This window comes from Monodelphis domestica, chromosome 4 (assembly GCF_027887165.1).
Source record: "Monodelphis domestica isolate mMonDom1 chromosome 4, mMonDom1.pri, whole genome shotgun sequence".
Classification (NCBI taxonomy): Eukaryota; Metazoa; Chordata; class Mammalia; order Didelphimorphia; family Didelphidae; genus Monodelphis; species Monodelphis domestica.
The window spans coordinates 449,252,360-449,324,448 of record NC_077230.1 but is presented as its reverse complement, the minus strand read 5'-3'; the positions used below and the strand labels follow the sequence as shown (position 1 = coordinate 449,324,448).

At 40.0% G+C, this 72,089-nt stretch overlaps 2 protein-coding genes and 2 pseudogenes across 2 annotated transcripts; all 4 read left to right on the top strand.

Moving 5' to 3' along the window:
- The first annotated feature begins 28,637 nt into the window (after positions 1-28,637).
- On the top strand, positions 28,638-30,350 carry LOC130458919 (zinc finger protein 665-like). Its single transcript, XM_056825939.1, has one exon. The coding sequence runs from the start codon at positions 28,694-28,696 to the stop codon at positions 30,023-30,025; it is 1,332 nt and encodes a 443-aa protein (XP_056681917.1). The 5' UTR covers positions 28,638-28,693; the 3' UTR covers positions 30,026-30,350.
- An 8,838-nt stretch (positions 30,351-39,188) lies between these two features.
- LOC130458918 (zinc finger protein 665-like) lies at positions 39,189-40,843 on the top strand (annotated as a pseudogene).
- A 12,174-nt stretch (positions 40,844-53,017) lies between these two features.
- LOC130458917 (zinc finger protein 665-like) lies at positions 53,018-54,730 on the top strand. The gene has a single exon (XM_056825938.1). It carries the CDS (start codon positions 53,074-53,076, stop codon positions 54,403-54,405), a length of 1,332 nt encoding a protein of 443 aa, XP_056681916.1. The 5' UTR covers positions 53,018-53,073; the 3' UTR covers positions 54,406-54,730.
- An 8,837-nt stretch (positions 54,731-63,567) lies between these two features.
- Positions 63,568-65,223, top strand: LOC100030659 (zinc finger protein 665-like; annotated as a pseudogene).
- Positions 65,224-72,089: the final 6,866 nt, after the last annotated feature.

Genomic DNA, 72,089 nt, shown 5'->3' with positions numbered 1-72,089 from the left:
CAAGGACTCTGCTGGTGAGAACCTGCTTTTCTGAATCCTCAGTCGTGGTTGTTATAGTTGCAAAAGCAGTTTGCCAGGTGGCATCTCCCCAAGGATTGCTATCTTGGTTAACAGGGAACAATGGCTAAGCTAGAAGTAGTGGTCTGCATGGCAGTGCTATTTCCAGAAATCTAGGGCCCGGAATCCTGGGCAATCTGCACTCTCACAGGAGTGAGGATGGTGATCCAAGAGGTGGTGGCATGACTCCCCTGACATGTGATCTCCTGTCTTCTCTTCAGGGTGCTTTGCCACTTCCGCTAAATTGGCTTTCTTGCCCCATAGGTACCAATTGGTGGAGGTCACTGGCTCCTTTTGATTTGTCCTGCTACACTGGATGACAGCTATGGGGCTGGGCTAGAAGCAGAGTCTGTGGAGGCCTCCTAGTGCTAGGGCTCTCGCTGCCTGATACTGATAAATGGGGTTGTTCCTTCATTGATGGGGACTAAAGAATTGAAAGAACTGGGTCTCTATGCAATCTATTTATTTCACCATAAGATGAATAAACAATTGGGAAGAACTTTCAGTAATTCACTCAACATTCTTTTTAATACCTACAATCTTGTAAGCCCTCTCCTCACTTTGCATTACACTGTGTTGATTCTTTAATATGCCTGCATGCTCCTCATGGATTTTGCTCTATTGCATGACAGTTTCCATTGAATTGAAGTACTGATTTGCATAACCATTTCCCAATCTGGGGTCCTTACACTATTTCCAGATGTGGGCTTTTAAAAAATACTATATATAAGACTTCTGGAAACAACTTTGTATATAGTTTTCTTTTCCCCCAAGGACATATTTTAGTCAGAATTTCCTCTTCAGAGAAGAAAGCTCTTACAACTATTCTCTACTGTCAGATTGTACAAATTCTATCAATAGCAGAAACATTTTTCTCCCCACAGTCCTGCCAATATTTGATTGGATTGTTTTTAAGTAACTCCTTTCAGTTGTTTGTGATTTGGGAGTAAAGAGCTTGGAGATCTTTGCAGAATACTCAGAGAAAGTTTAGTTCTTATAGATTCTGCTCTTGGGATATTTTGGAAGTTTCTAAAATCAGACCTTCCACTGACATCCTCAATTCAAGTCCTCCCACCCTCAAAAGCCTTTACCTTCTGTCTTAGTAATCATTCTAATAAATGATCAACAAGAACTAGATATCTAGGGTTGTGACATGCCCACAGTCACATAGTTAAGAAGTGCCTAAACCCAGATTTGTACCCAGGTCCTCCTGACTCTAGACCATCCCTGGTGTCTTAGCTTCTATTCTGAAAGGCAATTTTTTATGCATAAGTTTGAAGAACATGATTACTAGATTCCAAACCATGCCTTTTAGGATTTATACAAATTAGGCTCTTCAAGACTTTTTGCTTATAATCTTATGATTTTTGAAGTCTTCATGATATCAGTTCTATTTTTGTTGTTTAAAGAGCTTTATTTCTATCCTTCTGGAGTTTGAAAATTTTATACAGATTTTGTGCATATGATTTTGTGTCTTTTTCCTGTTTTAAGTGTTACTGCTAATTCTTCGTAGCTATGAAGGATATTCTTCAACATAATCTTCAAGTTGAATTCTTCACAAATGGCCATTTTGGGTAGGTTGGAGAACCCAATTCATTCTCAACAACAGATTTCCCTCTGCCTTTGTATAAATCCTAGTATACCTCATCAGGTTTTTGCCCCTCTTCGGCACCTGGCACCTCCTCCTTACCCTGGTCATCTTTGTATACATCATCCTAGATATCATCAGGCTTAGAAAGTAGGGATAAGTTTCCCCTGCTCCTCGCCTTGCCTATCAAGTGACTTCTACCAACAAGATTATTCAACCAATCCACATCCCTCTATTTTTATCACTGTCTTAGATTATTTCACAAGTTGTGATATTCTTGAGTTATAAAAGAAGTCTTCTCACAAGTGGGTTCCTTTAGTCTTGACCAGAAGTTCGGCTTTATTATAAGACTTGCACTGGTGTGTAAACCTTAAAATTTCTTAGACTTATAAATGTTGGAAATTTCACCATTGGGAAATTTCATACTTGAAAATTTTCCTATTGAGAGTGGGAACTCTATTGGAATGTGAACCCCATTCGCATGGGAGGTTCTTCCTCCTTCCTTCTTAAGATTACTTTAGGACAGAAACATTTGGCTGAACAATGGAAAGGGCTTTGACCTATCCTTAAGCATAGAACAGGAATTTCTTTGAGTCATGATTGATTTTAGAATTGATACAATGGAGATACTTGGAATGACAGAACCAGGTCTTGGAAATTGCAATCTCCATCCTACTCAGTCCTAACAGGATTTAGGAAGGGCTGCAGCATAGATCAAAATTTAATTATTCCAATCTCTACCCTACTCAGGGTAACAGGATTTAGAAAGGGCTGTACCAAAAGATAAAGAATTAATTATTTGAGAATATGACCTTCAACAGACATGTGCAAAGCCACAGACCTCTGGGCGGTACTGGGTTAAGCTAGAGCCTCCATTGGCACAGGGAAAATGATGGACAGTAATTGGTAAATGTGAGAACTGAGGGGAGGGAACTTGGATGGTTTCCTTAAAGATAGAGGGGTCTGAGGACTGAGGGGTTTGTTGGAGAGTTTTGGCTCTGAGTGGTTGGAGAAGTGCTCTGAGAAGCTTGCTCTGAAGGAAGCTGGAGGTGGAGGCCCTTGAGACTGTTTCTCCATTTTGGACACGTGAGTAATAGGGACTGATCTCCTTTCTTTGCCCCAGCTCTCTAAGGGCTTGGGCCTTTTGGCCCAGCCTAAACAGAAGGGGTATTTAAGCTCTATTCCCTTCTCTCCCCTTTCTCTCTCTCTCTCTCTCTCTCTCTCTCTCTCTCTCTCTCTCTCTCTCTCTCTCTCTCTCTCTCTCTCTCTCTTCTCTCTCTCTCTCTCTCTCTCTCTCTCTCTCTCTTTCTCTCTCTCTCTCTCTCTAATTCCTTTCTTCCTCCTGTTTTAATTAAACTCTATAAAAGTTTGACGGCTGACTTGAGTTTTCATTTAGGAATTACATAGCTGAATTCCTTGGCGACCTTAAATGAATATATATATATATATATATCAGTCTTTTAATATTATTTCCTTGTCACAGGTGCAATAAACCTATTTCTTTTTGGTTTGGAGACTTGGTTTCCCTTATTTGCATTCCTACAGTTAGAAATTATACAACACTTTACTGAATGAATGTGGGGAAAATTTCACTGACAGGTCACCATTTTCTCACCATCAGAGAATTCATACTTAAGTTTTATCTTGAGTATGAATTCTCTGATGATGAGAAAATATGACCTGTGTGTGAAGTTTTCCCCACATTCACTCATTACATTTATAAGGTTTCTCTTCAGTATGAATTTTCTGATGTTGAGAGGATAAACTGTCACTGAAAGATTTTCCACAATCAATAAACTTATAAGACTTTGGTCCTATACGAATTCTCTGATGTTTCATAAGGGAAGAGCTGCTACTAAAAGCTTTGCCACATCTACTACATTCATAGGGTTTCTCACCAGGATGAACTCTCAGGTGTAGAACCAGTAATGCATTCTGCCTGAAGGTGTAACCACATTCATTACTCTTAAAGGGTTTTTTCTCCAGGATGAATTCTCTGATGATGAGAAAGAGAAGAACTATCACTAAAAGATTTTCCACAAGTACATTTATAAAGTTTCTCTCCAGTGTGAATTCTCTGGTGTCGAGTAAAAGATGAACTGTCACTGAAAGATTTTCTACAATCATTGCATTTATTGGGCTTCTCTCCTGTATGAATACTCTGATGCTTAGTAAAAGAAGAGCTATCACCCAAGGCTTTGCCACGCCCACTCCATTCATAGGGTTTCTCACCAGTGTGCATCCTCTGATGTAGTAAAAGAAATACATTCTGCCTGAACGCTTTGCCACATTCATTACAATTAAAGGGATTTTCTCCAGTATGAATTCTCTGGTGGGGAGAAAGGGATGACTGTGTGTGAATGCTGCACCACATTCAGAACATTTGTAGGGCTTCTCTCCAGTATGAATTCTCTGATGTTGAGCGAGAGACAAACTGTCAATGAAGGATGTTCCACAGTCACTGCATTTATAAGGTTTCTCTCCTGTATGGATTCTCTGATGTTTAGTACGAGAAGAGCCATCATTGAAAGCTTTACAGCATTAATTGCATTCATAAGGTTTCTCTACAGTATCAACTCTTTGATGTAGTTTTAGAGATGAAATTTACTTAAAACTTTCCCACACTCTTTACATTTATAGAGTTTCCCTCCAGTACACATTCCCTGATGTTGAGTTAAGAACTTACTGTGTAGGAATGCTTCCTCAAATTCATTATGTTTGTAGGATTTCTCTCCAGTAGCTATTTTATTACATAGAGCTGAAGAGTAATTAAATTCTGTCTTACAAACATTTTTGTTACAACGTCTCTTTCTTGAGATTCTATGTTTTTAATTACTTCTGAATACTGTTTAAAGTTATTCCCACGTATATCATATTTATGAATACTCTTTCCTAAAGAAATGTCTCTTTCTATAACAATGCTTGACTTATGAAGGAAATTCTTCCCAAATATATCACATTCACAAATTTTTATTTTATAAGGTATGTTCTTGTGGCTGATGGTTATTTGCCTCAAATTCCTTTCATGGGTCTCCTTTGGACTCCTGAATCTGCCATCACATTCCCAGTATGGTCCCAAATTGGAGTCCCATAAGTCATATTCTGCAAGTCTTCCCTGGGATAAGTCTTTCAAGGAAGTACCTTGCTTTGCAACTGAGTTCTTGGTCTCAAGTCTAGCCTCCCAATTTATGGGGAAACAAATCATTGGAGTAAAAGCCCATGTTCATATTGGAGATATTTTCTCCTCACTCAGATTAAAAATAACATTTCCTCACAAACATCACGTGAAATATTTAGACTGAGTAACATCCACATTTACAGATATAGAAAAGCCAGGGGAGACAGGGATTATTAGAAGGAGAAAGACTAAGTAATAGAAGTTCAAGGAAGGGAGGAATAAAAATAATCTGTAATAGCAAAAAAAAGGGGGGGTGGACATAAGGAAGGTGAGGCTCCAATTGACTATTAGAAGATGTAGAAGATGTAGAGTATGTGGATTACTGGAGAAGGAGCAGGACAGTTGAGGCAGGAGGCATACTCCTGTTTGTCGGTATATGAAAGAGGTTAGCTTAGATGAGAAAGAGAGTGTCCTTTCAGTAATAAAAAGTTTAAAGCAGGCAAAAGATAAGATACCATTACTAGAGAACTGCAAGGTTGTATTATCACAAGTCTGAAAAAAAAAAAGACAAATGGGTGGTCTGACCATATTCAAGAAAACCAAGGGCTCCAAGTCCTACCTTCAACACATAATGGTTGAGGGAATGGCAGGAAAGAAAAGATGAGAAAGTCAGGCAGGTGATTTGATGACAATAGGTCTATGGGAACAAACTAATGTCTGAAAGTCTGGGCCCCCTCTCCAGGACTAGTAGACTGAGTAAAACTACACACCTAATACTCCAAAGACTGAGGAACAGAGCTATTGACTACAATAACTACTATCCACTTGTCTTCTCCCTTGTTACTTGGATATGTGTTTCTTGGTACTTCTTTCTCTGCTGTCCATGATACTTCTTGTTCCAACAGGGAAATCACTTCTGCTTTGGACAGCAGAAGCCTTGTTCATGAGTTTTTTAAAAAAGAAATGAAACAGAGTTCGAGAGAAGTATCAGTCTCACAATTTAATCCTAGCTAATCTTCATTAGGAGAAAGAAGGCATGATAGGAAAGCTCCAAGAGTGACAGATTTTTAAATTTTATTCTTATATTTCATTTTACAAAAAATTGGTAATTTACCAATAAGAAATTTCCAAATTATTCAAAGTTACAACATTCAAATTTTCTTCTTCCCTCCCCCTTCACAGAGCTGGCAGGCCAGCAAGCAATTCACTCTGGGTCATACACATATCATCACGTTTTCCTTTCCCAACTTAGGAAACACGCATGACCCTCTTTTGGGGTTTTTGTAGATTGTTTAACTCTGGGAAGACCAAAAAAAAAACTGATCTTTGGTTTGGACTCTGAGTCTGTTAAGGTTCAGAGTCCTAACTTGATTCTTGTTGAGACTTGACCAGTAGACTTTCCTATTTTATAATTTGAAGGTGAAGTTGAGAAATATAAGGATAATAGCAGTAGTTTTTGTTTAGATAATATAAATTTGGGTTTGTCAGAACAAAGAGGACTAGTGTAGCCTTCAAATCACAGGAGAAATGGTTCACCCTGGAATCTGGGAGTTTATTTGGGTGGATTTAGAATCTCTTAGAATTAGAAGTCCTTTATTTATCCTTATATAGTTCAATAAACATTTTATGTTTATAATAAGAGTCTCTTTAACATCCTTGCACCTCGGTCTGACGGGAAGTTCACATTTGAGCTTCACTTCATCACTGAGGATACTTTTGATTATATTTATCAAAAGTATTGGAACAGTTTTAAAAAGTTTTGAACCTATATAGAAACAGTTTTTCCAGCTAAATATTTTCTTTATTTTGTAAACCTTAAAATTTCTTAGACTTATAAATGTTGGAAATTTCACCATTGGGAAATTTCATACTTGAAAATTTTCCTATTGATAGTGAGAACTCTATTGGAATGTGAACCCCATTGGCATGGGAGGTTCCTCCTCCTCCCTTCTTAAGATTACTTTAGGACAGAAACCTTTTGCTGAACAATGGAAAGGGCTTTGACCTATGCTTAAGCATAGAACAGGAATTTCTTTGAGTCATGATTGATTTTAGAATGGATACAATAGAGATACTTGGAATGACAGAACCAGGTCTTCGAAATTACAATCTCCACCCTACTCAGTCCTAACAGGATTTAGGAAGGGCTGCAGCATAGATCAAAATTTAATTATTCCAATCTCTACCCTACTCAGGGTAACAGGATTTAGGAAGGACTGTAGCAAAGGATCAAGTTTGATTATTTGAGAATATGACCTTTAACAGACATGTGCAAAGCCACAGACATCTTGGCGGTCCTGGGTTAAGCTAGAGCCACCATTGGCACAGGGAAGACATGGACAGTGATTGGTAGATGTGAGAACTGAGGGGAGGGAACATGGATGGTTTCCTTAAAGAGAGAGGGGTCTGAGGACTGAGGCAGTTGGTTGGAGAGTTTTGGCTCTGAGTGGTTGGAGAGGTGCTCTGAGAAGATTGCTCTGAAGGAAGCTGGAGGTGGAGGCCCCTGAGACTGTTTCTCCATTTTGGTCACGTGAGTAATAGGGACTGATCTCTTTCTTTGCCTCAGCTATCTAAGGGCTTGAGCCTTTTGGCCCAGCCTAAACAGAAGGGGGTATTTAAGCCCTATTCCCTTCTCTCCCTTTTCTCTCTCCCTCTCTCTCTTTATCTCTAATACCTTTCTTCATCCTCTTTGTAATTAAACTTTATAAAAGGTTGACGGCTGACTTGAGTTTTCATTTAGGAATTACATAGCTGAATTCCTTGGCGACCTTAAATTAATATATATCAGTCTTTTAAAGTGATTTCCTTGTCACAATTTTTACACTGGATTTCAAGTGGAAGTCTAGCACCATTAATGGAAACAATCCATCCTTCTAGAGGGTCTAGATTCTCCTCTAATTAAACTCCTAAACAGAAAACAGACTCATATGCACGTAAACCCTTGTGGCACATGCATACGCAAAGGCATAGAATTCTAGTCCAAGGATTCTAAACCACAGAGGATCCCAGAATCAGAGGTGGAAGGGACCTTCCCTCTAATTCTGACTCTTTACAACATCCCCAAAGGGGGGTAATTCACATTCCAGATGCTAACCTTCCCCAACAACTCCTTTTGGGCATCTCTCATATTCAGGATGGTTTCTTTCCATGTCAGAAAGATCTTCCCTTCCCTCTTTTCTTGCCAAGGCACATTCCCATGAACCTTCTACTTTCCTGGGTTAGAGGGACAGCAAAGAGACTGAAAAAAAATTTTGAGAAATTTTTATTAATTAATTTAGAATATCATTCCATGGTTACATGATTCACACTCTTTCCCTCCTCTCCTTCTACCTTCCTCCCATAGCCAACAAGCAATTCCACTGGGTTTTATATATAATGTGAAGAGTGAAATATTGAGGGAACTCATTTACTCATAAAGGGAAATCCAAAATCAGAGAACTTATGCAGAGTATGTAGAAAATGACTCCTCAAAGGGGAGCAAGTTATCTGAGTTCAACCAAGAGACAGGCCTTCAGTATCATCCAGATGTATTAAAAATAGATGATCTAGGGAGCTATTTCTAGTTGCAGTAAATGATATACTCTGCTTCTGATTAGAGAGATACTGGGGAAAACTCAGGAAGCCCAATTGTAATGGAGATAGAGGTACTTCTGAGAGATAGAGAGATACTATTAGAGAGAGATATTCTAGGGTTGCCTATTGATCACTACTGATGTCTAATTGATTATTTTTCCTAAGCTCCTCCTCCCTCAATCCCTCCCTTCACCACCCTATTCTGTAGCCTTGTCTGATTTTGCCTTTGGCTTCGCACCACCCCCCTGAGTGGACTATAAGATTAATGAGGAAAAACTCTTTTCTCTTCCTTTTTCAAGTAAGGGGGTTTATTGGGAACAACAGGATGGAGAACTGAGGTAAGATGAGGTGAGAGGGATAAAGTGTTCCCTCATCTCTAAGGAAGGTTAGGAGGATTTTGGGAAATGTCAGTTCTGTCACAGCTGTGACACAAGTCTGTCAAGGAGATATGAAGGACAATTGATTTTCTTCTGTCTTCTTCTAATCAGCCCAGTATATAACAGTCAATGACCAACATCAGCCACACCAAAGCCTCAGCCTAGGTCAGAAGCCAAGGCAGTCTCTCAGTTCATCCCCTGGCCATGCTCCACCTGATATTCCTGGGAACATTCTATTTGAAATGTTCTTTCTTGATTGACATCTGAGGTCCTTTACTCTCTGTCTCCCATGCATGGAATTATCTCTTCCTTCATGACTCTTCCACATTGCGGAAAACTCCCAGAAGTCTTTAGGGAAGCAAATGGAAAATGGGGATAGACTAAGAATCCAACTTCCCCTACCTGTCTTTAAGAGATCTCTCTTTCTCTTTCCTGCAGTCAGTTTCAAAGAGTCTATCACCATGAGTGCTTGTCTCCAAGAAGGAATGAAAAACACTTCTTATCTGCAAAAGTCTTCTACTGATTCTGACTCTCAGGTGGGCACAACATTGGGTTTTCAACACCAATTAGTAGAGCCACATGAAGACAACCACAAGGACTCATGACAAGAAGGGCCCTCTGCCTCCAGAGAAGGAGCTGATGGAGTCTGGATGCAGACTTCCTTTTTTCTTTGCTCAGATTCTCTTCCACTCAGTGATGAGTATGGGGAACAGTTTGACAGTATTGCTTCTGTACACTCCATATCAGATTGCTTGCCCACTCTTACAGGGAAATTAGCAGGAATAAGAGATCCTGCAAGGCAGAAGAGCAAGGTTCCAGAACTCTGGAGAGTGACAGGCAGTTCCTTCTGAGAGGGACAGTTGAGCAGCCAGGAGTTGAGTTTCTGTCTAGTTCTTCTAGGAAGGATGTAGAGAGCTAGATATTCTCTCTCCTGTGGCTTTCCTGGTGATCCAGTCTGTTCTTGTGGGTCCCTGCTACTGCTGAGACTGATTTCCAACAGAGATGCTCAAGACTCCAGAGGACAACTGTCAGCGAGACCTTCCTTTGAATCCTGTTCCTGCTACCTTCAATTCCTCCCCACTTTTATATATTAACTAAGGGGGTTTCATTTCACTAGATGAAGCAAGTAGATTTGTAGGTAGTGAAGTATTAAATGGTGGAGGTCACCACTTGACTTGGGTTTTAGATAGATCATCCCAAATCCCTTCCTTCCCTTATCTGAAAATGAACTATTGTCTTAGTTAGATTTATATACATTATTTCAGTAGAGTTATTTCACCACTCAGAGAAGGGAAGGGGAAGAAGGGAGAGATGCTGTGATTCTTCCACACTCTGCCCTTCTCAGAAGGCATACTGGCTGCACTTTCCTGTCCTTTTCCTGGTCTCTCTCTTTCTCGTTGCTAGTCTCCCTAGCAGGCTAACTCTCACTCTCCAAGGCTACAATGGCCCTCAGATCCAATCAGACATGGCAGCTGAAGTAGCCAGAAACAGACATGCTCCAATCAGATTCTCCTCGAGCAGCAGGGATCCCCCACCAGCTCATCCACGCCACTCACAAGACTCCTGGCCAAGAGCAATTCTTTAGGGACACAAAAGACACAAGTGAGCAGGTGAAAAGTGGAACCAACGGATCACAGCCCCACCAAGCCAAACACCAAACCATTCCGGAGCACCGTAGGTGCCTTTCCAAAGAGACAGCCCAGTATATTTCATTTCCAAAAAGATTGCAGGAACCAGAAACAGAATCAATTCGACACAAAAGCCAGGATGGATGTAAAAAGAACTTTGACAAGGCCTGAGGATACATCCCAATGTAAGAGAGCGCAAGTGCAGCCAGAGGAGAGATTGAAAGACGTGGAGAGATGGAAAGAAACAGCTTTAGCCAAGAGACACTCGAGGACTTTTCAACAACTCACTGCCAAGAAGGGTCTGAGCAGCAGTTAATCCCAGAACAACAATGATTTTAGAACACGATCACTCTGTGTTAAACCTGGTCTATGTTGAACCCGGTGTTGTCCTCTGGTGTTGTCTTATCTGGTGTGCACAAACAAAAAAACCAGGATTGAGCCTAAGAGAACTCTGATCAGAATAAGTAGAGCCCCAAACAAGAAAGTTGTTTGAGGTTATGGATTATATATGAATGAAATCAGAATGCTAATAAGAACACGTTTTTATCTCAACTGTAATGTATAAGATTTCTGATAAAAGGGTTTATGGAAATCACACCACTGGGATATTTTTACTTAAAGTCATAAAGGGAAAGATGATTAAATACCCCCCAAAATGATTTCATATTCATACGGAGTATTTAATCATTGATGAGAACATTCTAAATGCTGCTACGAGGCATTTTCATGACTGTAAAAACAAAAGGGGGACAGTAAATCTAATATAGGCAATGGACTTGATTATTGATTAAAAACTGATTTCAGATACTCTGCTTACTGTGCTCACAAAGTATCCTCAGTTTATATCAGTGAAGTGAAACTCATAAATGAACATTTCAGGGCCAGGCACAAGGATGATAAAGAGACTCTTGTTATCAAAAATAAAATATGTGTTGAAATATATAAGAATAAAAGGATTTCTAACTCAAAGGGATTCCAACTCCACCCAAATGAAACACCCTGGTTCCACAAAGATCTGGTTCCACAAAGATCTGCTTCTCCTGTGTTTCACAGGCTACATTAATCCTCCCTGATCTGACTAACCCAAATTTATACTATCTAAATAAAAACTACCACTATTATCCTGATAAATCTTAACTTTGCCTTCAAATTATAAAAAGGCAAAGGATAGCTGGTTGAGTCTCAACAAGAACCAAGTCAGGACTCTGAGCCTTAGCAGACTCAGATTCCAAACCAAAGACTAGATTTTTCTTTGGTCTTCTCAGAGTTAAACATTCTATAAAGACAGTAATTGATAGTCAATAGTACTGCACTCAGTCAAAGGTCATCATTAAGTACTGAGACCCCCTCACTCTGGAAAGCAAAGAAGTCACTGTAATACCAAGACTGAAAGTACCACACTTGCCTTTCTCCAAGTTACACAGAAGAGATTAGCAATCACAGTTTCTCAGCTTGCTTACCTCTATAATAGCAACCCTGGTAATGCTCATGTGTGGAGTCATTTTCATAAACATTATCCTGTGGGAGAGTAGCACATCCAGCCCCCAGGAATGTTGCTGTGCTTAGGATTTTTCTCTCTATAAACGTCTTTCTTTTAGTCACAATAAAGGAAGTCATAGCCCCAGTCATGGTGCCATGATTCTTCCCCCTGGTCCTTCTTAAAAGGCATGCTGGCTTCACCTTTCTGGTCCTTCTCCTTATCTCACTCTTTCCCTCTAGCTGCTAGTTTTCCTAGCTGACTAACTCTCCCTCTCCATGGCTACAACAGCCCTCAGATCCAATCACTCATCACCAGTCTCCCACACATGACTCCCATAGAGAGGGGAAAACAATTTGACTCAAAAAAAATTTTTAAAGAAAGTTTAGAATCATTTTTACATTTAATTAAGGGAAAAAATAGAATGTGATTTTTAAAAATGTACCAGGCTGGGCCCCAAATCTGCTACTTAGATAAAGAAATCCAAACCTTCTCAAGGTCTATGCCATCTGCTCAGGGAAGTAAATAAGCCCTAAATTAAGGGGAAATTCCACCACCTGGAGGTGATCACGATGGGGCAGGGCAGAGCTGAGGCCTGGAATAAAGGCAGAACTCCCAGAGCTTCAGAACCTTGGGAGGAAAGAGGCCAGATAAGGAAGTGAGAGGTACCAGGCCTACACTTTCTGATGGAGACTTCCTCAGGCAGCCCTCAGCCTGGATGAGTCTTTTTAGGTGGGAGCTCTTGTTCTGTCCCACTGAACTGAACCTGAGGTTACTCTATTGAGCTTCAGGGCCTTCTGGGGTCTGTTCCTGCTGTGGGTGAGTCTGCCCCATTTTCTCCTCCTCCTCCTCAAGTCCTCCTTGCTTCAGGCCCTCACCCCAAGCTCTCAGAGGGGTCTCCTCCTGCCTTAATGAGGACCAATGACCTAGAACAAGGTAGCTGAAGGTCACCCCTGATTGCAGAGGAAAGGAGGCCCTGGATTCCTCAGGGGCCTTAGTTCCCCAATGAAACCCTTATCTATGAAAACTCTGGTAGGTGCTACTCCCAGTTGGAGGTGATGGGGAATCAAAGGCCAAAGGCAAATAGAACCTTTCCTTTAGGAGTTTCCCATTTACCCTAAGGCAAACAGATAAGAATATAGGGAATGGGAAGGGACCTCAATAGTAAGAAGGGCCTGGGGAACCAGGAGATATTCCCTTGGGTATCCTGTTAATCCTATGTATAGCTTTCTTGGTATGTTTTTGTTTGAATGTTGTCTCCTGTGAGCTTCCTCAGGGAGGAGCCATTTTTTACCTCTTTCTTGGATGTCCAGCACTTAGCATAATACACAGCTCATAACAAGCTCTCAAGACATGTCCACTGATCTATTTTTCATGTTTAGAGTGTTATCAAATCGGTTACAACTTGACATAGAAAATTTAGAAACTTCAGAAGCAGATTTAGAGATAATAGATAAATTAATGGATAAATAAAATATCGACAGCAAGTCTATTCTATGCTGGCCTGTACTGAGCACTTTATAATACTACCATCTCTTAAGATCCTCACAACAATCCTAAGATGTAGGTTGCCACTTTACCATTGAGGAAACTGAGTCAGCAGAGGTAAAGTGACTTGGCCAGGGTCACCCAGCTAGGAAGAGTCTGAAGCCCAGATTTGAACTCAAATCTTTCTGACTTTAGGCCTTTGTGAACTCTTCCCTTCACCATCACTTCACTGCCACTAGATTAGGAGGGACCTTATCTGCAATTGGCAGATGAGTGCTGGGGGCCATCAGTCCACGAGACAGAGTCACGCGTGGTAGCTGGGAGACCACAGAGTGTCCTTGGCGAGACGTGATTACCCACCAAACCCCCTTTTACATGACCTCTTTCATCAATGCCCCTCACCTATGAATTCACATGATTATTATTCCCCCTAGTCTCAAAAGAAATAATAAAAGAACGAAGCACAAGTGCCATAATTCTCCAAAACATCACCAAAAGGTCAGACCCTCAAACCCATTCCCAAAGAGACTGTCATGGGTTACCTTTTACTTAGGAACATAATTCCCAGAAAACCTCATCTACAGGCCAAGCCCAAAACTTTCTCATGAAGTCGGCACCCAAATCAGTCAAAGAGGCCCAAAGATAAGTACATGAAGCTTCCGTGTGACTCAGGAACTCCCTAGAAGCCACCAGTCTAAATCTGAATTGTGTTCCCAGACCCCACAGCCTCCATGATATGATTGTTGAGTTTTCTTCTAAGAACTGCTGATTAATTATTCCATTTTATTAAAAGCAAGACGTAATTTTCCTTGATTGTTAGCTCAAAACTTCTCACAGGGTGAGAAAATTAAGCCACCTGTGACAAAATCATTGATCTTGTGTGCAACCTTTATTCTGTCTGTAATCACAATACAAGAATATAGAATGTTAATCAAGTCATTTGTTAAAAGATAATGTATTGGGGCAGATGGGTAACTCAGTGGATTGAGAGTCTAGAAATGGGAGGACTTAGCTTCAAATATGGGCTCAGACACTTCCCAGCTGTGTGACCCTGGGCAAGTCACTTGATCCCCATTGCCTAGCCCATACCACTCTTCTGCCTTGGAGCCAATACACAGTATTGAATCCAAGAAGAAAGGTAAGGGTTAAAAAAAAGTTAATGTATCACTTTTCCAATTATCTCTCTTTGATTTTGTGTATCTGCATGCCAACAGAATGGGTATAAAAATAAAGATTAGACATGGAGAAAGCAGAGCAGCAGTCAGATGCAAAGCAATCCCATGGCTGTTATGATTAAGCTCTCTTCTGTTTGTTATTTTTTTTTGACTGATCGTTCATCACTCCGGAATACCCTGGAGTCTTGGACTTAGCCCATGACACCTGTTGATCCAGTGTCTACTAAGTAGGTAGTCTAATAGTTGAAGCCAGATTTCCTGACTCCTTAACTAGGGTTCTCTTTAGGCCACAGTGCTGCTTCCTATGACTGATGGTGGAGTCTGACTTGACTCTCCTATCCCAATCAGACCATGCCATTCTCCTACTCAAGAAATGCCAGTGACTCCCATTTGCTCTGGAATTCATGGGTCCAACTATGTGACCCTGAGCAAGTCACCTAATCACCACTGTCTACTCTTTCCTGCTCTTTTCCTTAGGAACCAATACACAGTACTGATTCTGAGAGGGAAGGTAAGGGTTTAAAAAAAAAAGAATTCAAGAGTCTTCCTCTGTTCAGCATTGATAGGCCTCTCTACCTCATTCCTACTTCATTTAACAAAGTGTTTATTCATTACAATCATTCAGTTGTCCTTCTGATATTTCCCCTCATCTTCCTTCATCCTTGAACCCTTTCGGTAGTTCTCATGGCTTGGATTCCCGAATCTCTGATCACTCCTCATTACCCACCTCCATCAATTCCTTCCTAGCTCTGTTGCCCATGGATCATGGCCACTTTTCCCTCCTAGTTCTGTTGACCTTCTCTGCCTTTTCCCCATGAGTTCAGGCTATGTTTGAGAGAACTCAAGGGCATTCCTTTTAGGGCTATTGTCACTGTGGGGTATGTGCCTGGTTTTTCTCAGCTACAAGGGTCCCGTTCCCCTAGAAGAGGCCACAAAGGAAATTTGTGTATTTCATTTCATCTCTTTCAGACTGGGAGTCCAGGTCTAAGACCAAGAAGGAAACTCCAAAATAAGGCATTCCTGAGGAAGAAGGAAGCAAAAAGATTGGTCTTGCATTCTGCTTTGGAGAAGTAGAAATTGATGAAAACAAATTCTGTGGAGAAATCAGAGAAACCAGGAGTCATATTTGGGGCATTTCATCTTTACTCATTTCAGAAAACTACCAACATGTATACTGGAGAGAAATTCTACAAGTGCCCCCAATGTAGGAAAGCTTTTAATAAAAGCTCAAAACTCATTTTACATCAGAGAATTCATGTTGGAGAAAACCTTTGTGAATGCAATGACTGTGGGAAAGGTTTCCATCATAGGTCAAAACTTAACATACATCGGAGGGCACATACTAGAAAAAATTCTTATCAATGCAATGACTGTGGGAAAATGTTTATTAATGACTCAAAACTTATTTTACATCAGAGGATTCATATTGGTGAGAAGCCTTTTAAATGTCATGATTGTGGGAAAGTCTTCAGTCATAGGTCAAAACTTATTATACACCAGAGAATTCATACTGGTGAGAAGCCTTTTAAATGTCATGATTGTGGGAAGGCCTTTAATCAGAGTTCCACCCTCCTTCAACACCAGAGAATTCATACTGGTGAGAAGCCATTTCAATGTAATGATTGTGGGAAGGCCTTTAATCAGAATTCCCAACTCCTTCAGCACCAGAGAATTCATACTGGTGAGAAGCCATTTAAATGTAATGATTGTGGGAAGGCCTTTAATCGGGGTTTCCACCTCTTTTAACACCAGAGAATTCATACTGGTGATAAGCCATTTAAATGTGATGATTGTGGGAAGGCCTTTAATTGGATTTCCAACCTCCGTAAACACCAGAGAATTCATACTGGTGAGAAGCCATTTCAATGTAATGATTGTGGGAAGACCTTTAATCAGAATTCCAACCTCTCTGTTCACCAAAGAATTCATACTAATGAGAGGCCATTTCAATATAATGATTGTGGGAAGGCCTTTATTCGGAGTTCCACTCTCCTTCAACACCAGAGAATTCATACTGGTGAGAAGCCATTTCAATGTCATGATTGTGGGAAGGCCTTTAATCGGAGTTCCCACCTCTTTCAACACCAGAGAATTCATACTGGTGAGAAGCCATTTAAATGCGATGATTGTGGGAAGGCCTTTAATTGGATTTCCAACCTCCGTAAACATCAGAGAATTCATACTGCTGAGAAGCCATTTAAATGTAGTGATTGTGGGATGGCCTTTAATCAGAGTTCCAATCTCCTTAAACACCAGAGAATTCATACTGGTGAGAAGCCATTTAAATGTCATGATTGTGGGAAGGCCTTTAATCAGAGTTCCAACCTCCTTCAACATCAGAGAATTCATACTGGTGAGAAGCCTTTTAAATGTCATGATTGTGGGAAGGCCTTTAATCAGAGTTCAAATTTAATTGTCCATCAGAGAATTCATAATGGAAAGCTTATTAAAAAATCATGAATGTGGTAAAGATTTCAATAAGAGAACAAATTTCCTGGTACATCAGAGAATTCACACTGGTGAGGAACCTTATAAATGTGAAGGCTGTGAGAAAGTCCTCAGTTTCCAGTCATATTTTCTTGACCATCAGAGGGCCCATATTGGTGAGAAACTTTAGTAATGTGATGAATATGCCAAAGGGCCCTGTAAGCATCTAGTACTCATTGATCATCTGATCATGTTAGATATAAACCTTTTCTGTACGCTTCTTGTGAGAATGTTTTGGTACGAAATACAAAATTTTCTACATTAGAAAACTCGTGCTGAAAAAAAACTTTCATTTGAAAAAAAAGTTTCATTTGGCTGTATGATAATCATGAAATGTGTTTCTGTTATGTAGCCCAATAATGAATTCAATTTTTTATTTCATTCTTTACCTCATTTTTGACACTCAGATAATACAAACCATTTATATTTATTATTTTTATTAATATATTTTCTCCTCTCATTTATTCCTAGCTTTCTATAGGATTGATATTTATCTTTACATATTACAAACAAGGCAATGTTTTCTAGTTTGAATGTCACTTCACCATGATATTAATATTCTAATTTCTGACGTATAATAAAATGTGATTTTTAGAATAATTGCTTATTTTAAAACTAGGGATTGTTCATCTTTAATGGTTTTTAAAACTCATAAGTGTTTTTGTTAATTGAGACATTCCACATGTCTTATTTTAATAAGAAATTCACAACTATTTCTAAAATTTAGGAATTTCAGTTTATTTTCAATGATTTTCTTTTTATTCTCTTTGTCAATTCCATCATTCATTTATTCATTTATAGCAAAATCATATAATGGGGACAGTACATGGACAAGTCCAGTAGCAGGAATAAGGGAACATTGCTGAACAGTATATGTCCTCTGTTGGTATATCCATACAATATCTGCACATTAGGTGGATTGTCTGTAAAGGGCTGAGGAAGAAGAGATGAGTTTGGATCTGTACTACTAGGGGCAGATGCAGACTAGTAGTAAATGGGAAGCATTGTGTGTTTAAGGAAATGATAGATTTCCAGATAATGGAGGTAGATAGTTTTGAGTGATGTTAAGATCAAGCATATAATTAACTTTATGGATGGCTAAGTCACCAAGACAATGTTAACTTGGATGTGGAGAGGCTAAAGAAATGGGCGGCCAGCCCATTAGAGGGGGTATCACCATGGATGCTTCAGACACGTAGATGAGAAGGCGATTGAGTTGGAGGAAAAAATGATGTTGTGAGCACTGGAATCCAAGAGAAGGGAAAGAAGTCTCTAAGTTTTGATGGGTTTTCCCCCCTACTATATTGCAATTCTCTCCATTTGCTTTACAAGTTGCACTTTGAATGGTTCCTGCTGTCCATGGATGAATACCAATAGTGAGGAGGTGCCAGTTTTGTAAAAAGTTTTCCAAATGATTTTAATTCCAGGTTTCCAAGCAGGCTTCACAGTGTCTTTTGGAGTGGGAGAACTTGGCAATATTCCAGAGAGATTTTTCCATTTTGTCCCAGAAGATGCATTTAGACAAGTCGTGTAGACTTCCTCATCTTACAAGGGCAGCCTTCATACACCTTACAGCTAATTTGGGGAGGAGGCAGAGAACTTTTCCCAGTAGGGGCCCTTCTCTCCCCACATTCTTTGTTGTCCCTATAATCCATGAAAGTGAAAGATTCATAAGACCTGGCAAGAGAAGATGGGAAGGGTGGATTTCCTCCATTGATGAAAACCATATAACATGAGAGCTGCCCACAGAGGGTAGAAGTGGCTTGGTGGGATAGGGTAGAGGGAAATTGTTTCTTCACAGGTTAGTAACAGAGAAGTAACTGACCCCTCTTTGGGGATGTTGCACAGGGTCGGGAGAAGATAACTTCCAGCTCCAACTCTAGGATTCTCTGTGGTTCAGGATCTTTGGGCTAGATTCAGTCCTCGGGAGTACAACTGTTTCTGTGCTATGTGGCTGGCTGTGCATATCAATCCATTTCCTGTCCAAGAGTTTCATTTGAGGGTAGTCTAGCCCCTCTAGAGGACAAAGGTTGTTCTTCCATCCATGGGAGGTGTTAAATTTATTCGTGCTTGTGACTGAAATATATTAATTAGGCCTTTGCCAGGGAATTAAATTCTAAATCCCAAGATGAATTACTAAAGTAAATGGAATTTATGATTTATTTATTTACAATTAGTGGAAGATTATATATAGAGAGACAGAGACAGAGAGACATCAGGACTGGGCTTATTCTGATATCAGTTAGAATTTCTAAGCCCCAGGGGGGTGGGGGGTTGGGTCTCAAGATGATGGGCCTTTCTTAAGAGATTTAGATCTCTGCATCAGACTTTCACTCACCAAAGGAAAAGCAGTCTGAGGTCTCCTGCAGGAGTTCCTCCAGAGGTCCAGTTCCTCTAGTTCAACTCTGTGTTGGATAGACGAGTCAGAGGATCCTCCATCCAACTCGAATCTTGAGTCAAAATATCTTCTTCTGGCCTCTGATGTTTTTAAAGATCTTTTTCTCGTGTCACGTCCAATCACAGCAGATGCTCCTCTCCAGGACTGCCCACTCTTTAGTTCACACTGTCTTTAGTTATATTATCTATTTTTGGTTATTTTAACACCTTTTTTAAATTAGTTCACCTTTTGTAGTTACTTAACACCTTTTGTAGTTAAAATGGGTAGATCTACTTAAAATACTGAATCACCACCTTTTGGTAGATTAACATCTAAAAGTAGATTGTGAATTACAATTCAATCTTCCCAAGTAGGAAGACCCACGTGCCTTCATTGTTAGAATCAGGGGATGTAAAGGGGTCAATTTAGGGGTTTTGACTAATATATCATCCTTATGGTCACCAGAGATTCATTCAAATCCCAATAAAAATATTCAAATCAGTTAGGGAATTTTTTATATTGGTTTAATTAATATAGAGGGAAGGAATTAAGAAGAGAGAGGGAAAGGGGTATAAGATTTCTCCAGCCAAGCCTGAGCCAAGCTCTTCAGTGATCTTGCAATCATGAGGCCTCCTCCCATGATGAGGGACCTCCTAGGAGGAAAAAAAGGAATCAGCCTAAACTCCAAGAGAGCTCAGGAAACAGGCCTCACCTGACCCACAATATTAAGCTTCTCCCAGTTACTGTATCAAGGACACTCATCACCAAACCGGGACAATAGCTGCAGCCATGCCAAGATGCCCAGCACACTGCCACAAGCCACCTCTCCACCAAAAGACAGCTGGCAAGAGGAAGTGCCGTGAATATATAGACTTTTTTTAATATCACTTCCTGCATCTCACATGTACCAATGGTAGCTTAAGCTTGACTTCGGACAGCCTAGGGCATCTGTCAGTAGTTTCAGATTTGTCACTTGATGGCACATATCAAAGAAGGGGTGTAGACATTCCCATTTTGTTAGGATTTCCCAGAAAGTGCCCTCCTACTCCAGGCAGTCACACACAGCAGAATGTGGGCCTCTTGGCAAAGGGAGAAAGGACTACAGAGAAGGCCCAGAGATTCTTCCCTCTCTGACTGTCCGGCAGAAGTTGAAGGGCCCTTTTCCCTCCTATACTATTAAGGTTTTGGGCCTGAGTAATGTAATATTTATAGAGGAAATGGGTGGGATATGAAGAACAGGAGATACTGAAGGTTTTGGAACAGGGAATGGAGGAGTTGAGGGGAGAGAGGAAATATGGCTGCTGATGAGGGAATAGGAGATACCCCCCGCTGAGGCTATTTTTGAAAATGATAGCCTGAGGGGACATCTTCTCTATTTGGATTGATGTGAGAGATAGCCCAGAGCAGGAAGGCATGGGACACTCCTGAGGAACAAGGCTTCCTCCAGTCTTAGTTGCCCAGCAGGGGTCAAGGACTATTGATTGGTGAATAAGTGTCCTGAGATTCAGCTCCCTCTATGTCCCCTGAAATGACAGTCCTCTTATCTGACTGCAAAGACAAATTTTAATAACAATGTTGGAATGGGGAAGGTATCAGGGAAGGAGAGGGATTTCCCTAGATGAGGTTTGAGTCTCTCTCAGCTTTTGAGCTGAGGCCAGGTCTCACAGAGGGATGGAGGGTTTCTTTTATTCCTGTCTATGCAATTCTGTGCTAGTTTTCTTAAATTCAAAGTCTTAGCAGTAGACAGCAAGAGGAAGAAAAGTTCTGATCTTCAGAGGTGGTTGGGCCTGTCTCTTCGGGCTGATGCCCCTAAATACTGGCCTTACATCCAAAGTGTTTCCACTGAGTCCTTTTGTCCGATGAATATGATCACAGGGATCCAGGTATAGCACACAGTTGGGAAATTTGTGAATAGAGGCACTTCTATCTAGAAACAGGAAGAGAGTGTTCCTCACACTCAACCATCTGAGCCTTTCCCACTAAATCCTGGCTACAAAAAGGCTGTCACCAATAGTGAATATTGAGGAAATCTATTTACTCAACCAAACCCAAACCACAAAATAGATGAATTGCAAAAATTAGAGTATGGAAAACATGGCTCCCCAACTGGGATCAAGCTATTTAAGTTCAACCAACAGTCATGTTTTCCATATCATCCTGGGGAAAATTCTCAGAAGTCTTTAGAGAAGCCAATGGAAATCAGTGGAAATCAGTGGATATACAGAGGAGCTAGCTATCTCTACATATATGTAAGAGATCTCTCTTTCTCCTTTCTGGTGACATTTTATGAGAAAGAACAAAGAGGGAACAGCCAGGTGATTTAGTGGATTGAGAGCCAGGTTCAAATCTGGCCTCAGACATTTCTAAGCTGTGTGACCCTGGGCATGTCCTTACCCATCCCAGTTGGGCCCCTGGGCACCTCCTGACCCAGGCAGGCTGTCTCTGGTGTTCACCCTCTGCAGGGACTGCCTGGTCTTCACTGCTCAGCCTGACATGGCTTTCAAGGCTTGGTTCAAGCCCTGCCTTTTCCCTGCCACCTTCCCCAACCAGCCAACCACACCTTCTGGAAGACTCCCTCTCAGATGATCCCAGACTCTCCTGCTCATAGCTCCTGGCTGCCTGTCGTCTCACTTCTTTCTGATGGCTAGTAGCAATTTGTTTCCTTCTTTGAAAACTTCCAATTGTTTAGAGATAGTATCATTATAGATGTTGATCATAAGGTTGTTTTGGATTTCTTCATGCACTGCTTTTCCTTCTTATAGAAACAAATTAATCTTTTTTCACAGTTTCATGTTATGTCTCATTAAGACTTTTCCCCATCATATGTGTAAAAGATTTCATATCATCTTTTATATTTTTGATGAGGATTTTCTAAAACTCTTTATGAATCCATTTGGACATTATGGCTCTGCTATGACATGATCATCTGCTTCCTTTTCTCACCAAACTGCTTTCCAGTTTTCCAACAGTTTATTTTTTTTTTCTGTTTCATTTTTTTTTAAATTTTAATATTATTTTATTTGGTCGTTTTCATACATTATTCACTGGAAACAAAGATCGTTTTCTTTTCCTCCCCTCCCCTCCCCCCCCCCCCCCCCCGCCTTTCCCTCTCCCATAGCCGACGCATGATTCCACTGGTTATCACATGTGTTCTTGACTCGAACCCATTTCCCTGTTGTTGGAGTTTGCATTATAGTGTTCATTTAGAGTCTCTCCTCAGTCTTATCTCCTCCAACCCTGTAGTCAAGCAGTTGCTTTTCAGCGGTGTTTTTACTCCCACAGTTTATCCTCTGCTTGTGGGTAGTATTTTTTTTTTAGATCCCTGCAGATTGTTCAGGGATTGCATTGATACTAATGGAGAAGTCCATCACCTTCGATTGTACCACAATGTATCAGTCTCTGTGTACAATGTTTTCCTGGTTCTGCTCCTCTCGCTCTGCATTACTTCCTGGAGGTTGTTCCAGTCTCCATGGAACTTCTCCACTTTATTATTCCTTTTAGCACAATAGTATTCCATCACCAACATATACCACAATTTGTTCAGCCATTCCCCAATTGAAGGGAATCCCCTCATTTTTCAATTTTTGGCCACCACAAAGAGCGCAGCTAGGAATATTTTTGTACAAGTCTTTTTGTCCATTATCTCTTTGGGGTACAAGCCCAGCAGTGCTATGGCTGGATCAAAGGGCAGACAGTCTTTTATCGCCCTTTGGACATAGTTCCAAATTATCCTCCAGAATGGTTGGATCCATTCACAACTCCACCAGCAATGAATTAATGTCCCCACTTTGCCACATCCCCTCCAGCATTCATTACTTTGCATAGCTGTCATGTTAGCCAATCTGCTAGGTGTGAGATGGTACCTCAGAGTTGTTTTGATTTGCATCTCTCTGATTATAAGAGATGTAGAGCACTTTTTCATGTGCTTATTAATAGTTTTGATTTCTTTGGCTGAGAATTGCCTGTTCATGTCCCTTGCCCATTTGTCAATTGGAGAATTGCTTGATTTTTTGTACAATTGATTTAGTTCTTTATAAATTTTAGTAATTAAACCCTTGTCAGAGGTTTTTATGAAGATTGTTTCCCAATTTGTTGCTACCCTTCTGATTTTGGTTACATTGGTTTTGTTTGTACAAAAACTTTTTAATTTGATGTAATCCAGATTATTTATTTTGCATTTTGTAACTCTTTCTAATTCTTCCTTGGTTTTGAAGTATTTCCCTTCCCAAAGGTCTGACATGTATACTATTCTGTGTTCGCCTAATTTTCTTATAGTTTCCTTCTTTATGTTCAAGTCATTCATCCATTTTGAATTTATCTTGGTGTAGGGTGTGAGGTGTTGATCTAAGCCTAATCTTTCCCACACTGTCCTCCAATTTTCCCAACAGTTTTTATGAAATAGTGGATTTTTGTCCCAAAAGCTGGGATCTTTGGGTTTGTCATATACTGTCTTGCTGAGGTTGCTTGCCCCCAGTCTATTCCACTGATCCTCCTTTCTGTCTCTTAGGCAGTACCAAATTGTTTTGATGACCACTGCTTTATAATATAGTCTGAGATCTGGGACTGCAAGACCCCCTTCCTTTGTATTTTTTTTTTCATTAATTCCCTGGATATCCTTGATCTTTTGTTCTTCCAAATGAACTTTCTTATGTTTTTTTCTAAATCAGTAAAAAAAATTTTTGGAAGTTCCATGGGTATGGCACTAAATAGATAGATGAGTTTGGGTAGGATGGTCATTTTTATTATATTGGCTCGTCCTACCCATGAGCAGTTAATGTTCTTCCAATTGTTCAAGTCTAGTTTTAGTTGTGTGGAAAGTGTTTTGTAGTTGTGTTCATATAGATCCTGTGTTTGTCTCGGGAGATAGATTCCTAAGTATTTTATTTTGTCTTGGGTAATTTTGAATGGGATTTCTCTTTCTAGTTCTTGCTGCTGAGCTGTGTTGGAATTATATAGAAATGCTGATGACTTATGTGGGTTTATTTTGTATCCTGCAACTTTGCTAAAGTTGTTGATTATTTCAATTAGCTTTTTGGTTGAGTCTCTAGGATTCTTTAAGTAGACCATCATGTCATCTGCAAAGAGTGATAATTTGGTCTCCTCCTTGCCTATTTTGATGCCTTCAATTTCTTTTTCTTCTCTAATTGCTACTGCTAGTGTTTCTAATACAATGTCAAATAATAGAGGTGATAATGGGCATCCTTGTTTCACTCCTGATCTTAATGGGAATGGATTTAGTTTATCCCCATTGCAGATGATATTAGCTGATGGTTTTAGATATATACTGTTTATTATTTTTAGGAATGACCCTTCTATTCCTATGCTTTCTAGTGTTTTTAGTAGGAATGGGTGTTGTATTTTATCAAAGGCTTTTTCTGCATCTATTGAGATAATCATGTGGTTCTTGTTGGTTTGCTTGTTGATGTGGTCAATTATGTGGATAGTTTTCCTAATGTTGAACCAGCCCTGCATCCCTGGTATAAATCCTACTTGATCATGGTGGATGACCCTTCTGATCACTTGCTGGAGTCTTTTTGCTAGTATCCTATTTAAGATTTTTGCATTACATTATTTCAGTAGAGTTATTTCACCACTCAGAGAAGGGAAGGGGAAGAAGGGAGAGATGCTGTGATTCTTCCACACTCTGCCCTTCTCAGAAGGCATACTGGCTGCACTTTCCTGTCCTTTTCCTGGTCTCTCTCTTTCTCGTTGCTAGTCTCCCTAGCAGGCTAACTCTCACTCTCCAAGGCTACAATGGCCCTCAGATCCAATCACACATGGCAGCTGAAGTAGCCAGAAACAGACATGCTCCAATCAGATTCTCCTCCAGCAGCAGGGATCCCCCACCAGCTCATCCACGCCACTCACAAGACCCTGGTTCCACAAAGATCTGGTTCCACAAAGATCTGCTTCTCCTGTGTTTCACAGGCTACATTAATCCTCCCTGATCTGACTAACCCAAATTTATACTATCTAAATAAAAACTACCACTATTATCCTGATAAATCTTATCTTTGCCTTCAAATTATAAAAAGGCAAAGGATAGCTGGTTGAGTCTCAACAAGAACCAAGTCAGGACCCTGAGCCTTAGCAGACTCAGAGTCCAAACCAAAGACAAGATTTTTCTTTGGTCTTCTCAGAGTTAAACAATCTATAAAGACAGTAATTGATAGTCAATAGTACTGCACTCAGTCAAAGGTCATCATTAAGTCCTGAGTCCCCCCTCACTCTGGAAAGCAAAGAGGTCATTGTAATACCAAGACTGAAAGGACCACACTTCCCTTTCTCCAAGTTACACAGAAGAGATTAGCAATCACAGTTTCTCAGCTTGCTTACCTCTATAATAGCAACCCTGGTAATGCTCATGTGTGGAGTCATTTTCATAAACATTATCCTGTGGGAGAGTAGCACATCCAGCCCCCCAGGAATGTTGCTGTGCTTAGGATTTTTCTCTCTATAAAAGTCTTTCTTTTAGTCACAATAAAGGAAGTCATAGCCCCAGTCATGGTGCCATGATCCTTTCCCCCTGGTCCTTCTCAAAAGGCATGCTGGCTTCACCTTTCTGGTCCTTCTCCTTATCTCACTCTTTCTCTCTAGCTGCTAGTTTTCCTAGCTGACTAACTCTCACTCTCCATGGCTACAACAGCCCTCAGATCCAATCACTCATCACTAGTCTCCCACACATGACCCCCATAGAGAGGGGAAAACAATTTGACTCAAAAAAAATTTAAGGAAAGTTTAAAAGCATTTTTTACATTTAATTAAGGGAAAAAATAGAATGTGATTTTTAAAAATGTACCAGGCTGGGCCCAAAATCTGCTTCTTAGATAAAGAAATCAAAACCTTCTCAAGGTCTATGCTATCTCCCCAGGGAAGTAAATAAGCACTGAATTAAGGGAAAATTCCACCACCTGGAGGTGATCAAGATGGGGCAGGGCAGAGCTGAGGCCTGGAATAAAGGCAGAACTCCCAGAGCTTCAGAACCTTGGGAGGAAAGAGGCCAGATAAGGAAGTGAGAGGTACCAGGCCTACACTTTCTGATGGAGACTTCCTCAGGCAGCCCTCAGCCTGGATGAGTCTTTTTAGGTGGGAGCTCTTGTTCTGTCCCACTGAACTGAACCTGAGGTTACTCTATTGAGCTTCAGGGCCTTCTGGGGTCTGTTCCTGCTGTGGGTGAGTCTGCCCCATTTTCTCCTCCTCCTCCTCAAGTCCTCCTTGCTTCAGTCCCTCACCCCAAGCTCTCAGAGGGGTCTCCTCCTGCCTTAATGAGGACCAATGACCTAGAACAAGGTAGCTGAGGGTCACCCCTGATTGCAGAGGAAAGGAGGCCCTGGATTCCTCAGGGGCCTTAGTTCCCCAATGAAACCCTTATCTATGAAACCTCTGGTAGGTGCTACTCCCAGTTCTAGGTGATGGGGAATCAAAGGCCAAAGGCAAATAGAACCTTTCCTTTAGGAGTTTCCCATTTACCCTAAGGCAAACAGATAAGAATGTAGGGAATGGGAAGGGACCTCAATACTAAGAAGGGCCAGGGGAACCAGGAGATATTCCCTTGGGTGTCCTGTTAATCCTGTGTATAGCTTCCTTGGTATGTTTTTGTTTGAATGTTGTCTCCTGTGAGCTTCCTCAGAGAGGAGCCATTTTTTACCTCTTTCTTGGATGTCCAGCACTTAGCATAATACACAGCTCATAACAAGCTCTCAAGACATGTCCACTGATCTATTTTTCATGTTTAGAGTGTTATTAAATCAGTTACAACTTGACATAGAAAATTTAGAAACTTCAGAAGCAGATTTAGAGATAATAGATAAATTAATGAATAAAAAAAATATCGACAGCAAGTCTATTCTATGCTGGCCTGTACTGAGCACTTTATAATACTACCATCTCTTAAGATCCTCACAACAATCCTAAGATGTAGGTTGCCACTTTACCATTGAGGAAACTGAGTCAGCAGAGGTAAAGTGACTTGGCCAGGGTCACCCAGCTAGGAAGAGTCTGAAGCCCAGATTTGAACTCAAATCTTTCTGAATTTGGGCCCTTGTGAACTCTTCCCTTCACCATCACCTCACTGCCACTAGATTAGTAGGGACCTTATCTGCAATTGGCAGATGAGTGCTGGGGGCCATCAGTCCAGGAGACAGAGTCACTCAGGGTTGCTGGGGAGACTACAGAGTGTCCTTGGCGAGATGTGATTACCCACCCAACCCCCTTTTACATGAATTCTTTCATCAATGCCCCTTACCTATGAATTCACATGATTATTATTCCCCATAGTCTCAAAAGAAATAATAAAAGAACAAAGCACACGTGCCATAATTCTCGAAAACATCACCAAAAGAACAGACCCTCAAACCCAATCCCAAAAATACTGTCATGGGTTAACTTTTACTTAGGGACATAATTCCCAGCAGAACCTCATCTACAGGCCAAGCCCAAAACTTTTTGGAACCGATACACAGTACTGATTCTAAGAGGGAAGGGAAGGGTTTAAAAAACAAAGAATTCATGAGTCTTCCTCTGTTCAGCATTGATAGGCCTCTCGACCTCATTCCAACTTCCTTTTACACAATGTTTATTCATTACAATCATTCAGTTGTCCTTCTGATATTTCCCCTCATCTTGCTTCATCCTTGAACACTTTTGGTAGTTCTCATGGCTTGGATTCCCGAATCTCTGATCACTCCTCATTACACACTTCCTTCAATTCCTTCCTAGCTCTGTGTTGCCCATGGATCATGGCCACTTTTCCCTCCTAGTTCTGTTGACCTTCTCTGGCTTTTCCCCATGAGTTCAGGCTATGTTTGAGAGAACTCAAGGACATTCCTTTTAGGGCTATTGTCACTGTGGGGTATGTGCCTGGTTTTTCTCAGCTACAAGGGTCCCGTTCCCCTAGAAGAGGCCACAAAGGAAATTTGTGTATTTCATTTCATCTCTTTCAGACTGGGAGTCCAGGTCTAAGAGCAAGAAGTAAACTCCAAGGCATTCCTGAGGAAGAAGGAAGCAAAAGGATTGGTCTTGCATTCTGCTTTGGAGAAGTAGAAATTGATGAAAACAAATTCTGTGGAGAAATCAGAGAAACCAGGAGTCACATTTGGGGCATTTCATCTTTACTCATTTCAGAAAAGTACCAACATGTATACTGGAGCGAAATTCTACAAGTGCCCCCAATGTAGGAAAGCTTTTAATAAAAGCTCAAAACTCATTTTACATCAGAGAATTCATGTTGGAGAAAACCCTTGTGAATGCAATGTCTTTGGGAAAGGTTTCCATCATAGGTCAAAACTTAACATACATCGGAGGGCACATACTAGAAAAAATCCTTATCAATGCAATGACTGTGGGAAAATGTTTATTAATGACTCAAAACTTATTTTACATCAGAGGATTCATACTGGTGAGAAGCCTTTTAAATGTAATGATTGTGGGAAATTCTTCAGTCATAGGTCAAAACTTATTATACACCAGAGAATTCATACTGGTGAGAAACCTTTTAAATGTCATGATTGTGGGAAGGCCTTTATTCGGAGTTCCCACCTCCTTCAACACCAGAGAATTCATACTGATGAGAAGCCATTTAAATGTGATGATTGTGGGAAGGCCTTTAATCAGAATTCCAACCTCCTTCAACACCAGAGAATTCATACTGATGAGAAGCCATTTAAATGTGATGATTGTGGGAAGGCCTTTAATCAGAATTCCAACCTCCTTCAACACCAGAGAATTCATACTGGTGAGAAGCCATTTAAATGTGATGATTGTGGGAAGGCCTTTAATAGGAATTCCAACCTCCTTCAACATCAGAGAATTCATACTGGTGAGAAGCCATTTCAATGTAATGATTGTGGGAAGACCTTTAATCAGAATTCCAACCTCTCTGTTCACCAAAGAATTCATACTAGTGAGAGGCCATTTCAATGTAATGATTGTGGGAAGGCCTTTAATCGGAGTTCCCACCTCCTTCAACACCAGAGAATTCATACTGGTGAGAAGCCATTCCAATGTCATGATTGTGGGAAGGCCTTTAGTCAGAGTTCCTACCTCCTTCAAAACCAGAGAATTCATACTGATGAGAAGCCATTTAAATGTGATAATTGTGGGAAGGCCTTTAATCAGAATTCCAACCTCTCTGTTCACCAAAGAATTCATACTAGTGAGAGGCCATTTCAATGTAATGATTGTGGGAAGGCCTTTAATCGGAGTTCCCACCTCCTTCAACACCTGAGAATTCATACTGGTGAGAAGCCATTTCAATGTCATGATTGTGGGAAGGCCTTTAGTCAGAGTTCCTACCTCCTTCAGCACCAGAGAATTCATACTGGTGAGAAGCCTTTTAAATGTAATGATTGTGAGAAGGCCTTTAATCGGAGTTCCAACCTCCTTAAACACCACAGAATTCATACTGGTGAGAAGCCATTTCAATGTCATGATTGTGGGAAGACCTTTAATCAGAGTTCCCACCTCCTTCAACATCAGAGAATTCATACTGGTGAGAAGCCATTTAAATGTAGTGATTGTGGGATGGCCTTTAATCAGAGTTCGACTCTCCTTACACACCAGAGAATTCATACTGGTGAGAAGCCATTTAAATGTAATGATTGTGGGAAGGTCTTTAATCAGAGTTCAAATTTAATTGTCCATCAGAGAATTCATACTGGAAAGCTTATTAAAAAATCATGAATGTGGTAAAGATTTCAATAAGAGAACAAACTTCCTGGTACATCAGAGAATTCACACTGGTGAGGAACCTTATAAATGTGAAGGCTGTGAGAAAGTCCTCAGTTTTCAGTCATATTTTCTTGACCATCAGAGGGCCCATATTGGTGAGAAACTTTAGTAATGTGATGAATATGCCAAAGGGCTCTGTAAGCATCTAGTACTCATTGATCATCTGATCATGTTAGATATAAACCTTTTCCGTATGCTTCTTGTGAGAATGTTTTGGTACGAAATACAAAATTTTCTACATTAGAAAACTTGTGCTGAAAAAAAACTTTCATTTGAAAAAAAAGTTTCATTTGGCTGTATGATAATCATGAAATGTGTTTCTGTTACGTAGCCCAATAATGAATTCAATTTTTTTTTCATTCTTTACCTCATTTTTGACACTCAGATAATACAAACCATTTATATTTATTATTTTTATAAATATATTTTCTCCCCTCATTTATTCCCAGTTTTATATAGGATTGATATTTATCTTTACATATTACAAACAAAGTAATGTTTTCTAGTTTGAATGTCACTTCATCTTGATATTAATATTCTAATTTCTGACGTATAATAAAATGTGATTTTTAGAATGATTGCTTATTTTAAAATTAGGGATTGTTTATCTTCAATGGTTTTTAAAACTCACAAGTGTTTTTGTTAATTGAGACATTCCACATGTCTTATTTTAATAAGAAATTCAAACTATTTCTAAAATTTTAGGAATTTCAGTTTATTTTCAATAATTTTCTTTTCATTTTTTTGTCAATTCCATCATTCATTTATTCATTTATAGCAAAAACATATAATGGGGACAGTAAATGGACAAGTTCTGTAGCAGGAATAAGGGAACATTGCTGAACAGAATATGTCCTCTGTTGGTATATCCATACAATATCTGCACATTAGGTGGATTGTCTGTAAAGGGCTGAGGAAGAAGAGATGAGTTTGGATCTGTACTACTAGGGGCAGATGCAGACTAGTAGTAAATGGGAAGAATTGGGTGTTTAAGGAAATGATAGATTTCCAGATAATGGAGGTAGATAGTTTTGAGGGATATTAAGATCAAGCATATAATCAACTTTATGGATGGCTAAGTCACCAAGACAATGTTAACTTGGATGTGGAGAGGCTAAAGAAATGGGCGGCCAGCCTACTAGAGGGGGTATCACCATGGATGCTTCAGACTGGTAGATGAGAAGGCGATTGAGTTGGAGGAAAAAATGATGTTGTGAGCACTGGAATCCAAGAGAAGGGAAAGAAGTCTCTCAGTTTTGATGGGTTTCCCCCCCTACTATATTGCAATTCTCTCCATTTGCTTTACAAGTTGTACTTGAATGGTTCCTTCTGTCCATGGATGTATACCAGTAGTGAGGAGGTGACAGTTTTGTAAAAAGTTTTCCAAATGATTTTAATTCCAGGTTTCCAAGCAGGCTTCACAGTGTCTTTTGGAGTGGGAGAACTTGGCAATATTCCAGAGAGATATTTCCATTTTGTCCCAGAAGATGCATTTAGACAAGTCGTGTAGGCTTCCTCATCTTACAAGGGCAGCCCTCCTACACCTTACAGCTAATTTGGGGAGGAGGCAGAGAACTTTTCCCAGTAGGGGCCCTACTCTCCGCACATTCTTTGTTGTCCCTATAATCCATGAAAGTGAAAGATTCATAAGACCTGGCAAGAGAAGATGGGAAGGGCGGATTTCCTCCATTGATGAAAACCATATAACATGAGAGCTGCCCACAGACGGTAGAAGTGGCTTGGTGGGATAGGGTAGAGGGAAGTTGTTTCTTCACAGGTTAGTAACAGAGAAGTAACTGACCCCTCTTTGGGGATGTTGCACAGGGTCGGGAGAAGATAACTTCCAGCTCCAACTCTAGGATTCTCTGTGGTTCAGGATCTTTGGGCTAGATTCAGTCCTGGGGAGTACAACTGTTTCTGTGCTATATGGCTGGCTGTGCATATCAATCCATTTCCTGTCCAAGAGTTTCATTTGAGGGTAGTCTAGCCCCTCTAGAGGCCAAAGGTTGTTCTCCCATCCATGGGAGGTGTTAAATTTATTTGTGCTTGTGACTGAAATATATTAATTAGGCCTTTGCCAGGGAATTAAATTCTAAATCCCAAGATGAATTACTAAAGTAAATGGAATTTATGATTTATTTATTTACAATTAGGGGAAGATTATATATAGAGAGACAGAGACAGAGAGACATCAGGACTGGGCTTATTCTGATATCAGTTAGAATTTCTAAGCCCCAGGGGGGTGGGGGGTTGGGTCTCAAGATGATGGGCCTTTCTTAAGAGATTTAGATCTCTGCATCAGACTTTCACTCACCAAAGGAAAAGCAGTCTGAGGTCTCCTGCAGGAGTTCCTCCAGAGGTCCAGTTCCTCTAGTCCAACTCTGTGTTGGATAGACGAGTCAGAGAATCCTCCATCCAACTCGAATCTTGAGTCAAAATATCTTCTTCTGGCCTCTGATCTTTTTAAAGATCTTTTTCTCGTGTCACGTCCAATCACAGCAGATGCTCCTCTCCAGGACTGCCCACTCTTTAGTTCACACTGTCTTTAGTTATATTACCTATTTTTGGTTATTTTAACACCTTTTTTAAATTAGTTCACCTTTTGTGGTTACTTAACACCTTTTGTAGTTAAAATGGGTAGATTGACTTAAAATACTGAATCACCACCTTTTGGTAGATTAACATCTAAAAGTAGATTGTGAATTACAATTCAATCTTCCCAAGAAAGGAAGACCCAAGTGCCTTCATTGTTAGAATCAGGGGATGTAAAGGGGTCAATTTAGGGGTTTTGACTAATATATCATCCTTATGGTCACCAGAGATTCATTCAAATCCCAATAAAAATATTCAAGTCAGTTAGGGAATTTTTTATATTGGTTTAATTAATATAGAGGGAAGGAATTAAGAAGAGAGAGGGAAAAGGGTATGAGATTTCTCCAGCCAAGCCTGAGCCAAGCTCTTCAGAGATCTTGCAATCATGAGGCCTCCTCCCATGATGAGGGACCTCCTAGGAGGAAAAAAAGGAATCAGCCTAAACTCCAAGAGAGCTCAGGAAACAGGCCTCACCTGACCCACAATATTAAGCTTCTCCCAGTTACTGTATCAAGGACACTCGTCACCAAACCGGGACAATAGCTGCAGCCATGCCAAGATGCCCAGCACACTGCCACAAGCCACCTCTCCACCAAAAGACAGCTGGCAAGAGGAAGTGCCGTGAATATATAGACTTTTTTTAATATCACTTCCTGCATCTCACATGTACCAATGGTAGCTTAAGCTTGACTTAGGACAGCCTAGGGCATCTGTCAGTGGTTTCCGACATTCCCATTTTGTTAGGATTTCCCAGAAAGTGCCCGCCTACTCCAGGCAGTCACACACAGCAGAATGTGGGCCTCTTGGCAAAGGGAGAAAGGACTGCGGAGAAGGCCCAGAGATTCATCCCTCTCTGACCGTCCGGCACAAGCTGAAGGGCCCTTTTCCCTCCTCTACTATTAAGGTTTGGGGCCTGAGTAATGTAATATTTATAGAGGAAATGGGTGGGATATGAAGAACAGGAGATACTGAAGGTTTTGGAACAGGGAATGGAGGAGTTGAGGGGAGAGAGGAAATATGGCTGCTGATGAGGGAATAGGAGATACCCCCTGCTGAGGCTATTTTTGAAAATGATAGCCTGAGGGGACATCTTCTCTATTTGGATTGATGTGGGAGATACCCCAGAGCAGGAAGGCATGGGACACTCCTGAGGAACAAGGCTCCCTCCAGTCTTAGTTGCCCAGCAGGGGTCAAGGACTATTGATTGGTGAATAAGTGTCCTGAGATTCAGCTCCCTCTATGTCCCCTGAAATGACAGTCCTCTTATCTGACTGCAAAGACAAATTTTAATAACAATGTTGGAATGGGGAAGGTATCAGGGAAGGAGAGGGATTTCCCTAGATGAGGTTTGAGTCTCTCTCAGCTTTTGAGCTGAGGCCAGGTTTCACAGAGGGATATAGGGTTTCTTTTATTCCTGTCTATGCAATTCTGTGCTAGTTTTCTTAAATTCAAAGTCTTAGCAGTAGACAGCAAGAGGAAGAAAAGTTCTGATCTTCAGAGGTGGTTGGGCCTGTCTCTTCGGGCTGATGCCCCAAAATACTGGCCTTACATCCAAAGTGTTTCCACTGAGTCCTTTTGTCCGATGAATATGATCACAGGGATCCAGGTAGAGCACACAGTTGGGAAATTTGTGAATAGAGGCACTTCTATCTAGAAACAGGAAGAGAGTGTTCCTCACACTCAACTATCTGAGCCTTTCCCACTAAATCCTGGCTACAAAAAGGCTGTCACCAATAGTGAATATTGAGGAAATCTATTTACTCAACCAAACCCAAACCACAAAATAGATGAATTGCAAAAATTAGAGTATGGAAAAAATGGCTCCCCAACTGGGATCAAGCTATTTAAGTTCAACCAACAGTCAAGTTTTCCATATCATCCTGGGGAAAATTCTCAGAAGTCTTTAGAGAAGCCAATGGAAATCAGTGGAAATCAGTGGATATACAGAGGAGCTAGCTATCTCTACATATATGTAAGAGATCTCTCTTTCTCCTTTCTGGTGACATTTTATGAGAAAGAACAAAGAGGGAACAGCCAGGTGATTTAGTGGATTGAGAGCCAGGTTCAAATCTGGCCTCAGACATTTCTAAGCTGTGTGACCCTGGGCATGTCCTGACCCATCCCAGTTGGGCCCCTGGGCACCTCCTGACCCAGGCAGGCTGTCTCTGGTGTTCACCCTCTGCAGGGACTGCCTGGTCTTCACTGCTCAGCCTGACATGGCTTTCAAGGCTTGGTTCAAGCCCTGCCTTTTCCCTGCCACCTTCCCCAACCAGCCAACCACACCTTCTGGAAGACTCCCTCTCAGATGATCCCAGACTCTCCTGCTCATAGCTCCTGGCTGCCTGTCGTCTCACTTCTTTCTGATGGCTAGTAGCAATTTGTTTCCTTCTTTGAAAACTTCCAATTGTTTAGAGATAGTATCATTATAGATGTTGATCATAAGGTTGTTTTGGTTTTCTTCATGCACTGCTTTTCCTTCTTATAGAAACAAATTAATCTTTTTTCACAGTTTCATGTTATGTCTCATTAAGACTTTGCCCCATCATATGTGTAAAAGATTTCATATCATCTTTTATATTTTTGATGAGGATTTTCTAAAACTCTTTATAAATCCATTTGGACATTATGGCTCTGCTATGACATGATCATCTGCTTCCTTTTCTCACCAAACTGCTTTCCAGTTTTCCAACAATTTATTTTTTTTTTCTGTTTCATTTTTTTTTAAATTTTAATATTATTTTATTTGGTCGTTTTCATACATTATTCACTGGAAACAAAGATCGTTTTCTTTTCCTCCCCTCCCCTCCCCCCCACCCCCCGCCTTTCCCTCTCCCATAGCTGACGCATGATTCCACTGGTTATCACATGTGCTCTTGACTCGAACCCATTTCCCTGTTGTTGGAGTTTGCATTATAGTGTTCATTTAGAGTCTCTCCGCAGTCTTATCTCCTCCAACCCTGTAGTCAAGCAGTTGCTTTTCAGCGGTGTTTTTACTCCCACAGTTTATCCTCTGCTTGTGTGTAGTATTTTTTTTTTAGATCCCTGCAGATTGTTCAGGGATTGCATTGATACTAATGGAGAAGTCCATCACCTTCGATTGTACCACAATGTATCAGTCTCTGTGTACAATGTTTTCCTGGTTCTGCTCCTCTCGCTCTGCATTACTTCCTGGAGGTTGTTCCAGTCTCCATGGAACTTCTCCACTTTATTATTCCTTTTAGCACAATAGTATTCCATCACCAACATATAACACAATTTGTTCAGCCATTCCCCAATTGAAGGGAATCCCCTCATTTTTCAATTTTTGGCCACCACAAAGAGCGCAGCTAGGAATATTTTTGTACAAGTCTTTTTGTCCATTATCTCTTTGGGGTACAAGCCCAGCAGTGCTATGGCTGGATCAAAGGGCAGACAGTCTTTTATCGCCCTTTGGACATAGTTCCAAATTGCCCTCCAGAATGGTTGGATCAATTCACAACTCCACCAGCAATGAATTAATGTCCCTACTTTGCCACATCCCCTCCAGCATTCATTACTTTGCATAGCTGTCATGTTAGCCAATCTGCTAGGTGTGAGATGGTACCTCAGAGTTGTTTTGATTTGCATCTCTCTGATTATAAGAGATGTAGAGCACTTTTTCATGTGCTTATTAATAGTTTTGATTTCTTTGGCTGAGAATTGCCTGTTCATGTCCCTTGCCCATTTGTCAATTGGAGAATTGCTTGATTTTTTGTACAATTGATTTAGTTCTTTATAAATTTTAGTAATTAAACCCTTGTCAGAGGTTTTTATGAAGATTGTTTCCCAATTTGTTGCTACCCTTCTGATTTTGGTTACATTGGTTTTGTTTGTACAAAAACTTTTTAATTTGATGTAATCCAGATTATTTATTTTGCATTTTGTAATACTTTCTAATTCTTCCTTGGTTTTGAAGTATTTCCCTTCCCAAAGGTCTGACATGTATACTATTCTGTGTTCGCCTAATTTTCTTATAGTTTCCTTCTTTATGTTCAAGTCATTCATCCATTTTTAATTTATCTTGGTGTAGGGTGTGAGGTGTTGATCTAAGCCTAATCTTTCCCACACTGTCCTCCAATTTTCCCAACAGTTTTAATGAAATAGTGCATTTTTGTCCCAAAAGCTGGGATCTTTGGGTTTGTCATATACTATCTTGCTGAGGTTGCTTGCCCCCAGTCTATTCCACTGATCCTCCTTTCTGTCTCTTAGCCAGTACCAAATTGTTTTGATGACCGCTGCTTTATAATATAGTCTGAGATCTGGGACTGCAAGACCCCCTTCCTTTGTATTTTTTTTTCATTAATTCCCTGGATATCCTTGATCTTTTGTTCTTCCAAATGAACTTTGTTATGTTTTTTTCTAAATCGGTAAAAAAAATTTTTGGAAGTTCCATGGGTATGGCACTAAATAGATAGATGAGTTTGGGTAGGATGGTCATTTTTATTATATTGGCTCGTCCTACCCATGAGCAGTTAATGTTCTTCCAATTGTTCAAGTCTAGTTTTAGTTGTGTGGAAAGTGTTTTGTAGTTGTGTTCATATAGATCCTGTGTTTGTCTCGGGAGATAGATTCCTAAGTATTTTATTTTGTCTTGGGTAATTTTGAATGGGATTTCTCTTTCTAGTTCTTGCTGCTGAGCTGTGTTGGAATTATATAGAAATGCTGATGACTTATGTGGGTTTATTTTGTATCCTGCAACTTTGCTAAAGTTGTTGATTATTTCAATTAGCTTTTTGGTTGAGTCTCTAGGATTCTTTAAGTAGACCATCATGTCATCTGCAAAGAGTGATAATTTGGTCTCCTCCTTGCCTATTTTGATGCCTTCAATTTCTTTTTCTTCTCTAATTGCTACTGCTAGTGTTTCTAATACAATGTCAAATAATAGAGGTGATAATGGGCATCCTTGTTTCACTCCTGATCTTAATGGGAATGGATTTAGTTTATCCCCATTGCAGATGATATTAGCTGATGGTTTTAGATATATACTGTTTATTATTTTTAGGAATGACCCTTCTATTCCTATGCTTTCTAGTGTTTTTAGTAGGAATGGGTGTTGTATTTTATCAAAGGCTTTTTCTGCATCTATCGAGATAATCATGTGGTTCTTGTTGGTTTGCTTGTTGATGTGGTCAATTATGTGGATAGTTTTCCTAATGTTGAACCAGCCCTGCATCCCTGGTATAAATCCTACTTGATCATGGTGGATGACCCTTCTGATCACTTGCTGGAGTCTTTTTGCTAGTATCCTATTTAAGATTTTTGCATTACATTATTTCAGTAGAGTTATTATTTAGGAGGGACCTTATCTGCAATTGGCAGATGAGTGCTGGGGGCCATCAGTCCACGAGACAGAGTCACTCAGGGTTGCTGGGGAGACTACAGAGTGTCCTTGGCGAGATGTGATTACCCACCCAACCCCCTTTTACATGAATTCTTTCATCAATGCCCCTTACCTATGAATTCACATGATTATTATTCCCCCTAGTCTCAAAAGAAATAATAAAAGAACAAAGCACACGTGCCCTAATTCTCCAAAATATCACCAAAAGAGCAGACCCTCAAACCCAACCCCAAAAAGACTGTCATGGGTTAACTTTTACTTAGGGACATAATTCCCAGCAAAACCTCATCTACAGGCCAAGCCCAAAACTTTTTGGAACCGATACACAGTACTGATTCTAAGAGGGAAGGGAAGGCTTTAAAAAACAAAGAATTCATGAGTCTTCCTCTGTTCAGCATTGATAGGCCTCTCGACCTCATTCCAACTTCCTTTTACACAGTGTTTATTCATTACAATCATTCAGTTGTCCTTCTGATATTTCCCCTCATCTTGCTTCATCCTTGAACACTTTTGGTAGCTCTCATGGCTTGGATTCCCGAATCTATGATCACTCCTCATTACGCACCTCCTTCAATTCCTTCCTAGCTCTGTGTTGCCCATGGATCATGGCCACTTTTCACTCATAGTTCTGTTGACCTTCTCTGCCTTTTCCCCATGAATTCAGGCTATGTTTGAGAGAACTCAAGGACATTCCTTTTAGGGCTATTGTCACTGTGGGGTATGTGCCTGGTTTTTCTCAGCTACAAGGGTCCCGTTCCCCTAGAAGAGGCCACAAAGGAAATTTGTGTTTTTCATTTCATCTCTTTCAGACTGGGAGTCCAGGTCTAAGAGCAAGAAGGAAACTCCAAAATAAGGCATTCCTGAGGAAGAAGGAAGCAAAAAGATTGGTCTTGCATTCTGCTTTGGAGAAGTAGAAATTGATGAAAACAAATTCTGTGGAGAAATCAGAGAAACCAGGAGTCACATTTGGGGCATTTCATCTTTACTCATTTCAGAAAAGTACCAACATGTATACTGGAGAGAAATTCTACAAGTGACCCCAATGTAGGAAAGCTTTTAATAAAATCTCAAAACTCATTTTACATCATAGAATTCATGTTGGAGAAAACCCTTGTGAATGCAATGTCTGTGGGAAAGGTTTTCGTCATAGGTCAAAACTTAACATACATCGGAGGGCACATACTAGAAAAAATCCTTATCAATGCAATGACTGTGGGAAAATGTTTATTAATGACTCAAAACTTATTTTACATCAGAGGATTCATACTGGTGAGAAGCCTTTTAAATGTAATGATTGTGGGAAATTCTTCAGTCATAGGTCAAAACTTATTATACACCAGAGAATTCATACTGGTGAGAAACCTTTTAAATGTCATGATTGTGGGAAGGCCTTTATTCGGAGTTCCCACCTCCTTCAACACCAGAGAATTCATACTGATGAGAAGCCATTTAAATGTGATGATTGTGGGAAGGCCTTTAATCAGAATTCCAACCTCCTTCAACACCAGAGAATTCATACTGGTGAGAAGCCATTTAAATGTGATGATTGTGGGAAGGCCTTTAATAGGAATTCCAACCTCCTTCAACATCAGAGAATTCATACTGGTGAGAAGCCATTTCAATGTAATGATTGTGGGAAGACCTTTAATCAGAATTCCAACCTCTCTGTTCACCAAAGAATTCATACTAGTGAGAGGCCATTTCAATGATATGATTGTGGGAAGGCCTTTAATCGGAGTTCCCACCTCCTTCAACACCATAGAATTCATACTGGTGAGAAGCCATTTCAATGTCATGATTGTGGGAAGGCCTTTAGTCAGAGTTCCTACCTCCTTCAACACCAGAGAATTCATACTGATGAGAAGCCATTTAAATGTGATAATTGTGGGAAGGCCTTTAATCAGAATTCCAACCTCTCTGTTCACCAAAGAATTCATACTGGTGAGAAGCCATTTCAATGTCATGATTGTGGGAAGGCCTTTAATCAGAGTTCCCACCTCTTTCAACACCAGAGAATTCATACTGGTGAGAAGCCTTTTAAATGTAATGATTGTGGGAAGGCCTTTAATCGGAGTTCCACCCTCCTTAAACACCAGAGAATTCATACTGGTGAGAAGCCATTTAAATCTGATGATTGTGGGAAGGCCTTCATTTGGAGTTCCAACCTCCTTCAGCACCAGAGAATTCATACTGGTGAGAAGCCATTTAAATGTAATGATTGTGAGAAGGCCTTTAATCAGAGTTCCACCCTCCTTAAACACCAGAGAATTCATACTGGTGAGAAGCCATTTAAATGTAATGATTGTGGGAAGGCCTTTAATCAGAATTCCCACCACTTTCAGCACCAGAGAATTCATACTGGTGAGAAGCCATTTCAATGTAATGATTGTGGGAAGGCCTTTAATCGGAATTCCCACCTCCTTCAGCACCAGAGAATTCATACTGGTGAGAAGCCATTTCAATGTCATGATTGTGGGAAGGCCTTTAATCAGAGTTCCCACCTCCTTCAACATCAGAGATTTCATACTGGTGAGAAGCCATTTAAATGTAGTGATTGTGGGATGGCCTTTAATCAGAGTTCGACTCTCCTTACACACCAGAGAATTCATACTGGTGAGAAGCCATTTAAATGTAATGATTGTGGGAAGGTCTTTAATCAGAGTTCAAATTTAATTGTCCATCAGAGAATTCATACTGGAAAGCTTATTAAAAAATCATGAATGTGGTAAAGATTTCAATAAGAGAACAAACTTCCTGGTACATCAGAGAATTCACACTGGTGAGGAACCTTATAAATGTGAAGGCTGTGAGAAAGTCCTCAGTTTTTAGTCATATTTTCTTGACCGTCAGAGGGCCCATATTGGTGAGAAACTTTAGTAATGTGATGAATATGCCAAAGGGCTCTGTAAGCATCTAGTACTCATTCATCATCTGATCATGTTAGATATAAAGCTTTTACTTACTCTTCTTGTGAGAATGTTTTGGTACGAAATACAAAATTTTCTACATTAGAAAACTTGTGCTGAAAAAAATCTTTCATTTGAAAATAAAGTTTCATTTGGCTGTATGATAATCATGAAATGAGTTTCTGTTATGTAGCCCAATAATGAATTTAATTTTTTTTCATTCTTTACCTCATTTTTGACACTCAGATAATACAAACCATTTATATTTATTATTTTTATTAATATATTTTCTCCTCTCATTTATTCCTAGCTTTCTATAGGATTGATATTTATCTTTACATATTACAAACAAGGTAATGTTTTCTAGTTTGAATGTCACTTCATGTTGATATTAATATTCTAATTTCTGACGTATAATAAAATGTTATTTTTAGAATAATTGCTTATTTTAAAACTACGGATTGTTTATCTTCAATGGTTTTTAAAACTCATAAGTGTTTTTGTTAATTGAGACATTCCACATGTCTTATTTTAATAAGAAATTCAAACTATTTCTAAAATTTTAGGAATTTCAGTTTATTTTCAATAATTTTCTTTTCATTCTTTTTGTCAATTCCATCATTCATTTATTCATTTATAGCAAAAACATATAATGGGGACAGTAAATGGACAAGTTCAGTAGCAGGAATAAGGGAACATTGCTGAACAGAATATGTCCTCTGTTGGTATATCCATACAATATCTGCACATTAGGTGGATTGTCTGTAAAGGGCTGAGGAAGAAGAGATGAGTTTGGATCTGTACTACTAGGGGCAGATGCAGACTAGTAGTAAATGGGAAGAATTGGGTGTTTAAGGAAATGATAGATTTCCAGATAATGGAGGTAGATAGTTTTGAGTGATGTTAAGATCAAGCATATAATCAACTTTATGGATGGCTAAGTCACCAAGACAATGTTAACTTGGATGTGGAGAGGCTAAAGAAATGGGCGGCCAGCCCATTAGAGGGGGTATCACCATGGATGCTTCAGACTCGTAGATGAGAAAGCGATTGAGTTGGAGGAAAAAATGATGTTGTGAGCACTGGAATCCAAGAGAAGGGAAAAAAGTCTCTCAGTTTTGATGGGTTTTTCCCCCTACTATATTGCAATTCTCTCCATTTGCTTTACAAGTTGTACTTGAATGGTTCCTTCTGTCCATGGATGAATACCAGTAGTGAGGAGGTGCCAGTTTTGTAAAAAGTTTTCCAAATGATTTTAATTCCAGGTTTCCAAGCAGGCTTCACAGTGTCTTTTGGAGTGGGAGAACTTGGCAATATTCCAGAGAGATTTTTCCATTTTGTCCCAGAAGACGAATTTAGACAAATCGTGTAGACTTCCTCATCTTACAAGGGCAGCCTTCATACACCTTACAGCTAATTTGGGGAGGAGGCAGAGAGCTTTTCCCAGTAGGGCCCCTACTCTCCCCACATTCTTTGTTGTCCCTATAATCCATGAAAGTGAAAGATTCATAAGACCTGGCAAGAGAAGATGGGAAGGGCGGATTTCCTCCATTGATGAAAACCATATAACATGAGAGCTGCCCATAGAGGGTAGAAGTGGCTTGGTGGGATAGGGTAGAGGGAAGTTGTTTCTTCACAGGTTAGTAACAGAGAAGTAACTGATCCCTCTTTGGGGATGTTGCACAGGGTCGGGAGAAGATAACTTCCAGCTCCAACTCTAGGATTCTCTGTGGTTCAGGATCTTTGGGCTAGATTCAGTCCTGGAGAGTACAAGTGTTTCTGTGCTTTGTGGCTGGCTGTACATATCAATCCATTTCCTGTCCAAGACTTTCATTTGAGGGTAGTCTAGCCCCTCTAGAGGCCAAAGGTTGTTCTCCCATCCATGGGAGGTGTTAAATTTAGGAGGAAGGAAGGGCTGTAGCAAAAGATCAAGATTTAATTATTTGAGAATATGACCTTCAACAGACATGTGCAAAGCCACAGACCTCTGCGCGGTCCTGGGTTAAGCTAGAACCACCATTGGCACAGGGAAAATGATAGACAGTGATTGGTAGATGTGAGAACTGAGGGGAGGGAACTTGGATGGTTTCCTTAAAGATAGAGGGGTCTGAGGACTAAGGGGTTGGTTGGAGAGTTTTGGCTCTGAGTGGTTGGAGAGGTGCTCTGAGAAGCTTGCTCTGAAGGAAGCTTGAGGTGGAGGCCCTTGAGACTGTTTCTCCATTTTGGTCACTTGAGTAATAGGGACTGATCTCCTTTCTTTGCCCTAGCTATCTAAGGGCTTGGGCCTTTAGGCCCAGCCTAAACAGAAGGGGTATTTAAGCCCTATTCCCTTCTCTCCCCATTCTCTCTCTCTCTCTCTCTCTCTCTCTCTCTCTCTCTCTCTCTCTCTCTCTCAATTCCTTTCTTCCTCCTGTTTGAAATTAAACTCTATAAAAGGTTGACGGCTGACTTGAGTTTTCATTTAGGAATTACATAGCTGAATTCCTTGGCGACCTTAAATTAATATATATCAGTCTTTTAAAGTGATTTCCTTGTCACAGGTGCAATAAACCTATTTCTTTTTGGCTTGGAGACTTGGTTTCCCTTATTTGCATTCCTACAGTTAGAAATTATACAACACTTTACTGAAAGAATGTGGGAAAAACTTCACACACAGGTCACCTTTTTCTCACCATCAGAGAATTCTTACTTAAGTTTTATCTTGACTATGAATTCTCTGATGATGAGAAAAAGATGACCTGTGTGTGAAGTTCTCCCCACATTTACTCATTACATTTATAAGGTTTCTCTTCAGTATGAATTTTCTGATGTTGAGAGGATAAACTGTCATTGAAAGATTTTCCATAATCAATAAACTTATAAGACTTTGGTCCTATACGAATTCTCTGATGTTTCATAAGGGAAGAGCTGGTACTAAAAGCTTTGCCACATCTACTACATTCATAGGGTTTCTCACCAGTATGAACTCTCAGGTGTAGAACCAGTAATGCATTCTGCCTGAAGGTGTAACCACATTCATTACACTTAAAGGGTTTTTTCTCCAGGATGAATTCTCTGATGATGAGAAAGAGAAGAACTATCACTAAAAGATTTTCCACAAGTACATTTATAAGGTTTCTCTCCAGTGTGAATTCTCTGGTGTTGAGTAAAAGATGAACTGTCACTGAAAGATTTTCTACAATCATTGCATTTATTGGGCTTCTCTCCTGTATGAATACTCTGATGCTTAGTAAAAGAAGAGCTATCACCAAAGGCTTTGCCACGCCCACTCCATTCATAGGGTTTCTCACCAGTGTGCATCCTCTGATGTAGTATCAGAAATGCATTCTGCCTGAACGCTTTGCCACATTCATTACACTTTTTCTCCAGTATGAATCCTCTGGTAGGGAGAAAGGGATGACTGTGTGTGAATGCTGCACCACATTCAGAACATTTGTAGGGCTTCTCTCCAGTATGAATTCTCTGATGTTGAGCGAGAGACGAACTGTCAATGAAAGATGTTCCACAGTCACTACATTCATAAGGTTTCTCTCCTGTATGGATTCTCTGATGTTTAGTACGAGAAGAGCCATCATTGAAAGCTTTACCACATTCATTGCATTCATAAGGTTTCTCTCCAGTATCAACTCTTTGATGTAGTTTAAGAGATGAAATTTACTTAAAACTTTCCCACACTCCTTGCATTTATAGTGTTTCCCTCCAGTACACATTCCCTGATGTTGAGTTAAGAACTTACTGTGTAGGAATGCTTCCTCAAATTCATTATGTTTGTAGGATTTCTCTCCAGTAGCTATTTTATTACATAGAGCTGAAGAGTAATTAAATTCTCTCTTACAAACATTTTTGTTACAACGTCTATTTCTTGAGATTCTATGTTTTTAATTGCTTCTGAATACTGTTTAAAGTTATTCCCACGTGTATCATATTTATGAATACTCTTTCCTAGAGAAATGTCTCTTTCTATAACAATGCTTGACTTATAAAGGAAATTCTTCCCAAATATATCACATTCACAAATTCTTATTTTATAAGGTATGTTCTTGTGGCTGATTGTTATTTGCCTCAAATTCCTTTCATGGGTCTCCTGTGGCCTCTGGAATCTGCCATCACATTCCCAGTATGGTCCCAAATTGGAGTCCCATAAGTCATATTCTGCAAGTCTTCCCTGGGATAAGTCTTTCAAAGAAGTACCTTGCTTTGCAACTGAGTTCTTGGTCTCAAGTCTAGCCTCCCAATTTATGGGGAAACAAATCATTGGAGTAAAAGCCCATGTTCATATTGGAGATATTTTCTCCTCACTCAGATTAAAAATAACATTTCCTCACAAACATCAGGTGAAATATTTAGACTGAGTAACATCGACATTTACAGATATAGAAAAGCCAGGGGAGACAGGGATTATTAGAAGGAGAAAGACTAAGTAATAGAAGTTCAAGGAAGGGAGGAATAAAAATAATCTGTAATACCAAAAAAAAAAAAGGGGGGATGGACATAAGGAAGGTGAGGCTCCAAATGACTATTTAGAAGATGTAGAAGATGTAGAGTATGTGGATTACTGGAGAAGGAACAGGACAGTTGAGGCAGGAGGAATACTCCTGTTTGTCAGTATATGAAAGAGGTTAGCTTAGATGAGAAAGAGAGTGTCCTTTCAGTAATAAAAAGTTTAAAGCAGGCAAAAGATAAGATACCATTACTAGAGAACTGCAAGTTTGTCTTATCACGAGTCTGAAAAAAAAAAAGACAAATGGGTGGTCTGACCATATTCAAGAAAACCAAGGGCTCCAAGTCCTACCTTCAACACATAATGGTTGAGGGAATGGCAGGAAAGAAAAGACAAGAAAGTCAAGCAGGTGATTTGATGACAATAGGTCTATGGGAACAAACTAATGTCTGAAAGTCTGAGGCCCCCTCTCCAGGACTAGTAGACTGAGTAAAACGATACACCTAATACTCCAAAGACTGAGAAACAGAGCTATTGACTACAATAAGTACCATCCACTTGTCTTCTTTCTTGCTTACTTGGGTATGTGTTTCTTGGTACTTCTTTCTCTGCTGTCCATGATACTTCTTGTTCCAACAGGGAAATCACTTCTGCTTTGGACACCAGAAGCCATGTTCATGAGTTTTTTAAAAAAGAAATGAAACGGAGTTGGAGAAAAGTATCAGTCTCACAATTTAATCCTAGCTAATCTTCATTAGGAGAAAGAAGGCATGATAGGAAAGCTCCAAGAGTGACAGAATTTCAAAATTTATTCTTATATTTCATTTTACAAAAAATTGGTAATTTACCAATAAGAAATTTTCAAATTATTCAAAGTTACAACATTGAAATTTTCTTCTTCCCTCCCCCTTCACAGAGCTGGCAAGCAAGCAAGCAATTCCATCTGGGTTATACACATATCATCACGTTTTCCTTTCCCAACCTAGGAAACACTCATGACCCTATATTGGGGTTTTTGTAGAGTGTTTAACTCTGGGAAGACCAAAGAAAAACGTGATCTTTGGTTTGGACTCTGAGTCTGTTAAGGTTCAGAGTCCTAACTTGATTCTAGTTGAGATTTAACCAGTAGACTTTGCTATTATATAATTTGAAGGTGAAGTTGAGAAATATAAGGATAATAGCAGTAGTTTTTGTTTAGATAATATAAATTTGGGTTAGTCAGATCAAAGAGGACTAGTGTAGCCTGCAAAACACAGGAGAAGTGGTTCCTCCTGGAATCTGGGAGTTTATTTGGGTCGATTTAGAATCTCTTAGAATTAGAAGTCCTTTATTTATCCTTATATAGTTCAATAAATATTTTATGTTTATAATAAGAGTCTCTTTAGCATCCTTGCACCTGGGCCTGACGGGAAGTTCACATTTGAGCTTCACTTCATCACTGAGGATACTTTTGATTACATCTATCAAAAGTATTGGAACAGTTTTAAAAAGTTTTGAACCTATATAGAAAGAGTTTTTCCAGCTAAATATTTTCTTTATTTTTACACTGGCTTTCAAGTGGAAGTCTAACACCATTAAGGGAAACAATCCTTCCTTCTAGAGGGTCTAGATTCTCCTCTAATTAAACTCCTAAACAGAAAACAGACTCATATGCACATATACCCTTGTGGCACATGCATACCCAAAGCCATAGAATTCTAGTCCAAGGATTCTAAACCACAGAGGATCCAAGAATCAGAGGTGGAAGGGATCCTCCCTCTAATTCTGACTCTTTACAACATCCCCAAAGGGGGGTAATTCACATTCCAGATGCTAACCTTCCCCAACAACTCCTTTTGGGCAGCTCTCATATTCAGGATGGTTTCTTTCCATGTCAGAAAGATCTTCCCTTCCCTCTTTCCTTGCCAAGGCACATTCCCATGAACCTTCTACTTTCCTGGGTTAGAGGGACAGCAAAGAGACTGAACAAAATTTTTTGAGAAATTTTCATTAATTAATTTAGAATATTATTCCATGGTTACATGATTCACACTCTTTCCCTCCTCTCCTTCTACCTCCCTCCCATAGCCAACAAGCAATTCCACTGGGTTTTATATATAATGTGAAGAGTGAAATATTGAGGGAACTGATTTACTCATGAAGGGAAATCCAAAATCAGAGAACTTATGCAGAGTATGTAGAAAATGACTCCTCAATGGGGAGCAAGTTATCTGAGTTCAACCAAGAGACAGGCCTTCAGTATCATCCAGGTGTATTAAAAAGAGATGATCTGTGGAGCTATTTCTAGTTGCAGTAAATGATATACTCTGCTTCTTACGAGAGATACTGGGGAAAACTCAGGAAGCCCAGTTGTAATGGAGATAGAGGTACTTCTGAGAGATAGAGAGATACTATTAGAGAAAGATATTCTAGGGTTGCCTATTGATCACTACTGATGTCTAATTGATTATTTTTCCTAAGCTCCTCCTCCCTCAATCCCTCCCTTCACCACCCTATTCTGAAGCCTTTGGCTTCGCACCACCCCCCTGAGTGGACTATAGGATTTATGAGGAAAAACTCTTTTCTTTTCCTTTTTCAATAAGGGGGGTTATTGGGAACAACAGGATGGAGAACCGAGGTAAGATGAGGTGAGAGGGATAAGGTGTTCCCTAATCTCTAAGGAAGGTTAGGAGGATTTTGGGAAATGTCAGTTCTGTCACAGCTGTGACACAAGTCTGTCAAGGAGATATGAAGGACAATTGATTTTCTTCTATCTTCTTCTAATCAGCCCAGTATATAACAATCAATGACCAACATCAGCCACACCAAAGCCTCAGCCTAGGTCAGAAACCAAGCCAGTCTCCCCTTGGTCAGAAGCCAAGGCAGTCTCTCAGTTCATCCCCTGGCCATGCTCCACCAGACATTCCTGGGAACATTCTATTTGAAATGTTCTTTCTTGATTGACATCTGAGGTCCTTTACTCTCTGTCTTCCATGCATGAAATTATCTCTTCCTTCATGCCTCTTACACATTGGGGAAAACTCCCAAAAGTCTTTAGGGAAGCAAATGGAAAATGGGGATAGACTGAGAATCCAACTTCTCCTACCTGGCTTTAATAGATCTCTATTTCTCTTTCCTGCAGTCAGTTTCAAAGAGTCTATCACCATGAGTGCTTGTCTCCAAGAAGGAATGAAAAACACTTCTTATCTGCAAAAGTCTTCTACTGATTCTGACTCTCAGGTGGGCACAACATTGGCTTTTCAACACCAATTAGTAGAGCCACATGCAAGACAACCAAAGGACTCATGATAAGAAGGGCCCTCTGCCTCCAGAGAAGGAGCTGATGGAGTCTGGATGCAGACTTCCTTTTTTCTTTGCTCAGATTCTCTTCCACTCAGTGATGAGTATGGGGAACAGTTTGACAGTGTTGCTTCTGTACACTCCATATCACATTGCTTGCCCACTGTTACAGGGAAATTAGCAGGAATAAGAGATCCTGCAAGGCAGAAGAGCAAGGTTCCAGAACTCTGGAGAGTGACAGGCAGTTCCTTCTGAGAGGGACAGTTGAGCAGCCAGGAGTTGAGTTTCTGTCTAGTTCTTCTGGGAAGGAGGTAGAAAGCTAGATATTCTCTCTCCTGTGGCTTTCCTGGTGATCCAGTCTGTTCTTGTGGGTCCCTGCTACTGCTGAGACTGATTTCCAACAGAGATGCTCAAGACTCCAGAGGACAACTGTCAGTGAGACCTTCCTTTGAATCCTGTTCCTGCTACCTTCAATTCCTTCCCACCTTCATATATTAATTAAGGGGGTTTCATTTCACTAGATGAAGCAAGTAGATTTGTAGGTACTGATGCATTAAATGGTGGAGGTAACCACTTGACTTGGGTTTTAGATAGATCATCCCAAATCCCTTCCTTCCCTTATCTGAAAATGAACTATTGTCTTAGTTAGATTTATATACATTATTTCAGTAGAGTTATTTCACAACTCAGAGAAGGGAAGGGGAAGAAGGGAGAGATGCTGTGATTCTTCCACACTCTGCCCTTCTCAGAAGGCATACTGGCTGCACTTTCCTGTCCTTTTCCTGGTCTCTCTCTTTCTCGTTGCTAGTCTCCCTAGCAGGCTAACTCTCACTCTCCAAGGCTACAATGGCCCTCAGATCCAATCACACATGGCAGCTGAAGTAGCCAGAAACAGACATGCTCCAATCAGTTTCTCCTCGAGCAGCAGGGATCCCCCACCAGCTCATCCACGCCACTCACAAGACCCTGGTTCCACAAAGATCTGCTTCTCCTGTGTTTCACAGGCTACACTAATCCTCCCTGATCTGACTAACCCAAATTTATACTATCTAAATAAAAACTACCACTATTATCCTGATAAATCTTAACTGTGCCTTCAAATTATAAAAAGGCAAAGGATAGCTGGTTGAGTCTCAACAAGAACCAAGTCAGGACTCTGAGCCATAGCAGACTCAGAGTCCAAACCAAAGACCAGATCTTTCTTTGGTCTTCTCAGAGTTAAACATTCTATAAAGACAGTAATTGATAGTCAATAGTACTGCACTCAATCAAAGGTCATCATTAAGTCCTGAGTCCCCCCTCACTCTGGAAAGCAAAGAAGTCACTGTAATACCAAGACTGAAAGGACCACACTTGCCTTTCTCCAAGTTACACAGAAGAGATTAGCAATCACAGTTTCTCAGCTTGCTTACCTCTATAATAGCAACCCTGGTAATGCTCATGTGTGGAGTCATTTTCATAAACATTATCCTGTGGGAGAGTAACACATCCAGCCCCCCAGGAATGTTGCTGTGCTTAGGATTTTTCTCTCTATAAAAGTCTTTCTTTTAGTCACAATAAAGGAAGTCATAGCCCCAGTCATGGTGCCATGATTCTTCCCCTGGTCCTTCTCAAAAGGCATGCTGGCTTCACCTTTCTGGTCCTTCTCCTTATCTCATTCTTTCTCTCTAGCTGCTAGTTTTCCTAGCTTGCTCACTCTCACTCTCCATGGCTACAACAGCCCTCAGATCCAATCACTCATCACCAGTCTCCCACACATGACTCCCATAGAGAGGAGAAAACAATTTGACTCAAAAAAAAATCTAAAGAAAGTTTAAAATCATTTTTACATTTAATTAAGGGAAAAAATAGAATGTGATTTTTAAAAATGTACCAGGCTGGGCCCAAAATCTGCTTCTTAGATAAAGAAATCAAAACCTTCTCAAGGTCTGTGCCATCTCCCGAGGGAAGTAAATAAGCCCTGAATTAAGGGAAAATTCTACCACCTGGAGGTGATCAAGATGGGGCAGGGCAGAGCTGAGGCCTGGAATAAAGGCAGAACTCCCAGAGCTTCAGAACCTTGGGAGGAAAGAGGCCAGATAAGGAAGTGAGAGGTACCAGGCCTACACTTTCTGATGGAGACTTCCTCAGGCAGCCCTCAGCCTGGATGAGTCTTTTTAGGTGGGAGCTCTTGTTCTGGTCCCACTGAACTGAACCTGAGGTTACTCTATTGAGCTTCAGGGCCTTCTGGGGTCTGTTCCTGCTGTGGGTGAGTCTGCCCCATTTTCTCCTCCTCCTCCTCAAGTCCTCCTTGCTTCAGTCCCTCACCCCAAGCTCTCAGAGGGGTCTCCTCCTGCCTTAATGAGGACCAATGACCTAGAACAAGGTAGCTGAGGGTCACCCCTGATTGCAGAGGAAAGGAGGCCCTGGATTCCTCAGGGGCCTTAGTTCCCCAATGAAACCCTTATCTATGAAACCTCTGGTAGGTGCTACTCCCAGTTCTAGGTGATGGGGAATCAAAGGCCAAAGGCAAATAGAACCTTTCCTTTAGGAGTTTCCTATTTACCCTAAGACAAACAGATAAGAATGTAGGGAATGGGAAGGGACCTCAATACTAAGAAGGGCCTGGGGAACCAGGAGATATTCCCTTGGGTGTCCTGTTAATCCTGTGTATAGCTTCCTTGGTATGTTTTTGTTTGAATGTTGTCTCCTGTGAGCTTCCTCAGAGAGGAGCCATTTTTTACCTCTTTCTTGGATGTCCAGCACTTAGCATAATACACAGCTCATAACAAGCTCTCAAGACATGTCCACTGATCTATTTTTCATGTTTAGAGTGTTATTAAATCAGTTACAACTTGACATAGAAAATTTAGAAACTTCAGAAGCAGATTTAGAGATAATAGATAAATTAATGAATAAAAAAAATATCGACAGCAAGTCTATTCTATGCTGGCCTGTACTGAGCACTTTATAATACTACCATCTCTTAAGATCCTCACAACAATCCTAAGATGTAGGTTGCCACTTTACCATTGAGGAAACTGAGTCAGCAGAGGTAAAGTGACTTGGCCAGGGTCACCCAGCTAGGAAGAGTCTGAAGCCCAGATTTGAACTCAAATCTTTCTGAATTTGGGCCCTTGTGAACTCTTCCCTTCACCATCACCTCACTGCCACTAGATTAGTAGGGACCTTATCTGCAATTGGCAGATGAGTGCTGGGGGCCATCAGTCCAGGAGACAGAGTCACTCAGGGTTGCTGGGGAGACTACAGAGTGTCCTTGGCGAGATGTGATTACCCACCCAACCCCCTTTTACATGAATTCTTTCATCAATGCCCCTTACCTATGAATTCACATGATTATTATTCCCCATAGTCTCAAAAGAAATAATAAAAGAACAAAGCACACGTGCCATAATTCTCGAAAACATCACCAAAAGAACAGACCCTCAAACCCAATCCCAAAAATACTGTCATGGGTTAACTTTTACTTAGGGACATAATTCCCAGCAGAACCTCATCTACAGGCCAAGCCCAAAACTTTTTGGAACCGATACACAGTACTGATTCTAAGAGGGAAGGGAAGGGTTTAAAAAACAAAGAATTCATGAGTCTTCCTCTGTTCAGCATTGATAGGCCTCTCGACCTCATTCCAACTTCCTTTTACACAATGTTTATTCATTACAATCATTCAGTTGTCCTTCTGATATTTCCCCTCATCTTGCTTCATCCTTGAACACTTTTGGTAGTTCTCATGGCTTGGATTCCCGAATCTCTGATCACTCCTCATTACACACTTCCTTCAATTCCTTCCTAGCTCTGTGTTGCCCATGGATCATGGCCACTTTTCCCTCCTAGTTCTGTTGACCTTCTCTGGCTTTTCCCCATGAGTTCAGGCTATGTTTGAGAGAACTCAAGGACATTCCTTTTAGGGCTATTGTCACTGTGGGGTATGTGCCTGGTTTTTCTCAGCTACAAGGGTCCCGTTCCCCTAGAAGAGGCCACAAAGGAAATTTGTGTATTTCATTTCATCTCTTTCAGACTGGGAGTCCAGGTCTAAGAGCAAGAAGTAAACTCCAAGGCATTCCTGAGGAAGAAGGAAGCAAAAGGATTGGTCTTGCATTCTGCTTTGGAGAAGTAGAAATTGATGAAAACAAATTCTGTGGAGAAATCAGAGAAACCAGGAGTCACATTTGGGGCATTTCATCTTTACTCATTTCAGAAAAGTACCAACATGTATACTGGAGCGAAATTCTACAAGTGCCCCCAATGTAGGAAAGCTTTTAATAAAAGCTCAAAACTCATTTTACATCAGAGAATTCATGTTGGAGAAAACCCTTGTGAATGCAATGTCTTTGGGAAAGGTTTCCATCATAGGTCAAAACTTAACATACATCGGAGGGCACATACTAGAAAAAATCCTTATCAATGCAATGACTGTGGGAAAATGTTTATTAATGACTCAAAACTTATTTTACATCAGAGGATTCATACTGGTGAGAAGCCTTTTAAATGTAATGATTGTGGGAAATTCTTCAGTCATAGGTCAAAACTTATTATACACCAGAGAATTCATACTGGTGAGAAACCTTTTAAATGTCATGATTGTGGGAAGGCCTTTATTCGGAGTTCCCACCTCCTTCAACACCAGAGAATTCATACTGATGAGAAGCCATTTAAATGTGATGATTGTGGGAAGGCCTTTAATCAGAATTCCAACCTCCTTCAACACCAGAGAATTCATACTGATGAGAAGCCATTTAAATGTGATGATTGTGGGAAGGCCTTTAATCAGAATTCCAACCTCCTTCAACACCAGAGAATTCATACTGGTGAGAAGCCATTTAAATGTGATGATTGTGGGAAGGCCTTTAATAGGAATTCCAACCTCCTTCAACATCAGAGAATTCATACTGGTGAGAAGCCATTTCAATGTAATGATTGTGGGAAGACCTTTAATCAGAATTCCAACCTCTCTGTTCACCAAAGAATTCATACTAGTGAGAGGCCATTTCAATGTAATGATTGTGGGAAGGCCTTTAATCGGAGTTCCCACCTCCTTCAACACCAGAGAATTCATACTGGTGAGAAGCCATTCCAATGTCATGATTGTGGGAAGGCCTTTAGTCAGAGTTCCTACCTCCTTCAAAACCAGAGAATTCATACTGATGAGAAGCCATTTAAATGTGATAATTGTGGGAAGGCCTTTAATCAGAATTCCAACCTCTCTGTTCACCAAAGAATTCATACTAGTGAGAGGCCATTTCAATGTAATGATTGTGGGAAGGCCTTTAATCGGAGTTCCCACCTCCTTCAACACCTGAGAATTCATACTGGTGAGAAGCCATTTCAATGTCATGATTGTGGGAAGGCCTTTAGTCAGAGTTCCTACCTCCTTCAGCACCAGAGAATTCATACTGGTGAGAAGCCTTTTAAATGTAATGATTGTGAGAAGGCCTTTAATCGGAGTTCCAACCTCCTTAAACACCACAGAATTCATACTGGTGAGAAGCCATTTCAATGTCATGATTGTGGGAAGACCTTTAATCAGAGTTCCCACCTCCTTCAACATCAGAGAATTCATACTGGTGAGAAGCCATTTAAATGTAGTGATTGTGGGATGGCCTTTAATCAGAGTTCGACTCTCCTTACACACCAGAGAATTCATACTGGTGAGAAGCCATTTAAATGTAATGATTGTGGGAAGGTCTTTAATCAGAGTTCAAATTTAATTGTCCATCAGAGAATTCATACTGGAAAGCTTATTAAAAAATCATGAATGTGGTAAAGATTTCAATAAGAGAACAAACTTCCTGGTACATCAGAGAATTCACACTGGTGAGGAACCTTATAAATGTGAAGGCTGTGAGAAAGTCCTCAGTTTTCAGTCATATTTTCTTGACCATCAGAGGGCCCATATTGGTGAGAAACTTTAGTAATGTGATGAATATGCCAAAGGGCTCTGTAAGCATCTAGTACTCATTGATCATCTGATCATGTTAGATATAAACCTTTTCCGTATGCTTCTTGTGAGAATGTTTTGGTACGAAATACAAAATTTTCTACATTAGAAAACTTGTGCTGAAAAAAAACTTTCATTTGAAAAAAAAGTTTCATTTGGCTGTATGATAATCATGAAATGTGTTTCTGTTACGTAGCCCAATAATGAATTCAATTTTTTTTTCATTCTTTACCTCATTTTTGACACTCAGATAATACAAACCATTTATATTTATTATTTTTATAAATATATTTTCTCCCCTCATTTATTCCCAGTTTTATATAGGATTGATATTTATCTTTACATATTACAAACAAAGTAATGTTTTCTAGTTTGAATGTCACTTCATCTTGATATTAATATTCTAATTTCTGACGTATAATAAAATGTGATTTTTAGAATGATTGCTTATTTTAAAATTAGGGATTGTTTATCTTCAATGGTTTTTAAAACTCACAAGTGTTTTTGTTAATTGAGACATTCCACATGTCTTATTTTAATAAGAAATTCAAACTATTTCTAAAATTTTAGGAATTTCAGTTTATTTTCAATAATTTTCTTTTCATTTTTTTGTCAATTCCATCATTCATTTATTCATTTATAGCAAAAACATATAATGGGGACAGTAAATGGACAAGTTCTGTAGCAGGAATAAGGGAACATTGCTGAACAGAATATGTCCTCTGTTGGTATATCCATACAATATCTGCACATTAGGTGGATTGTCTGTAAAGGGCTGAGGAAGAAGAGATGAGTTTGGATCTGTACTACTAGGGGCAGATGCAGACTAGTAGTAAATGGGAAGAATTGGGTGTTTAAGGAAATGATAGATTTCCAGATAATGGAGGTAGATAGTTTTGAGGGATATTAAGATCAAGCATATAATCAACTTTATGGATGGCTAAGTCACCAAGACAATGTTAACTTGGATGTGGAGAGGCTAAAGAAATGGGCGGCCAGCCTACTAGAGGGGGTATCACCATGGATGCTTCAGACTGGTAGATGAGAAGGCGATTGAGTTGGAGGAAAAAATGATGTTGTGAGCACTGGAATCCAAGAGAAGGGAAAGAAGTCTCTCAGTTTTGATGGGTTTCCCCCCCTACTATATTGCAATTCTCTCCATTTGCTTTACAAGTTGTACTTGAATGGTTCCTTCTGTCCATGGATGTATACCAGTAGTGAGGAGGTGACAGTTTTGTAAAAAGTTTTCCAAATGATTTTAATTCCAGGTTTCCAAGCAGGCTTCACAGTGTCTTTTGGAGTGGGAGAACTTGGCAATATTCCAGAGAGATATTTCCATTTTGTCCCAGAAGATGCATTTAGACAAGTCGTGTAGGCTTCCTCATCTTACAAGGGCAGCCCTCCTACACCTTACAGCTAATTTGGGGAGGAGGCAGAGAACTTTTCCCAGTAGGGGCCCTACTCTCCGCACATTCTTTGTTGTCCCTATAATCCATGAAAGTGAAAGATTCATAAGACCTGGCAAGAGAAGATGGGAAGGGCGGATTTCCTCCATTGATGAAAACCATATAACATGAGAGCTGCCCACAGACGGTAGAAGTGGCTTGGTGGGATAGGGTAGAGGGAAGTTGTTTCTTCACAGGTTAGTAACAGAGAAGTAACTGACCCCTCTTTGGGGATGTTGCACAGGGTCGGGAGAAGATAACTTCCAGCTCCAACTCTAGGATTCTCTGTGGTTCAGGATCTTTGGGCTAGATTCAGTCCTGGGGAGTACAACTGTTTCTGTGCTATATGGCTGGCTGTGCATATCAATCCATTTCCTGTCCAAGAGTTTCATTTGAGGGTAGTCTAGCCCCTCTAGAGGCCAAAGGTTGTTCTCCCATCCATGGGAGGTGTTAAATTTATTTGTGCTTGTGACTGAAATATATTAATTAGGCCTTTGCCAGGGAATTAAATTCTAAATCCCAAGATGAATTACTAAAGTAAATGGAATTTATGATTTATTTATTTACAATTAGGGGAAGATTATATATAGAGAGACAGAGACAGAGAGACATCAGGACTGGGCTTATTCTGATATCAGTTAGAATTTCTAAGCCCCAGGGGGGTGGGGGGTTGGGTCTCAAGATGATGGGCCTTTCTTAAGAGATTTAGATCTCTGCATCAGACTTTCACTCACCAAAGGAAAAGCAGTCTGAGGTCTCCTGCAGGAGTTCCTCCAGAGGTCCAGTTCCTCTAGTCCAACTCTGTGTTGGATAGACGAGTCAGAGAATCCTCCATCCAACTCGAATCTTGAGTCAAAATATCTTCTTCTGGCCTCTGATCTTTTTAAAGATCTTTTTCTCGTGTCACGTCCAATCACAGCAGATGCTCCTCTCCAGGACTGCCCACTCTTTAGTTCACACTGTCTTTAGTTATATTACCTATTTTTGGTTATTTTAACACCTTTTTTAAATTAGTTCACCTTTTGTGGTTACTTAACACCTTTTGTAGTTAAAATGGGTAGATTGACTTAAAATACTGAATCACCACCTTTTGGTAGATTAACATCTAAAAGTAGATTGTGAATTACAATTCAATCTTCCCAAGAAAGGAAGACCCAAGTGCCTTCATTGTTAGAATCAGGGGATGTAAAGGGGTCAATTTAGGGGTTTTGACTAATATATCATCCTTATGGTCACCAGAGATTCATTCAAATCCCAATAAAAATATTCAAGTCAGTTAGGGAATTTTTTATATTGGTTTAATTAATATAGAGGGAAGGAATTAAGAAGAGAGAGGGAAAAGGGTATGAGATTTCTCCAGCCAAGCCTGAGCCAAGCTCTTCAGAGATCTTGCAATCATGAGGCCTCCTCCCATGATGAGGGACCTCCTAGGAGGAAAAAAAGGAATCAGCCTAAACTCCAAGAGAGCTCAGGAAACAGGCCTCACCTGACCCACAATATTAAGCTTCTCCCAGTTACTGTATCAAGGACACTCGTCACCAAACCGGGACAATAGCTGCAGCCATGCCAAGATGCCCAGCACACTGCCACAAGCCACCTCTCCACCAAAAGACAGCTGGCAAGAGGAAGTGCCGTGAATATATAGACTTTTTTTAATATCACTTCCTGCATCTCACATGTACCAATGGTAGCTTAAGCTTGACTTAGGACAGCCTAGGGCATCTGTCAGTGGTTTCCGACATTCCCATTTTGTTAGGATTTCCCAGAAAGTGCCCGCCTACTCCAGGCAGTCACACACAGCAGAATGTGGGCCTCTTGGCAAAGGGAGAAAGGACTGCGGAGAAGGCCCAGAGATTCATCCCTCTCTGACCGTCCGGCACAAGCTGAAGGGCCCTTTTCCCTCCTCTACTATTAAGGTTTGGGGCCTGAGTAATGTAATATTTATAGAGGAAATGGGTGGGATATGAAGAACAGGAGATACTGAAGGTTTTGGAACAGGGAATGGAGGAGTTGAGGGGAGAGAGGAAATATGGCTGCTGATGAGGGAATAGGAGATACCCCCTGCTGAGGCTATTTTTGAAAATGATAGCCTGAGGGGACATCTTCTCTATTTGGATTGATGTGGGAGATACCCCAGAGCAGGAAGGCATGGGACACTCCTGAGGAACAAGGCTCCCTCCAGTCTTAGTTGCCCAGCAGGGGTCAAGGACTATTGATTGGTGAATAAGTGTCCTGAGATTCAGCTCCCTCTATGTCCCCTGAAATGACAGTCCTCTTATCTGACTGCAAAGACAAATTTTAATAACAATGTTGGAATGGGGAAGGTATCAGGGAAGGAGAGGGATTTCCCTAGATGAGGTTTGAGTCTCTCTCAGCTTTTGAGCTGAGGCCAGGTTTCACAGAGGGATATAGGGTTTCTTTTATTCCTGTCTATGCAATTCTGTGCTAGTTTTCTTAAATTCAAAGTCTTAGCAGTAGACAGCAAGAGGAAGAAAAGTTCTGATCTTCAGAGGTGGTTGGGCCTGTCTCTTCGGGCTGATGCCCCAAAATACTGGCCTTACATCCAAAGTGTTTCCACTGAGTCCTTTTGTCCGATGAATATGATCACAGGGATCCAGGTAGAGCACACAGTTGGGAAATTTGTGAATAGAGGCACTTCTATCTAGAAACAGGAAGAGAGTGTTCCTCACACTCAACTATCTGAGCCTTTCCCACTAAATCCTGGCTACAAAAAGGCTGTCACCAATAGTGAATATTGAGGAAATCTATTTACTCAACCAAACCCAAACCACAAAATAGATGAATTGCAAAAATTAGAGTATGGAAAAAATGGCTCCCCAACTGGGATCAAGCTATTTAAGTTCAACCAACAGTCAAGTTTTCCATATCATCCTGGGGAAAATTCTCAGAAGTCTTTAGAGAAGCCAATGGAAATCAGTGGAAATCAGTGGATATACAGAGGAGCTAGCTATCTCTACATATATGTAAGAGATCTCTCTTTCTCCTTTCTGGTGACATTTTATGAGAAAGAACAAAGAGGGAACAGCCAGGTGATTTAGTGGATTGAGAGCCAGGTTCAAATCTGGCCTCAGACATTTCTAAGCTGTGTGACCCTGGGCATGTCCTGACCCATCCCAGTTGGGCCCCTGGGCACCTCCTGACCCAGGCAGGCTGTCTCTGGTGTTCACCCTCTGCAGGGACTGCCTGGTCTTCACTGCTCAGCCTGACATGGCTTTCAAGGCTTGGTTCAAGCCCTGCCTTTTCCCTGCCACCTTCCCCAACCAGCCAACCACACCTTCTGGAAGACTCCCTCTCAGATGATCCCAGACTCTCCTGCTCATAGCTCCTGGCTGCCTGTCGTCTCACTTCTTTCTGATGGCTAGTAGCAATTTGTTTCCTTCTTTGAAAACTTCCAATTGTTTAGAGATAGTATCATTATAGATGTTGATCATAAGGTTGTTTTGGTTTTCTTCATGCACTGCTTTTCCTTCTTATAGAAACAAATTAATCTTTTTTCACAGTTTCATGTTATGTCTCATTAAGACTTTGCCCCATCATATGTGTAAAAGATTTCATATCATCTTTTATATTTTTGATGAGGATTTTCTAAAACTCTTTATAAATCCATTTGGACATTATGGCTCTGCTATGACATGATCATCTGCTTCCTTTTCTCACCAAACTGCTTTCCAGTTTTCCAACAATTTATTTTTTTTTTCTGTTTCATTTTTTTTTAAATTTTAATATTATTTTATTTGGTCGTTTTCATACATTATTCACTGGAAACAAAGATCGTTTTCTTTTCCTCCCCTCCCCTCCCCCCCACCCCCCGCCTTTCCCTCTCCCATAGCTGACGCATGATTCCACTGGTTATCACATGTGCTCTTGACTCGAACCCATTTCCCTGTTGTTGGAGTTTGCATTATAGTGTTCATTTAGAGTCTCTCCGCAGTCTTATCTCCTCCAACCCTGTAGTCAAGCAGTTGCTTTTCAGCGGTGTTTTTACTCCCACAGTTTATCCTCTGCTTGTGTGTAGTATTTTTTTTTTAGATCCCTGCAGATTGTTCAGGGATTGCATTGATACTAATGGAGAAGTCCATCACCTTCGATTGTACCACAATGTATCAGTCTCTGTGTACAATGTTTTCCTGGTTCTGCTCCTCTCGCTCTGCATTACTTCCTGGAGGTTGTTCCAGTCTCCATGGAACTTCTCCACTTTATTATTCCTTTTAGCACAATAGTATTCCATCACCAACATATAACACAATTTGTTCAGCCATTCCCCAATTGAAGGGAATCCCCTCATTTTTCAATTTTTGGCCACCACAAAGAGCGCAGCTAGGAATATTTTTGTACAAGTCTTTTTGTCCATTATCTCTTTGGGGTACAAGCCCAGCAGTGCTATGGCTGGATCAAAGGGCAGACAGTCTTTTATCGCCCTTTGGACATAGTTCCAAATTGCCCTCCAGAATGGTTGGATCAATTCACAACTCCACCAGCAATGAATTAATGTCCCTACTTTGCCACATCCCCTCCAGCATTCATTACTTTGCATAGCTGTCATGTTAGCCAATCTGCTAGGTGTGAGATGGTACCTCAGAGTTGTTTTGATTTGCATCTCTCTGATTATAAGAGATGTAGAGCACTTTTTCATGTGCTTATTAATAGTTTTGATTTCTTTGGCTGAGAATTGCCTGTTCATGTCCCTTGCCCATTTGTCAATTGGAGAATTGCTTGATTTTTTGTACAATTGATTTAGTTCTTTATAAATTTTAGTAATTAAACCCTTGTCAGAGGTTTTTATGAAGATTGTTTCCCAATTTGTTGCTACCCTTCTGATTTTGGTTACATTGGTTTTGTTTGTACAAAAACTTTTTAATTTGATGTAATCCAGATTATTTATTTTGCATTTTGTAATACTTTCTAATTCTTCCTTGGTTTTGAAGTATTTCCCTTCCCAAAGGTCTGACATGTATACTATTCTGTGTTCGCCTAATTTTCTTATAGTTTCCTTCTTTATGTTCAAGTCATTCATCCATTTTTAATTTATCTTGGTGTAGGGTGTGAGGTGTTGATCTAAGCCTAATCTTTCCCACACTGTCCTCCAATTTTCCCAACAGTTTTAATGAAATAGTGCATTTTTGTCCCAAAAGCTGGGATCTTTGGGTTTGTCATATACTATCTTGCTGAGGTTGCTTGCCCCCAGTCTATTCCACTGATCCTCCTTTCTGTCTCTTAGCCAGTACCAAATTGTTTTGATGACCGCTGCTTTATAATATAGTCTGAGATCTGGGACTGCAAGACCCCCTTCCTTTGTATTTTTTTTTCATTAATTCCCTGGATATCCTTGATCTTTTGTTCTTCCAAATGAACTTTGTTATGTTTTTTTCTAAATCGGTAAAAAAAATTTTTGGAAGTTCCATGGGTATGGCACTAAATAGATAGATGAGTTTGGGTAGGATGGTCATTTTTATTATATTGGCTCGTCCTACCCATGAGCAGTTAATGTTCTTCCAATTGTTCAAGTCTAGTTTTAGTTGTGTGGAAAGTGTTTTGTAGTTGTGTTCATATAGATCCTGTGTTTGTCTCGGGAGATAGATTCCTAAGTATTTTATTTTGTCTTGGGTAATTTTGAATGGGATTTCTCTTTCTAGTTCTTGCTGCTGAGCTGTGTTGGAATTATATAGAAATGCTGATGACTTATGTGGGTTTATTTTGTATCCTGCAACTTTGCTAAAGTTGTTGATTATTTCAATTAGCTTTTTGGTTGAGTCTCTAGGATTCTTTAAGTAGACCATCATGTCATCTGCAAAGAGTGATAATTTGGTCTCCTCCTTGCCTATTTTGATGCCTTCAATTTCTTTTTCTTCTCTAATTGCTACTGCTAGTGTTTCTAATACAATGTCAAATAATAGAGGTGATAATGGGCATCCTTGTTTCACTCCTGATCTTAATGGGAATGGATTTAGTTTATCCCCATTGCAGATGATATTAGCTGATGGTTTTAGATATATACTGTTTATTATTTTTAGGAATGACCCTTCTATTCCTATGCTTTCTAGTGTTTTTAGTAGGAATGGGTGTTGTATTTTATCAAAGGCTTTTTCTGCATCTATCGAGATAATCATGTGGTTCTTGTTGGTTTGCTTGTTGATGTGGTCAATTATGTGGATAGTTTTCCTAATGTTGAACCAGCCCTGCATCCCTGGTATAAATCCTACTTGATCATGGTGGATGACCCTTCTGATCACTTGCTGGAGTCTTTTTGCTAGTATCCTATTTAAGATTTTTGCATTACATTATTTCAGTAGAGTTATTATTTAGGAGGGACCTTATCTGCAATTGGCAGATGAGTGCTGGGGGCCATCAGTCCACGAGACAGAGTCACTCAGGGTTGCTGGGGAGACTACAGAGTGTCCTTGGCGAGATGTGATTACCCACCCAACCCCCTTTTACATGAATTCTTTCATCAATGCCCCTTACCTATGAATTCACATGATTATTATTCCCCCTAGTCTCAAAAGAAATAATAAAAGAACAAAGCACACGTGCCCTAATTCTCCAAAATATCACCAAAAGAGCAGACCCTCAAACCCAACCCCAAAAAGACTGTCATGGGTTAACTTTTACTTAGGGACATAATTCCCAGCAAAACCTCATCTACAGGCCAAGCCCAAAACTTTTTGGAACCGATACACAGTACTGATTCTAAGAGGGAAGGGAAGGCTTTAAAAAACAAAGAATTCATGAGTCTTCCTCTGTTCAGCATTGATAGGCCTCTCGACCTCATTCCAACTTCCTTTTACACAGTGTTTATTCATTACAATCATTCAGTTGTCCTTCTGATATTTCCCCTCATCTTGCTTCATCCTTGAACACTTTTGGTAGCTCTCATGGCTTGGATTCCCGAATCTATGATCACTCCTCATTACGCACCTCCTTCAATTCCTTCCTAGCTCTGTGTTGCCCATGGATCATGGCCACTTTTCACTCATAGTTCTGTTGACCTTCTCTGCCTTTTCCCCATGAATTCAGGCTATGTTTGAGAGAACTCAAGGACATTCCTTTTAGGGCTATTGTCACTGTGGGGTATGTGCCTGGTTTTTCTCAGCTACAAGGGTCCCGTTCCCCTAGAAGAGGCCACAAAGGAAATTTGTGTTTTTCATTTCATCTCTTTCAGACTGGGAGTCCAGGTCTAAGAGCAAGAAGGAAACTCCAAAATAAGGCATTCCTGAGGAAGAAGGAAGCAAAAAGATTGGTCTTGCATTCTGCTTTGGAGAAGTAGAAATTGATGAAAACAAATTCTGTGGAGAAATCAGAGAAACCAGGAGTCACATTTGGGGCATTTCATCTTTACTCATTTCAGAAAAGTACCAACATGTATACTGGAGAGAAATTCTACAAGTGACCCCAATGTAGGAAAGCTTTTAATAAAATCTCAAAACTCATTTTACATCATAGAATTCATGTTGGAGAAAACCCTTGTGAATGCAATGTCTGTGGGAAAGGTTTTCGTCATAGGTCAAAACTTAACATACATCGGAGGGCACATACTAGAAAAAATCCTTATCAATGCAATGACTGTGGGAAAATGTTTATTAATGACTCAAAACTTATTTTACATCAGAGGATTCATACTGGTGAGAAGCCTTTTAAATGTAATGATTGTGGGAAATTCTTCAGTCATAGGTCAAAACTTATTATACACCAGAGAATTCATACTGGTGAGAAACCTTTTAAATGTCATGATTGTGGGAAGGCCTTTATTCGGAGTTCCCACCTCCTTCAACACCAGAGAATTCATACTGATGAGAAGCCATTTAAATGTGATGATTGTGGGAAGGCCTTTAATCAGAATTCCAACCTCCTTCAACACCAGAGAATTCATACTGGTGAGAAGCCATTTAAATGTGATGATTGTGGGAAGGCCTTTAATAGGAATTCCAACCTCCTTCAACATCAGAGAATTCATACTGGTGAGAAGCCATTTCAATGTAATGATTGTGGGAAGACCTTTAATCAGAATTCCAACCTCTCTGTTCACCAAAGAATTCATACTAGTGAGAGGCCATTTCAATGATATGATTGTGGGAAGGCCTTTAATCGGAGTTCCCACCTCCTTCAACACCATAGAATTCATACTGGTGAGAAGCCATTTCAATGTCATGATTGTGGGAAGGCCTTTAGTCAGAGTTCCTACCTCCTTCAACACCAGAGAATTCATACTGATGAGAAGCCATTTAAATGTGATAATTGTGGGAAGGCCTTTAATCAGAATTCCAACCTCTCTGTTCACCAAAGAATTCATACTGGTGAGAAGCCATTTCAATGTCATGATTGTGGGAAGGCCTTTAATCAGAGTTCCCACCTCTTTCAACACCAGAGAATTCATACTGGTGAGAAGCCTTTTAAATGTAATGATTGTGGGAAGGCCTTTAATCGGAGTTCCACCCTCCTTAAACACCAGAGAATTCATACTGGTGAGAAGCCATTTAAATCTGATGATTGTGGGAAGGCCTTCATTTGGAGTTCCAACCTCCTTCAGCACCAGAGAATTCATACTGGTGAGAAGCCATTTAAATGTAATGATTGTGAGAAGGCCTTTAATCAGAGTTCCACCCTCCTTAAACACCAGAGAATTCATACTGGTGAGAAGCCATTTAAATGTAATGATTGTGGGAAGGCCTTTAATCAGAATTCCCACCACTTTCAGCACCAGAGAATTCATACTGGTGAGAAGCCATTTCAATGTAATGATTGTGGGAAGGCCTTTAATCGGAATTCCCACCTCCTTCAGCACCAGAGAATTCATACTGGTGAGAAGCCATTTCAATGTCATGATTGTGGGAAGGCCTTTAATCAGAGTTCCCACCTCCTTCAACATCAGAGATTTCATACTGGTGAGAAGCCATTTAAATGTAGTGATTGTGGGATGGCCTTTAATCAGAGTTCGACTCTCCTTACACACCAGAGAATTCATACTGGTGAGAAGCCATTTAAATGTAATGATTGTGGGAAGGTCTTTAATCAGAGTTCAAATTTAATTGTCCATCAGAGAATTCATACTGGAAAGCTTATTAAAAAATCATGAATGTGGTAAAGATTTCAATAAGAGAACAAACTTCCTGGTACATCAGAGAATTCACACTGGTGAGGAACCTTATAAATGTGAAGGCTGTGAGAAAGTCCTCAGTTTTTAGTCATATTTTCTTGACCGTCAGAGGGCCCATATTGGTGAGAAACTTTAGTAATGTGATGAATATGCCAAAGGGCTCTGTAAGCATCTAGTACTCATTCATCATCTGATCATGTTAGATATAAAGCTTTTACTTACTCTTCTTGTGAGAATGTTTTGGTACGAAATACAAAATTTTCTACATTAGAAAACTTGTGCTGAAAAAAATCTTTCATTTGAAAATAAAGTTTCATTTGGCTGTATGATAATCATGAAATGAGTTTCTGTTATGTAGCCCAATAATGAATTTAATTTTTTTTCATTCTTTACCTCATTTTTGACACTCAGATAATACAAACCATTTATATTTATTATTTTTATTAATATATTTTCTCCTCTCATTTATTCCTAGCTTTCTATAGGATTGATATTTATCTTTACATATTACAAACAAGGTAATGTTTTCTAGTTTGAATGTCACTTCATGTTGATATTAATATTCTAATTTCTGACGTATAATAAAATGTTATTTTTAGAATAATTGCTTATTTTAAAACTACGGATTGTTTATCTTCAATGGTTTTTAAAACTCATAAGTGTTTTTGTTAATTGAGACATTCCACATGTCTTATTTTAATAAGAAATTCAAACTATTTCTAAAATTTTAGGAATTTCAGTTTATTTTCAATAATTTTCTTTTCATTCTTTTTGTCAATTCCATCATTCATTTATTCATTTATAGCAAAAACATATAATGGGGACAGTAAATGGACAAGTTCAGTAGCAGGAATAAGGGAACATTGCTGAACAGAATATGTCCTCTGTTGGTATATCCATACAATATCTGCACATTAGGTGGATTGTCTGTAAAGGGCTGAGGAAGAAGAGATGAGTTTGGATCTGTACTACTAGGGGCAGATGCAGACTAGTAGTAAATGGGAAGAATTGGGTGTTTAAGGAAATGATAGATTTCCAGATAATGGAGGTAGATAGTTTTGAGTGATGTTAAGATCAAGCATATAATCAACTTTATGGATGGCTAAGTCACCAAGACAATGTTAACTTGGATGTGGAGAGGCTAAAGAAATGGGCGGCCAGCCCATTAGAGGGGGTATCACCATGGATGCTTCAGACTCGTAGATGAGAAAGCGATTGAGTTGGAGGAAAAAATGATGTTGTGAGCACTGGAATCCAAGAGAAGGGAAAAAAGTCTCTCAGTTTTGATGGGTTTTTCCCCCTACTATATTGCAATTCTCTCCATTTGCTTTACAAGTTGTACTTGAATGGTTCCTTCTGTCCATGGATGAATACCAGTAGTGAGGAGGTGCCAGTTTTGTAAAAAGTTTTCCAAATGATTTTAATTCCAGGTTTCCAAGCAGGCTTCACAGTGTCTTTTGGAGTGGGAGAACTTGGCAATATTCCAGAGAGATTTTTCCATTTTGTCCCAGAAGACGAATTTAGACAAATCGTGTAGACTTCCTCATCTTACAAGGGCAGCCTTCATACACCTTACAGCTAATTTGGGGAGGAGGCAGAGAGCTTTTCCCAGTAGGGCCCCTACTCTCCCCACATTCTTTGTTGTCCCTATAATCCATGAAAGTGAAAGATTCATAAGACCTGGCAAGAGAAGATGGGAAGGGCGGATTTCCTCCATTGATGAAAACCATATAACATGAGAGCTGCCCATAGAGGGTAGAAGTGGCTTGGTGGGATAGGGTAGAGGGAAGTTGTTTCTTCACAGGTTAGTAACAGAGAAGTAACTGATCCCTCTTTGGGGATGTTGCACAGGGTCGGGAGAAGATAACTTCCAGCTCCAACTCTAGGATTCTCTGTGGTTCAGGATCTTTGGGCTAGATTCAGTCCTGGAGAGTACAAGTGTTTCTGTGCTTTGTGGCTGGCTGTACATATCAATCCATTTCCTGTCCAAGACTTTCATTTGAGGGTAGTCTAGCCCCTCTAGAGGCCAAAGGTTGTTCTCCCATCCATGGGAGGTGTTAAATTTAGGAGGAAGGAAGGGCTGTAGCAAAAGATCAAGATTTAATTATTTGAGAATATGACCTTCAACAGACATGTGCAAAGCCACAGACCTCTGCGCGGTCCTGGGTTAAGCTAGAACCACCATTGGCACAGGGAAAATGATAGACAGTGATTGGTAGATGTGAGAACTGAGGGGAGGGAACTTGGATGGTTTCCTTAAAGATAGAGGGGTCTGAGGACTAAGGGGTTGGTTGGAGAGTTTTGGCTCTGAGTGGTTGGAGAGGTGCTCTGAGAAGCTTGCTCTGAAGGAAGCTTGAGGTGGAGGCCCTTGAGACTGTTTCTCCATTTTGGTCACTTGAGTAATAGGGACTGATCTCCTTTCTTTGCCCTAGCTATCTAAGGGCTTGGGCCTTTAGGCCCAGCCTAAACAGAAGGGGTATTTAAGCCCTATTCCCTTCTCTCCCCATTCTCTCTCTCTCTCTCTCTCTCTCTCTCTCTCTCTCTCTCTCTCTCTCTCTCAATTCCTTTCTTCCTCCTGTTTGAAATTAAACTCTATAAAAGGTTGACGGCTGACTTGAGTTTTCATTTAGGAATTACATAGCTGAATTCCTTGGCGACCTTAAATTAATATATATCAGTCTTTTAAAGTGATTTCCTTGTCACAGGTGCAATAAACCTATTTCTTTTTGGCTTGGAGACTTGGTTTCCCTTATTTGCATTCCTACAGTTAGAAATTATACAACACTTTACTGAAAGAATGTGGGAAAAACTTCACACACAGGTCACCTTTTTCTCACCATCAGAGAATTCTTACTTAAGTTTTATCTTGACTATGAATTCTCTGATGATGAGAAAAAGATGACCTGTGTGTGAAGTTCTCCCCACATTTACTCATTACATTTATAAGGTTTCTCTTCAGTATGAATTTTCTGATGTTGAGAGGATAAACTGTCATTGAAAGATTTTCCATAATCAATAAACTTATAAGACTTTGGTCCTATACGAATTCTCTGATGTTTCATAAGGGAAGAGCTGGTACTAAAAGCTTTGCCACATCTACTACATTCATAGGGTTTCTCACCAGTATGAACTCTCAGGTGTAGAACCAGTAATGCATTCTGCCTGAAGGTGTAACCACATTCATTACACTTAAAGGGTTTTTTCTCCAGGATGAATTCTCTGATGATGAGAAAGAGAAGAACTATCACTAAAAGATTTTCCACAAGTACATTTATAAGGTTTCTCTCCAGTGTGAATTCTCTGGTGTTGAGTAAAAGATGAACTGTCACTGAAAGATTTTCTACAATCATTGCATTTATTGGGCTTCTCTCCTGTATGAATACTCTGATGCTTAGTAAAAGAAGAGCTATCACCAAAGGCTTTGCCACGCCCACTCCATTCATAGGGTTTCTCACCAGTGTGCATCCTCTGATGTAGTATCAGAAATGCATTCTGCCTGAACGCTTTGCCACATTCATTACACTTTTTCTCCAGTATGAATCCTCTGGTAGGGAGAAAGGGATGACTGTGTGTGAATGCTGCACCACATTCAGAACATTTGTAGGGCTTCTCTCCAGTATGAATTCTCTGATGTTGAGCGAGAGACGAACTGTCAATGAAAGATGTTCCACAGTCACTACATTCATAAGGTTTCTCTCCTGTATGGATTCTCTGATGTTTAGTACGAGAAGAGCCATCATTGAAAGCTTTACCACATTCATTGCATTCATAAGGTTTCTCTCCAGTATCAACTCTTTGATGTAGTTTAAGAGATGAAATTTACTTAAAACTTTCCCACACTCCTTGCATTTATAGTGTTTCCCTCCAGTACACATTCCCTGATGTTGAGTTAAGAACTTACTGTGTAGGAATGCTTCCTCAAATTCATTATGTTTGTAGGATTTCTCTCCAGTAGCTATTTTATTACATAGAGCTGAAGAGTAATTAAATTCTCTCTTACAAACATTTTTGTTACAACGTCTATTTCTTGAGATTCTATGTTTTTAATTGCTTCTGAATACTGTTTAAAGTTATTCCCACGTGTATCATATTTATGAATACTCTTTCCTAGAGAAATGTCTCTTTCTATAACAATGCTTGACTTATAAAGGAAATTCTTCCCAAATATATCACATTCACAAATTCTTATTTTATAAGGTATGTTCTTGTGGCTGATTGTTATTTGCCTCAAATTCCTTTCATGGGTCTCCTGTGGCCTCTGGAATCTGCCATCACATTCCCAGTATGGTCCCAAATTGGAGTCCCATAAGTCATATTCTGCAAGTCTTCCCTGGGATAAGTCTTTCAAAGAAGTACCTTGCTTTGCAACTGAGTTCTTGGTCTCAAGTCTAGCCTCCCAATTTATGGGGAAACAAATCATTGGAGTAAAAGCCCATGTTCATATTGGAGATATTTTCTCCTCACTCAGATTAAAAATAACATTTCCTCACAAACATCAGGTGAAATATTTAGACTGAGTAACATCGACATTTACAGATATAGAAAAGCCAGGGGAGACAGGGATTATTAGAAGGAGAAAGACTAAGTAATAGAAGTTCAAGGAAGGGAGGAATAAAAATAATCTGTAATACCAAAAAAAAAAAAGGGGGGATGGACATAAGGAAGGTGAGGCTCCAAATGACTATTTAGAAGATGTAGAAGATGTAGAGTATGTGGATTACTGGAGAAGGAACAGGACAGTTGAGGCAGGAGGAATACTCCTGTTTGTCAGTATATGAAAGAGGTTAGCTTAGATGAGAAAGAGAGTGTCCTTTCAGTAATAAAAAGTTTAAAGCAGGCAAAAGATAAGATACCATTACTAGAGAACTGCAAGTTTGTCTTATCACGAGTCTGAAAAAAAAAAAGACAAATGGGTGGTCTGACCATATTCAAGAAAACCAAGGGCTCCAAGTCCTACCTTCAACACATAATGGTTGAGGGAATGGCAGGAAAGAAAAGACAAGAAAGTCAAGCAGGTGATTTGATGACAATAGGTCTATGGGAACAAACTAATGTCTGAAAGTCTGAGGCCCCCTCTCCAGGACTAGTAGACTGAGTAAAACGATACACCTAATACTCCAAAGACTGAGAAACAGAGCTATTGACTACAATAAGTACCATCCACTTGTCTTCTTTCTTGCTTACTTGGGTATGTGTTTCTTGGTACTTCTTTCTCTGCTGTCCATGATACTTCTTGTTCCAACAGGGAAATCACTTCTGCTTTGGACACCAGAAGCCATGTTCATGAGTTTTTTAAAAAAGAAATGAAACGGAGTTGGAGAAAAGTATCAGTCTCACAATTTAATCCTAGCTAATCTTCATTAGGAGAAAGAAGGCATGATAGGAAAGCTCCAAGAGTGACAGAATTTCAAAATTTATTCTTATATTTCATTTTACAAAAAATTGGTAATTTACCAATAAGAAATTTTCAAATTATTCAAAGTTACAACATTGAAATTTTCTTCTTCCCTCCCCCTTCACAGAGCTGGCAAGCAAGCAAGCAATTCCATCTGGGTTATACACATATCATCACGTTTTCCTTTCCCAACCTAGGAAACACTCATGACCCTATATTGGGGTTTTTGTAGAGTGTTTAACTCTGGGAAGACCAAAGAAAAACGTGATCTTTGGTTTGGACTCTGAGTCTGTTAAGGTTCAGAGTCCTAACTTGATTCTAGTTGAGATTTAACCAGTAGACTTTGCTATTATATAATTTGAAGGTGAAGTTGAGAAATATAAGGATAATAGCAGTAGTTTTTGTTTAGATAATATAAATTTGGGTTAGTCAGATCAAAGAGGACTAGTGTAGCCTGCAAAACACAGGAGAAGTGGTTCCTCCTGGAATCTGGGAGTTTATTTGGGTCGATTTAGAATCTCTTAGAATTAGAAGTCCTTTATTTATCCTTATATAGTTCAATAAATATTTTATGTTTATAATAAGAGTCTCTTTAGCATCCTTGCACCTGGGCCTGACGGGAAGTTCACATTTGAGCTTCACTTCATCACTGAGGATACTTTTGATTACATCTATCAAAAGTATTGGAACAGTTTTAAAAAGTTTTGAACCTATATAGAAAGAGTTTTTCCAGCTAAATATTTTCTTTATTTTTACACTGGCTTTCAAGTGGAAGTCTAACACCATTAAGGGAAACAATCCTTCCTTCTAGAGGGTCTAGATTCTCCTCTAATTAAACTCCTAAACAGAAAACAGACTCATATGCACATATACCCTTGTGGCACATGCATACCCAAAGCCATAGAATTCTAGTCCAAGGATTCTAAACCACAGAGGATCCAAGAATCAGAGGTGGAAGGGATCCTCCCTCTAATTCTGACTCTTTACAACATCCCCAAAGGGGGGTAATTCACATTCCAGATGCTAACCTTCCCCAACAACTCCTTTTGGGCAGCTCTCATATTCAGGATGGTTTCTTTCCATGTCAGAAAGATCTTCCCTTCCCTCTTTCCTTGCCAAGGCACATTCCCATGAACCTTCTACTTTCCTGGGTTAGAGGGACAGCAAAGAGACTGAACAAAATTTTTTGAGAAATTTTCATTAATTAATTTAGAATATTATTCCATGGTTACATGATTCACACTCTTTCCCTCCTCTCCTTCTACCTCCCTCCCATAGCCAACAAGCAATTCCACTGGGTTTTATATATAATGTGAAGAGTGAAATATTGAGGGAACTGATTTACTCATGAAGGGAAATCCAAAATCAGAGAACTTATGCAGAGTATGTAGAAAATGACTCCTCAATGGGGAGCAAGTTATCTGAGTTCAACCAAGAGACAGGCCTTCAGTATCATCCAGGTGTATTAAAAAGAGATGATCTGTGGAGCTATTTCTAGTTGCAGTAAATGATATACTCTGCTTCTTACGAGAGATACTGGGGAAAACTC

Excerpts from the sequence above, each read along its gene's own strand:
- LOC130458919 (XM_056825939.1), top strand. The coding sequence starts at position 28,694 with ATGTTTATTAATGACTCAAAACTTATTTTACATCAGAGGATTCATACT.
- LOC130458917 (XM_056825938.1), top strand. The coding sequence starts at position 53,074 with ATGTTTATTAATGACTCAAAACTTATTTTACATCAGAGGATTCATACT.